Genomic DNA, 62,583 nt, shown 5'->3' on the forward strand with positions numbered 1-62,583 from the left:
TGGGAATGTACTTTCAGCAGATGCCACACTTTCTCGCCTCATGAATGTTTGTGTCTGTAAAAATGCTTCTTAGAAAGATGCAGCTGCAGGAAAGGAAAGATGAAAGTGGGTAAAGTTCATGTTCACTGGCAAAAAATACGTGAATGATCGACTTTGAGCTCCGTGATGGTCTGCGCTGAGTCGCAGAAACGAAACTTAAGCTCCTCATGGTGCCTTTACTGTCCCCTCGGAAGTAATGTAAAACAGAAAGCTCAGCCTGGATATACGCCTCCTTTCTCATCCTTTCTCCTCCTCTCGTTGTAAGGTTTGTGTGCCTCCTCGTCTCATGATAGCTTTTGTATTTCTGGCCAGTAAATTACAGCACAAAAAAAAAAGCCGTAAGATTTAGAGGAGAGGAGAGGAGAGGAGAGGAGAGGAGAGGAGAGGAGAGGAGAGGATGATGGACACTAGGAAATGAGGCGTGTCTCCAGAGTTTTTTCTTTCACATGACTTCAGCGGGGGCCATGACATCTCAGAGCGGCACGGAGTCCAAAGGTCTATCAGTCAAAGCTAGCTGCATACAGGCTTCATCTTCATCATCTGTTTGTTCTCGCTGAGGAGGAGGAGGTCTCTATTTACCGAAACATGAGGTCAGTCTGTCAAACTTCCGCTCAATCTAATAATCGATCATTTATCATAAAAACCAACCTGAGTGGACCTTTAAATCAGGTGTCGTGCCAAAGTAGTTATCCCTGACATAAATTGTATCCCCGCCCTGGAGAGCGCGCAGAGGAGGAGGACGAGGAGGCGGAGCCACTTGCCATGCTTTACGCTTCCTTCCAAAATGTGGGGAATTTTGACGATTATTCTTTTTGCCTACCAAAAACTACAGGGGATACACATTTTTTATGAGGTAGGACAATAAGTGTGCATTATAGCAGGGGGCACAGATTTTGCAGACGGAGAAACAGCCTGATAAAATGTGTATCCCCTGTAGTTTTCGGTAGGCAAAAAGAATAATCGTCAAAATTCCCCACATTTTGGAAGGAAGCGTAAAGCATGGCAAGTGGCTCCGCCTCCTCGTCCTCCTCCTCTGCGCGCTCTCCAGGGCGGGGATACAATTTATGTCGGGGATAACTATTTTGGCACAACACCGGCAGCAGTGTACGCGGAAGAATACAGAGCAGTATAGTTCTGTGAAACTTTAATAGTGGAGAAGTGACTCATTTTGACTCGTTTTGCCCTCCGTGAACGATCAGTCTGAACAGCAGCAGTGAGTTTATACGCTGACCACAGTCCACCAATTATTTGGGACTTTCTCTGTATACGAAATGACATCAGAGGAAGAGGCGGAGGAGAGAGAGAAAGAGCAGGAGGTGCAAATTACAGCAGTGAGAAACGCTAAAGACTAGTTTTACCTGTTTTACCTCTCTGTCTCTCTGTCTCTCTCTCTCTCTCTGTGTGTGTGTGTGTGTGTGTGTGTGTGTGTGTGTGTGTGTGTGTGTGTGTGTGTGTGTGTGTGTGTGTGTGTGTGTGTGTGTGTGTGTGTCCAGAAGATGGATAACAAGATCATCTGACATACTTCATTCTAGTGATGGGAGTTTTTTTTTTTTACAGAGCACTTTTGACTCCCGAGTGACTCCTCAGAGTTTTTGGTACCTGAAATCAAATTTTTACCAAATTATGTTTAAAGTGAATATTAATGTAAAAATGTAAACTATATTAAATGATTATTATGTATTATTTTTTTATACTTATTTTTATGCTCTATTTATAGACTGAACATGGAATAGAGTGCTACAAAAACAAATTACAAAATACAAAACCAAAGACTCATCTAAATTAGACAAAAAGGTCCAAACTCTGTGTATATAATTTTTAAATTTGAAACTGTCTACAGTGAATTAACACAACATCAACAACACGTCACTCAACAAAATATAAATTAAAATGTGCAAAACAAAATGAACAACCAGCTTCCAGGTGACAGTTTTTTTTGCAAGTCTTTAGACTCAGGGCCTGAGCTCTGAGGGGCTGATGGTGTTTCTCCTTTCAGTTATGATCCGCCCTGTTTTAGAGAGATTCTCTCTGTGGGGACAGATGTTGCTAATACACCATCTATACATCACATGTGCCCTCGAACTGTCTATCATATTAGGATGGGGTGGCTGTGACTCAGGAGGTAGAGCTGGTCATCTACCAACTGGAAGGCTGGTGGTTCAATTCATGGCTGCTCCAGTCTGCATGCTGAAGTATCCTTGGGCACTCGAACCCCAAGTTGCTCTCTGATGCAACTACCAGAGTGTGAATGTGTGTGAATGTTGGATAGAAAGCGCTTTGAAATAGAAAACAGTGCTTCTATGAGTGTGTGTTAATGGGTTTCACCCGATTAAACAGAATTTGTCTGAAGATTTGAAACTCTGGGAGGTCTGGGTGAGCTGGTATGAAAGGAGGTGTGAATGCTTGATCACATGCTGGTTGCAGAACCAGGATCATCAGGTGTGTCAGAGGACTGAGCGGCCTTGAGTTCTGCAGCTCAGGTTGAGTCAGTCCAGGTTTGGATGCTATCACTCTGATGGTCCTCACAGCTTTTTTCTTTGTGGCTCTCTTAAGTGAAGGTAGCAGTGCTCTGCTCAGCAGGCTGCAGCAGCTGCAGTGTCACTTCACCTGGGACCTGAAGAAGGAGTCTGTAGACCTGGAAGACCTGAGCACCCGACTGCAGAATGACATACAGCTTCAGCTGGGGAAGCCGGGCGCAGTCGCTCATTCATACAATTTCTTGGCTTATGTCAGGTACAGTTTCTCTAGCTGTCTGATGAAGGACAGGTTCATGTGGCTCTATTCTACTTATTCAAACTGCCATACTTTTATTTTTAGGACTCTTCTAGAGAAGAGTAGAGCTAACGTTAGTCAGAAGAAAGACAGTTTTATTTGCTGAAGCCCATCTGACCAAAGAGGACTTTGACCATCAGAGGAAACTGAGGTCAGCATCAGCAAGGCAGTCAATTGATGGAAGGATTGTTTGGTTTTCAGGATCAGAGCCAACCCTGAGCAGTCTTTCTTCTGGCTAATGCTACCTAACAGCAGCTTTCCTGCTACCACAGATGAATTTCAAGTTATCTCATGCAACAAAATCCTATCTGGAGTAGATAGGGCTGGCTAATATAGCTATCTGGCCATTCTCAACTTACTTTATAAGCTAACGTTCCAAACTCACCATCACCTGATTCATGCAGCCTGGCCAAGCTACAGTAAGCTGAAGAACTTTAGCTTTCTTGCTTTATGTTTACTCATTTCAATTTTAATAGAAACATGTAATATGTAGACAAATATTGGAGTACTGGATTGGGATTCCTAGTAGTACATCCTCAAGTGGGCACTATCTGTATATAAATCTTTAGGAAGAGTAATTACCTGCAGACCCCAGAGTTCTAAAACCTCAGCTAAAACCCTCAATCACATTATCAAAAAGTGTTAGCTGAGCTCTCAAGTAGGTTTCTTATCTGGCATTGTAAGGGATTAAACACCTGCTGTGGGACTTTTATTGTGGACCAGGACCAGCTGTACTCTTTCTAAGTGGAGTTGGCAGAAGTATTACTCCATCAAAATGTCTTAAGAGCTTGTAAAAAAAAAAAAAAAGGCACCTAGAGTTCTTTAAAATTTTGAATAGATTTCACCTCTCATCTGAGAGAGCTAAAACCAAAAGGTGGAGAGTCCCAGAGATGTAAACCCTAGTGGGGGCTATCCCCTTTGGAGGTAGTCACTGACCCGCTATTGATCATAAGTGTCATTACATGAGCCAAGGTGTGAAAAAAAGGTATGGGTCATTACCACCAGGTGGGTTAGGTGAAACCACTATGAGACCTTGAAAGAGTGTCCTTTATCCTTCTGGTATAGATGTACAGCTGAGTCCTGTCCTACAAGACAAAAGTCTAAGAAAAGACTTTCAATGCCTTGGTCTTAGAACTGAAGAAGCCTCTTGGGTGAGAGATAAAATGTCTTCAAAAAATGTTTAAAAACCTAAAGCAGTTAGTCACCTTTTTAATGCTCTTGAGACTACCATGACCTGGATGGCTGAGAACCTACACAGACGCTCCAGCAAATGCAATTTAAATATAGAAAATGAAGTGTCAATGGTTATTTAAGCATCTGTTATGATGACTTTTTGGTCTTCAGGTACCTTCAGGATCAACAAGAGGAAGCATTGTCACATTTAAACCAATCAGAGGAGACCATCACTGAGAGGTATGCTGATGAGAGTGAGAGACGCCTCATCGTAACATATGGAGATATGGCCTGGCTGAAATACCACACTGGAGACTACACACAGTCACAAAGCTACTGCCAGAGAGTCGAGGACCAACTGGTATGTTTACCAGTTAGTCCAAATATTATGACCACATGCTGCTGAATCTCTTAAGCTTCCTTCTCTTTCTACAGTTGAAGTATACCACTGGTTCTTCAACAAGTCTCCTTCCAGAGGTGTATGGAGAAAAAGCCTGGACGTACCTCAAGTTTTCAAGGTCTTCTCTCTCAAAAGCCATCGACTGTTTCCGTAAAGCACTTGAGGTCCAGACTCGTGACAGCGAGTGGAACGCTGGCTATGCTATCGCCCTCTTTCGCACAGAACTGGTCAGTTTTATGATGCTTATGAAGACTGAATGAACTTATATTCCTCCAGACAGCAACAAATGATCACATTCAATTTCACATTACCTCAGTGTCAGTGTGGTTCTCAGAATTTTCAGTGACTAATTTTTTTTCATTGAAGCTGAAAAAAACACTTGAAAACCATAGACTAACCAGTTTCTCATCTGCAGAGGCATTTAGAAAACTTAGAAAAGGGTGAGGAATCTCCAGCCATCAAACAACTTCGCTTCGCCCTGGAGGTCAACCCTGATGATGCCGTTCTGCAGGCCATGCTGGCTGTGAAGCTGGTTGTCTATAAGAAATTCCACGAGGCGAAGGATCTGGTGAAGAAAGCACTAGAAACTGATCCTGACAACCCTCATGTCATCCGCTACATAGGAAAATACTTTCGTATGCTGGTAGGTCAGAAAGTCGGGTCTTATAAAAGTTGATTTCTGCTTACTGGGTCTTGAGCTGAGGAGCAGCAGACTAAACAAAAAAAAGTCAAGAAGTCTGTATGCATAGACTCATCTGCAGTTCTTTCACAGTTTTTTATTTTCGTTATAGAATCTGTTCTAACAGTACTTATAGTATATAAGGCACCTAAAGTGTTACAGTTAGAAACCCAACAATCCAGCAGCATTCAATGAGGACAACTTGACGATGGTGAGGAGAAGAAACCCCAAACTCAAGGGGAATGGCTGTCTCACTGGCCTGCGGGAAAAGGTACCAGATGATTGGGCTCACAGATTCCAGTCTGGAAATCTCTCTGGACCCTTCCCCCATGAGATTCTGTCCTACAAAACCACAAACACAGTAACCGAAGGCACATCCCAAAACCCACTACAAGGCAGCCCTAACAATAAAAGCACTAGTAGGACATTCATGAGCCTGCAGAGCAAAGTACTGACTCTTCCAGAGTCTGTTCATTTTTCATCAACCACGTCAATAAAGATTCTTTATGTCAAAGATTATACAGCCTTTTCCCTGACCTTCATATAATCCCCAAAGGTTGGTGTTACTTCATTTTGGCCTGTTGAGTGTTTTTTAGTCTGGTTCTGTGATTGTTGCTGGCTTCAGGATTTGGCCTCATCTGCTTTCCTATTTTAAAATCTTGAACTATTTTTTTATACCCAAAACACCTCGAGTATTTTTCTCTCCATTCTACTCATTCAAGAGTGTGAAAAATTGAGCATGAAAACCTGACGGATATGATCCTCTGTGGACCCCTGCAGCAAACAAATATCTATATTAATGTTTTACAGAAAGGTTCAGAATCAATATTCCATGATAATTTAAAATGCATGAATATAACAGGCGGTAGATAAATTAGGTAATATTATGGCTGTTCCCTCAAGACACACAAGACATTACAACCATTTTTCTACATACTGCTTAGAGTCTTATACACGTGGCTGCATTGACTATGTCATTATGACAAGCCGGCCAGTTTAAGTGGCTGTATTTGGGTAGAAAATATTGTGAAGCTCATAATATTGATCCAGAAGTTAAAGAAGATGTCACAGTGAGCACTGCAATGGTTAATTAGTCTATACTACTGACCAACTCTTTATTTCTCAAACTGGAGGAAGTTTGAGGTTGCAGCAATTTAGTTTCTGAAGATAAAAAGGACTCTCAAAGTGTGAGCCAAAAGAAAAAAGAGCTACAGATTTCTGATGCAAATCAATCAACACATAAACTCCGGAGAAGGAATATCAAAAATAAGTCATAGTGTGGGTCATAGTGTATCCCCAGATGATCTTCTGGAAGCAGAAACTGGAACTATTTATTAAGTTCAGCAGTGTCGTTTCAAGGAGGAAACTGACATGCTTTCATTCAGAAAAGCTATCAGGAAGGGAAGTTTTAGTTACAAACTGGATTAGAGACAGAGGACGACTGAGTATGGCATTTCTGTCAGACTAAACCAAGCATCCCATGATCTTATCCAAGGACAGCATGTTGCAGCCCTCATCCTCAGGGAGATTCACCAACAGCTGGACCATAGCAGAAGAAAATATAAGAGGAAATTCTGGATTACAAAGGCTAATCCAGCAATAAATGCATCTGACTGCTGTATTTGCAGTGTGAAAGCTGGAGAGCAAAAGCTGCCAACTGAAAGGATCTTTCTTCATCTCCTTCCATTAACAAATGTCTGATTTGACTATTTTGGACCAGTCGAGGTGAAAAGAAGAAGCAGTCCGTGCAAACAATATGAAGTGAGCTTTATCTGCTTGACAAGTAGAGTTGTTCACCTTGAAGTGCCAAACTTCTTAGACACCAACACATGCATTAATGCCTTGCAAAGCCTTATAAGCTGAAGAGAGGTTAACTTTGCCACATTCAATCAAACAGTGGTTCCAGTTTTGTTGGTGCAGAGAGGGAACTAAGGGAAGCAGCAAAACACAGGAGGCATTACTTCAACAGGGAATCACGTGGAGTCACACTTCGGTGGTGTGTGGGAACATATCATCTAGATGATTAGAAAGGTGCTGCTGATCTGTACAGGGTATACCCTGCCTCTCATGCTATGCCAGCTGTGATAGGCTCCACCCCCCCACCCCCATGATAGGCTCTAACCCCCAACTGATCTGAATATCTCTGTCTGTTTCAGGATCAACTGGATGAGTCTATTGATATGTTGGAGCGAGCGTTGAAAAGGGCCGATCAGTCACCTTTCATCCACCACCAGCTGGCTCTGTGCTACAAAAGGAAGAAAATTGCCGAGCAGAGCCACAAACCTTTCAGCAACCAAAGTACACACAAACATGCTGCATATCTGAAGGTACTGTTACACTTTAATAAACACAACTCAAAGCTAAACCCTGCTTTGCTGCTCTACAGGAGAGGTGCGGTACTGGAGGCGTATTTGTATTCGTCACCTTGAAGAGGCTGTAAAGATAAGGCCGTCCTTTGTCCTTGCATCGACTGATCTGGCACTGCTGTATGCAGAGGAAAGAGATATAAGGAGGTACTCCTCTGTACAAAGCTACAGTGATTCTTCCTCTTTTTTCTCCCAGCATAGAAACTGAAGACTTAACATTATTTCCTGAAAATCCCCTCATGTCTGATCACATGCAGCTTAAAGCAGACAAAACCTGTAAGCTGGAGAGGAAATGGCTTCTCACTAATTTAGAAGATCTTCATTTAACCCTCTGTAAAGCTAGGACATCTTACTATTCATCACTGACTGAAGAAAGTAAGAACAACCCCGGGTTTCTTTTCAGCACTGTAGCCAGGCTGACAAAGAGTCGGAGCTCTGTAGAGCTGAGTATTCCTTGTCACTTGGTGTTGGCTCTCACTGCGGTATTGTATCACTTCCTGTTCCTGTTTCGGAGTACAGTCGTGTTTTGCTGTCTGTTAGCTGTTAAATCTGTATAGCTCGATCTATCTCGATAACAACATACTTTAGTGTAATCTTCACCTACTTTATCTAGCACACTCTTTGCCGAATCACCTGTAGTCACATTATTCACTTTATTTGTTTTTAGAAATTCGCTAGCTTAGCTCAGCTAGTAGCTTAGCTCTTAGCTGACTCACTACCAGCATGGCTTCTTCTCCTGTCTCTCCTGCACTTTCCTGCTCTGGGTGTCACATGTTTAGTTACTACTCGGCCTCCTTTAGCAGTAATGGTACTTGTAATAAATGTAGTCTGTTTGTAGCTCTGGAGGCCAGGCTCTCTGAATTGGAGACTCGGCTCCGCACCCTGGAAAATCCTATATCTAGCCAGGCCCCTGTAGTGGGTGCGGACCATGGTAGCTTAGCCGCCGTTAGCTCCCCCCCAGCAGATCCCGAGCAGCAGGGAAAACAGGCCGGCTGGGTGACGGTGAGGAGGAAGCGTAGTCCTAAGCAGAAGCCCCGGGTACACCGCCAACCTGTTCATGTCTCTAACCATTTTTCTCCACTCGGCGACACACCCGCCGAGGAACAAACCCTGATTATTGGCTACTCTATTTTGAGAAACGTGAAGCTAGAGACACCAGCGACCATAATCAAATGTCTTCCAGGGGCCAGAGCAGGCAACATTCATGGAAATTTGAAACTGCTGGCTAAGGCTAATCGTAGATTTGGTAAGATCGTTATTCACGTCGGCAGTAATGACACCCAGTTACGCCAATCGGAGGTCACTAAAATAAATATTGACTCGGTGTGTAACTTTGCAAAAACAATGTTGGACTCTGTAGTTTTCTCTGGGCCCCTCCCCAATCAGACCAGGAGAGACATGTTTAGCCGCATGTTCTCCTTGAATCGCTGGCTGTCTGAGTGGTGTCCAAAAAACGACGTGGGCTTCATAGATAATTGGCAAAGTTTCTGGTTAAAACCTGGTCTTGTTAGGAGAGACAGCATCCATCCCACTTTAGATGGAGCAGCTCTAATTTCTAGAAATATGGCCAAATTTATTAACCCTAAAACCTGACTACCCAGGGTTGAGACCAGGAAGCAGAGTTGCAGTCTTAGGCCCCATTTACACGAAGCCATTTTCACTGGAAACGGTGTCGTTTTGATGCGTTTCAGCCTTTCGTTTACACGATAGCTTTTCATAAATGATCCGCGTTTACACGATGACATGTGAAATGATGAAAACAATGTAGTTCCCATGCCAGGCCACAAGTTGGCATTGGTTTTCTCTTTGCAAAGTTTGTTTATGCAAGACGCGCTGGAGTGACACAGTAGGTAGTGTGGCAAATTGTTCTTTACTTACAAAACGGACTGACGATGAGGTTGGATCGCTGGTGCACACAACGCTGAATTACAAAACGGTAAAAACACAAGAAAAGCATAAGAAGCACTCGTGAATCCGCGAGTACTGTTTATCAGTTTGCGCGTGCGCGAAAAACTGTGCCCGTCGCAACCATAGTGCGCATGTGCGAGTCGAGCGTTTTCAAATCACCCCGGTTTCAAGTGTTTACACGAGAACGCAAGCCGGTGCGTTTCTGAAACGCTCCGCTCTGGACCCCATTTCCGAAACACATCGTTTTCACTCCGTTGTCGTGTAAACAGAAGGGTGAAACGCATCAAAACGATGGCGTTGTCGTGTAAAGGCAAGGCCGAAGCGCATCAAAACGACGCCGTTTCAAAATGAAAACGGTCTCGTGTAAACGGCACCTTACACGCCTCTCTGCAGCTTCTCTCCTCCTGCCATCCCCCCAAAACCCCATCCCCATAGAGTTGGTGCCTGCTCCCAGACAACCAAAAAACAAAGCTAAAATCAGCAAACAGCTATTTAAGCATAAAAATTCAAAACCAATAAATAATACAGCTTCATCAACTGCACCAAAAAATAAAACAATTAAATGTGAATTATTAAACATTAGGTCTCTCTCTTCCAAGTCCCTATTAGTAAATGACTTAATAATTGATCAACATATTGATTTATTCTGCCTTACAGAAACTTGGTTACAGCAGGATGAATATGTTAGTTTAAATGAATCAACAGCCCCGAGTCACAGTAACTGTCAGAAAGCTCGAAGCACAGGTCGAGGAGGAGGAGTAGCAGCAATCTTCAATTCCAGCTTATTAATTAATCAAAGACCCAAACAAAGCTTTAATTCTTTTGAAAGCCTGACTCTTAGTCTTGTCCATCCTAATTGGGAAAATCAAAAACCTGTTTTATTTGTTATTATCTATCGTCCACCTGGTCCTTACTCAGAGTTTCTGTCTGATTTCTCAGAATTTTTATCTGATTTAGTGCTCAGTTCAGATAAAATAATTATAGTGGGTGATTTTAACATCCATGTAGATGCTGAAAATGACAGCCTCAACACTGCATTTAATCTATTGTTAGATTCAGTTGGCTTCTCTCAAAATGTAAAGGAGCCCACCCACCACTTTAATCATACTGTGGATCTTGTCCTGACATATGGCATAGAAACTGAAGACTTAACAGTATTCCCTGAAAGCCCCCTCCTGTCTGATCATTTCTTAGTAACATTTACATTTACTTTAATGGATTACACAGCAGTGGAGAATACGTTTTATTACAGTAGAAGTCTTTCTGAAAGTGCTGTAACTAAGTTTAAGGATCTAATTCCTTCATTATTATGCTCTTCAGTGCCAACACAGTGCAGAGCAGCTACCTAAACTCTGCTCCCAGTGAGGTCGATTATCTCGTCAATAGTTTTACATCCTCACTGCGTATGACTTTGGATACTGTGGCTCCTCTGAAAAGGAAAGCTTCAAATCACAAGTGCCTGACTCTGTGGTATAATTCACAAACGCACAGCTTAAAGCAGATAACCAGTAAGCTGGAGAGGGAATGGCGTCTCACTAAATTAGAAGATGCTCATTTAGCCTGGAAAAAAAGTTTGTTGCTCTATAAAAAAGCCCTCCGTAAAGCTAGGACATCTTACTACTCATCATTAATTGAAGAAAATAAGAACAACCCCAGGTTTCTTTGTCAGCACTGTAGCCAGGCTGACAAAGAATCAGAGCTCTGTAGAGCCGAATATTCCTTTCACTTTAACTAGTAGTGACTTCATGGATTTCTTTACAAATAAAATTTTAGACATTAGAGAAAAAATTAGTCATAACCATCTCAAAGATTTATCTTCATGTTCGGCTGCTTTCAGCACTGCTGGTATTTGTTTAGACTCTTTTGCTCCAGTTGGGTGCCGTTTACACGAAGCCGTTTTCACTGGAAACGGTGTTGTTTTGGTGCGTTTCAGCCTTTCGTTTACACGATGGCGTTTCAGAAACGATCCGCGTTTACACGAGGACATGTGAAACGATGAAAACGATGCAGTTCCCATGCCAGGCCACAAGTTGGCGTTGGTTTTCTCTTTGCAAAGTTTGTTTACGCAAGACGCGCATGGGTGGAGTGACACAGTAGGTAGTGCGGCAAATTGTTCATTACTTACAAAACGGCCAATGTGAGAGGTTTTGTGTGGACCGATGATGAGGTTGGATCGCTGCTGCACACAACGCTGAATTACAAAACGGTAAAAACACAGGAAAAGCATAAGAAGCACTCGTGAATCCGCGAGTACTGTTTATCAGTTTGCGCGTGCGCGAAAAACTGGCCGTCGCAACCATAGTGCGCATGTGCGAGTCGAGCGTTTTCAAATCACCCCGGTTTCAAGTGTTTACACGAAAACGCAAGCCGGTGCGTTTCTGAAACGCTCCACTCTGGACCCCGTTTCTGAAACACATCGTTTTCACTCTGTTGTCGTGTAAACAGAAGGGCGAAACGCATCAAAACGACACCGTTGTCGTGTAAACGCAAGGCCGAAACGCATCAAAATGACACCGTTTCAAAATGAAAACGGTCTCGTGTAAACGGCACCTTGGTCTTTCGGAGTTAACTTCAATAGCTACTTCCTCCAAACCATCAGCATGTTTATTAGATCCCATTCCTACTAGACTGTTCAAAGAAGTCTTTCCAATTGTTGATGCTTCTATCTTAAAAATGAGGTATTAAAGGTACTGCACTGCAGTGGTTTGAATCATATTTATCTAATAGACTCCAATTTGTTCATGTAAATTGAGAGTCTTCTTCATACACTAAGGTTAATTATGGAGTTCCGCAGGGTTACGTGCTAGGACCAATTTTATTTACATTATACATGCTTCCCTTAGGCAGTATTATTAGAAAGCATTGCATCAATTTTCATTGTTATGCAGATGATACTCAGCTTTACCTATCAATGAAGCCAGATGACGCACATCAATTAATTAAACTGCAGGAATGTCTTAAGACATTAAGGCCTGGATGACCTCTAATTTCCTGCTTCTAAATTCAGATAAAACTGAAATTCTTGTACTCGGCCCCACAAATCTTAGAAACATGGTGTCAAACCAGATACTTACTCTGGATGGCATTACTTTGGCCTCCAGTAACACTGTGAGAAATCTTGGAGTCATTTTTGACCAGGATTTGTCCTTCAATGCACATATTAAACAAATACCGTATTTTTCGGACTATACGTCGCTCCGGAGTATAGGTCGCACCAGCCAAAAAATGCATAATAAAGAAGAAAAAAACATATATAGGTCGCACTGGACTATAAGTCGCACTTTTTTGGGGGGGGGGGGGGGGGGGGGGGGTTGAGGGTTGATAGAATCCGAGACCCAGAGCAGAAATTCCATCTTGAACGGCAATTTAAAATAATAATGGATTAAAGAACAGGACGAACACGGTTACACCTACGTTATGCTAACGTAGCACATTCAGCTACATGACGCACAACGAACACGCGTTCGGTATTGTAACGTTGTAAACACACTTCCAAAGTCGGCGATATTCACAACAAAGGTCGTCTTTATTAACAGAAAAACGGCTGCTGTAGGCCACAGCCACGCCAACCACAACTACAACAGCGGAACAGCAACGCACACACACAGGCAAGCTCTCGGTCTTTTTCTCTCTCTCCATGCTGCCTTCACGAACCTCCCGAACAGTCCGAAATCCCACAACATCAACACGCTCTCTAACTAAGAGAATCGCTACAGTATGTTAACGTAACATTAAGTTATTCCGATAACCATAGCATAAAGAACATACTAACAAGTTAACCAAACCATCAATCCATTGAATTCTTCATCCTCGGTGTCACTTCTAAACAATTCCGTACACTCCGTAGACGAAGAGCCGCTTCCTCTTCTGTGTCGCGTTAGTCAGACTCGTCGTCAGCTGCAGTTCCAATTATTCCAGCCTTTCTGAATCCCAACAGGATGGTTTGTCACTGAAGCCCATGTTTTCTTGATCCATCCAATGACTTCCAGGAAAGTTGGCTGGCGCATTCTCCCAGTTGCCGTTAAGCTGTGCTCTCCATCCATCATCCACTGCGCCCACAGGTTACGCAAGACTGCCTTAAAGCTGCAGTTCACGGAGATGTCAAGTGGCTGGAGTATTTTGGTTCATGTGTTATAAATGTCACATATACGTCGCTCCGGAGTATAGGTCGCACCCCCAGCCAAACTATGAAAAAAAGTGCGACTTATACTCCGGAAAATACGGTATGTAGGACCGCTTTTTTTGCATTTTGCATTTCTCTCAAAGATTCTTGAAAGAGTAGTTGTAAAACAGCTAACTGATCATCTGCAGAGGAACGGTTTATTTGAAGAGTTTCAGTCAGGTTACAGAATTCATCACAGTACAGAAATAGCATTAGTGAAAGTTACAAATGATCTTCTTACAGCCTCTGACAGTGGACACTATATAAATAAAATTGAATTGAATTGAACTGAATCGCTGTGGATTCATCATTATCTCTTTGTTTCCCAGGGCTGAGAATATTTTCCTGCAGTGCTTGCAGAAGTTTCCAGAGTTTGAGGAAAGTCTTTGTCAGACTTTCCATCAGCGCTACGCTGACTTTCATCTCTATCACAAAAAAAATGAAGTTGAAGCCATCGCCCACTACACCAAGGTGAGTTTCAGGGCCCAAAATTCTGTTTGGTCCTCACCCACCATCCCTAGAGAAAATGACGGTGATAGACAGGTGACACATCAGAGGGCAAATCAAAAATACCACACTGAAAAAAAAAAATTAACTTACATTTAATTTAAATTAACTTACATTTTTAACTTTATTTTTGCAGAATTTTCTGGTAAATTTTACAGATTTGTCCTGTTATTTGTAAATATGTGAAATATCAATAAAATTACAAAAATAGAATCTGTTAAATAAACTCAGTATCATTTAATATAATTTTACATATGACTTTTTTAATAGTTTATGATGTTAAAAATATCAAAATATTTTTGTAATTACTTTATATTTGACAATATAAAAATGTTATTAAGGAATGAAAGAGTTAAATCTGGAACATTCTGCAACCAATCAGATTTCACATTTTAATTTTTATGGATTTATATTTATCTCAAAATAGTATGCCATCTGCATTAAAGGTACTGCACTGCAGTGATTTGAATCATATTCCAGTTCATGTCAATGGGGGGAGGGGGGTTCTACGCTAGGACCAATTCTATTTAAACTACACATGTTTCCCTTGTGCAATATTATTAGAAAGCATTGCATACATTTTCATTGTTATGCAGGTGATATCCAGCTTAATCTGTTATTGAAGCCAGATGACACAGCAGTTAATTAAACTGCAGGAATGTCTTAAAGATATAAAGGCCTGGATACCTTAATGTCCTGATAAAACTGAAGCTATTGTACTTGGCCCTACAAACCTTAAAAACATGGTGTTTAACCAGATACTTACTCTGGATGGCATTACCTTGGCCTCCAGTAACATTGTGAGAAGTTTGTCACCCAGGCCTTGCTCATAGGGGGTCGTCTGATTGTTGGGTTTTCTTTGCGTTTCTTATTGTAGGGTCTTTACCTTACAATATAAGGCACCTTGAAGCAACTGGAGCTGTGATTTGGTGATATATAAATACATTTGAAGTGAATTATCAAGTATGTTTCATGACAAAGATGCAGATATTCACACTCTCTGAGACACACGCACACACATAACACAACAAGATTGTTGGTTTGTGTATCCCTTTTGCTTTTGGTTTTGTTTTGTTCAGGTGCTGTAAAAAAAAAGAACATTCATTTGGACTGATCTGGATTTATCTTCATGATATTGTCTCCTGCTTTTTTTCCCTTTGTAGGGGCTGCTGGTAGCACTAAAAACAGAAGCGAGGAGACTGTGCAGTAAGGTGAGCACTACAGATTAAGCAAAGGTTACGTGTTACATAAATTCACTTAGTGTTGACACCAAGACCCATAAGGCATGATCAATTTCCTGCATCTAAATTCAGATAAAACTGAAGCTATTGTACTCAGCCCCATGGTGTCTAACCAGATACTTACTCCAGATGGCCTCTATCTTGGCCTCCAGTAACACTGTGAGAAATCTTGTAGTCATTTTTGACCAGGATATGTCCTTCAATGCACATATTAAACAAATATGTAGGACCGCTTTTTTGTATTTGCGCATTATTTCTAAAATTAGAAACATTCTTTCTCAGAGTGATGCTGAAAAGCTAATTCATGCATTTATTACTTCTAGGCTGAACTATTGTAATTTGTTATTATCTGACAGTGACTAGAAAGCATATTTCTCCCATATTGGCTTCTCTTCATTGGCTCCCTGTTAAATCTGTTAAAGCTTATATTTAGGGCTTGATCAGGTGACTCTGAACCATTCCTTAGTTATGCTGCTATAGGCCGAGGCTGCTGGGGCGGGGGGGTCCAATGATACACTAAGTGTTTCTTTTTTATTTACCTCTTTTACTCTTTTGATACTCCACTCTACATTTAATAATGTAGTATGGTAGCGTATAAAACACTACAAGGTGACCATTGTGATTTGGCACTATATACACTGAATTTAACTGACTTGAATGAATCACAGTCCTGGTCAAAGGGAATCAGAGCAGTCTGGCCTAAAAATATGTCTTTCATTTTGAACACAGAAATTAATCTTCATTTGTTCCTCCATATTGTCTCTGCAGAGACTGAAGCAAATCGCTGAGAGACGTCTGTCAAAGAACCGGGATGATGGCGAGGCTCACGCTTTGCTGGGTCAGGTGGCCAAAGCTGAGGGCAACAAGAAGAAAGCTGCAGAGTTTTATGAGAAAGCTCTGGACTGTGACGTGGACAATGCAGAGTACCTGTCTGCGCTGTGTGAGCTGCGCATGGAGCTGCAGTGACGAGAACATCAACCTTTGAGACTTTTATGACTTTTAAGACTTATATTCATCACTGTAGCACTTGTGATTTTATCAGAAAAATTATTATTTAGTTAGAACAGAAATTCTGCAGGGTCAGGGTTAAGAAAACTTTAGTGAACACTAGTGATGTGTGCTTCTGTGTCGAGGCTTCGAAGCATGTATCGAGGAATTGAGGGAGACCTTTGTGAAGCGCGTATCGAGGCTTCTGTTGGTGACGTTCGAAGCCTCGCAAGCCGGCCGTACCACATGACTGATTCAGGAAATGATTTGCGGGTTCGGCGTGCGATTCGAAATCTGAGGGGCAGCGAAACGCGATGGATCCCCCCTCACAGTGTGTGGTATTGGGGACTATTGCATGTTGGTTTGCAGTCTGTTTGAGCTGTTTCTTTTTTGGTGATGGAACCAGCCAGAAAGAGGAGATTTTCCCTGTCTGGGAACATTTTGAGCTGATCTCTCCTGATAAGGTGTGCGCATAGTAATAAATTATGACCCCAGCTTCCCCTGTGAAAGGGTATTTTCTAAAGCGGGCAAAGTCATTTCCAACAAAAGAAACCAGCTGAAGCCCAGCACTGTGGCAAAGCTGTTATTTCTAAATAAAAGCAAATAAATAACACAGTGGTGAGCACAGTTACAAACCAAGTAACACAATCACATTCACATCACAACTCTCCCCAATTTATTTCCACTTTCCCTCTTGACCCCAGCATTGTATCATAAAGACAGACACCATATTAGTTAGTTCAGTATTTATTTATTAGCATCACAAAAATCATTTATTCTGTTCAGAGCTTCACGCACCAAAGCCTTGGTGTAATTATAATCAGTCTGCCTGTTTTACATTGACTGCCCTCTTGATGGCGCAGTAGAGTGTTTTATTTAGAGTTTTATTCTACTTAGCAACACGGTGCAGTGACATGTAGCCACCCTCCTTAGACAGAGATGTACACGTTTTGGCAAAACCTTCAAGGATAAGATAAATGTATTTTTCTCGGAGACCGGGAAGGCCATAAATAAAATAAACATATCTCCCAAAGACCGTGAAGTCAACCTGGAGTCCATTGGTCCACTATTCGTCTGCTCTCTATCTAATTTAATTATTTATTTAATTGCCTATTATTTGCTTCAGCCACTACTTATTGATTTCTTTATATAACGCTTTATACAACACGTTTGCATTTACCCATTCTGCCTGATTGTTGGGTTCTCTCTGGATTATTGTCCGGTCTTTACCTTTACCTTACAATATAAAGCACCTCGAGGCGACTGTTGCTGTGATTTGGTGCCATATTAATAAAATTGAATTGAACTGTTCAGGTGTATCCAGGCCTCCTGATGCACGTATATCTCAGAAAACATCATGACTCTGATTTACAGCTGATTGTTAAACAGTTTGTTTGCTCCAAATGGCGGAACAGTGTTCGTGATACAGGATATTAAGTTAGGAACTGTGATGGTAGCGTCATTCACATGGACATGATTAAATAAAGTTAAAAGACGTTGAAGGAGAAGTGACTCGTCTGCAGCTCAGTGAGACTCAGACAGGACGTCCCTCACTTTTTACTCAGTTTTTAACAGCAGAGTCACAAAAACATTCATTTTAAGGTTCCGACTGTCGAATCTCTCAGCGTTACTGTGAGCTTCACAGTTTCGTCATCATCACAGACTTCTGTCACTTTGATGATGACGGTGGTTTTTCTGGCTGCATTCAAATGAAACACCAACCTATCTCACCTGAGGACAGTCTGCAGGTTTCCTCTGCACCTGCTGACACATCATCTCAGTCTGAGGACACCTCCAAGGCACCACCCACCACAGGTACAAGGTAACAAGTAGCTGAACTTCTACTGCCATGACCTGCTATTAAGTATGATTTGGTGGTACTGACAAAATGCAGGCAGCCAAGCTGGAGGTGACAGAGCTGAAGATGTTCAGATTATCACTGGAAGTGACCAGTATGGGCAAGATCAGAAATGAGGACATCAGAGGGACAGCTCAGAGTCAGAGCGGCTGAGATGGTTTTGGCATGTGCAGAGGAAGGAGGGTGGATATAATGGAGCTGCAGACAGGAGAAAAAGAGGAAGACCTCAGAGGAGATTCATGGATGTAGTGAAGGAGAACATGCAGAGGGGTGGGGTGACAGAGGAGGATGCAGGGATAGGGTGAAATGGAGGCAGATGATCTGCTGTAGAGCCCCCCTAAAGGGAGCAGCCAAAAGAAGGACAGATTGAAGTTGGTCCATAAATCTGAACAAAGTGACCTTTAATGTTTCTCTGCAAGAACAGACAGAAACAGAGAGGGTGCTGATTCTTCGAAGAAGATGAAACTCTGAGTTTCTCTGACAGACAAATCAGTGTTTCTGAGCATGTTTTACTGTTTTTGGAGCTCCGAGGCTTCAGGAAACCTTTAAAAATATTTTAGAAACAAGCGTCTTTGGACCTTCATCCTGGGACATGCCTCCCTCCTGCGCTCGCCCTTCTTCCCCGTCCTCTTTTCACTTTCTGTCTACCTGTTTTTCTGCCTGCCTTTCCTGCTTCTGGATGCATTGTCCACCAGGTGGAAGGCGGTGCGCAGGTACAAGCTGCAGCCTCAGAGCTCCGTCAGCTGGTCCCCGGTGTGGCTCTGACGCTCTACAACCACCTGGTCTTCATCTTCCCGCTCACCGTGCTCCACTGGTACCTGAGGCCGGTCCACCTGCCTTTGGAGGCCCCACCTCTTTTGCGCCAGCTGGCTCAGGTGCTCATGTGCCTGCTGCTCTTTGACTTCCAGAGCTTCCCTTTCTGTACCTGCTGCACCAAGTGCTTTGGCTCTACCGCACCTTGAGTCCCAGTGATGACGATGATGACGATAAAGTGCTTAGGTGACTGTCATTGTGATTTGGTGTTAAATGAATTAAAGTAAATTGAATTAAACTAAATATTTTATTTTCACTCCAATAAATGTATGTTCAGATAGAAAGCTGTGAGAGAAGGATGAGCTGTTAACACTGTGTGGGCATTAACTTGATGTTGCTTCATAACGAACATTGCAGCTGTGTTGCATTCATATTTAACAGATGTGCAGGATAGGAAGCAGCTGGCTTTAAGGACAGGATTCACTGAAGCTGGATGGATGAAAGTGAAGTGAGGGATGGAGAAAGTGCTCCATCAGAAAAGCTAAAAGAATATCAGCAAAAACTATTTGCGGCTTTAAAACCAAAATTTACAGTCAGATAGAAAGACAGACAGATGAGGAACCAAATTTCAGGGTCACTTCATGAAAAGCTTTAAAAGTCACAGAAAAATATCTACCAATGAATTTGCTGGATAAAAATAAACAGGCTCTGGACTGTGTGGGGTGTGATTCAGAGTGATCGTCACCGATTCCAGGGAATCAGACCCGCATAAAAATGCTGCTGTTACACTGGGGCCGTGCCGGCTCCCAGTGGGTCCCCCCTGGCGCTGGGGGGGCCTCTGCTGTCCCGGCCGCGCCACCGGGTGGGGTCCCCTCAATTTTAACTGCACCCTATACACCTCATTCACTCACAAACATTAACACATACACTTACAAGTTGGGGAGGAGGAGGGGTGGATGGGTCATCTCACACCCCGATTTCTTCCTCATTGGTAAGTACGTTCCATGACACAGACACAAACATGACACAGACACAAACACCCACTCAACCACAACTCAACAAAATTGTTGGTGTACGTAACATGCTTTGTTAGTTTTGTTTTTCACACACAAATTTATTTTTGCAAGTATTGATAGTATTTTTTAATGTTAAAGTGATGAACTATTTGATTAATTTACTTGTGCTCTTTCCTCTTTTTTTTTCTTTCTATTCTCCTTTTTTTGCTCCCTTTCTCTCTCCCTTTTTCTTTTCTTTATTTTCCTTTTCTTCAGCCTGTCAGCTCTGGCTGTTACATTGTATGTTAAAATAACTCAGATAAATAAAATAAAGGGTTAAAACATCAACAAGAAGAGCCTATTGAGAACCTATAGAGCTCATCTTGAAATAGCAAATATGTTTGGCACAACAACACATTCAGATCACAGCTCTGCTTGCAAGATCTACCAGCTGCTGTTATTATTACTGGACTTCTCTGATTAGATACGTGTGTGTGTGTGTGTGTGTGTGTGTGAGTGAGCTGTGAGTGTTTCCCAGCACAATGAGGAATCACAGCAGCTCAGTCACTGATGATGATGATGACAGGCTGTGTTTTTTGGGAAGCAGGTCACATTCTTGGAAAAGGTGCAGCTCTTGCAGAGGAACCCCATCAGTCTGGTGTGTAATATGAAGGAAGCTGAGAATCATCTGAAACCTGAATCCAAACATGCGAGCTCCTTCAAACAGAACATTTCACTAAGCTCATGATCAATGCTGGCTGAACCTCAGACTTAGGGCCATATAATAAGAATATCTGAGCTGATATAGCTGAGAGCTGACCATAGTGCGCATGTGCGAGTCGAGCGTTTTCAAATCACCCCGGTTTCAAGTGTTTACACGAAAACGCAAGCCGGTGCGTTTCTGAAACGCTCCACTCTGGACCCCGTTTCTGAAACACATCGTTTTCACTCTGTTGTCGTGTAAACAGAAGGGCGAAACGCATCAAAACGACACCGTTGTCGTGTAAACGCAAGGCCGAAACGCATCAAAATGACACCGTTTCAAAATGAAAACGGTCTTGTGTAAACGGCACCTTGGTCTTTCGGAGTTAACTTCAATAGCTACTTCCTCCAAACCATCAGCATGTTTATTAGATCCCATTCCTACTAGACTGTTCAAAGAAGTCTTTCCAATTGTTGATGCTTCTATCTTAAAAATGAGGTATTAAAGGTACTGCACTGCAGTGGTTTGAATCATATTTATCTAATAGACTCCAATTTGTTCATGTAAATTGAGAGTCTTCTTCATACACTAAGGTTAATTATGGAGTTCCGCAGGGTTACGTGCTAGGACCAATTTTATTTACATTATACATGCTTCCCTTAGGCAGTATTATTAGAAAGCATTGCATCAATTTTCATTGTTATGCAGATGATACTCAGCTTTACCTATCAATGAAGCCAGATGACGCACATCAATTAATTAAACTGCAGGAATGTCTTAAGACATTAAGGCCTGGATGACCTCTAATTTCCTGCTTCTAAATTCAGATAAAACTGAAATTCTTGTACTCGGCCCCACAAATCTTAGAAACGTGGTGTCAAACCAGATACTTACTCTGGATGGCATTACTTTGGCCTCCAGTAACACTGTGAGAAATCTTGGAGTCATTTTTGACCAGGATTTGTCCTTCAATGCACATATTAAACAAATACCGTATTTTTCGGACTATACGTCGCTCCGGAGTATAGGTCGCACCAGCCAAAAAATGCATAATAAAGAAGAAAAAAACATATATAGGTCGCACTGGACTATAAGTCGCACTTTTTTTTGGGGGGGGGGGTTGAGGGTTGATAGAATCCGAGACCCAGAGCAGAAATTCCATCTTGAACGGCAATTTAAAATAATAATGGATTAAAGAACAGGACGAACACGGTTACACCTACGTTATGCTAACGTAGCACATTCAGCTACATGACGCACAACGAACACGTGTTCGGTATTGTAACGTTGTAAACACACTTCCAAAGTCGGCGATATTCACAACAAAGGTCGTCTTTATTAACAGAAAAACGGCTGCTGTAGGCCACAGCCACGCCAACCACAACTACAACAGCGGAACAGCAACACACACACAGGCAAGCTCTCGGTCTTTTTCTCTCTCTCCATGCTGCCTTCACGAACCTCCCGAACAGTCCGAAATCCCACAACATCAACACGCTCTCTAACTAAGAGAATCGCTACAGTATGTTAACGTAACATTAAGTTATTCCGATAACCATAGCATAAAGAACATACTAACAAGTTAACCAAACCATCAATCCATTGAATTCTTCATCCTCGGTGTCACTTCTAAACAATTCCGTACACTCCGTAGACGAAGCGCCGCTTCCTCTTCTGTGTCGCGTTAGTCAGACTCGTCGTCAGCTGCAGTTCCAATTATTCCAGCCTTTCTGAATCCCAACAGGATGGTTTGTCACTGAAGCCCATGTTTTCTTGATCCATCCAATGACTTCCAGGAAAGTTGGGTGGCGCATTCTCCCAGTTGCCGTTAAGCTGTGCTCTCCATCCATCATCCACTGCGCCCACAGGTTACGCAAGACTGCCTTGAAGCTGCAGTTCACGGAGATGTCAAGTGGCTGGAGTATTTTGGTTCATGTGTTATAAATGTCACTTATACGTCGCTCCGGAGTATAGGTCGCACCCCCAGCCAAACTATGAAAAAAAGTGCGACTTATACTCCGGAAAATACGGTATGTAGGACCGCTTTTTTTGCATTTTGCATTTCTCTCAAAGATTCTTGAAAGAGTAGTTGTAAAACCGCTAACTGATCATCTGCAGAGGAACGGTTTATTTGAAGAGTTTCAGTCAGGTTACAGAATTCATCACAGTACAGAAATAGCATTAGTGAAAGTTACAAATGATCTTCTTACAGCCTCTGACAGTGGACACTATATAAATAAAATTGAATTGAATTGAACTGAATCGCTGTGGATTCATCATTATCTCTTTGTTTCCCAGGGCTGAGAATATTTTCCTGCAGTGCTTGCAGAAGTTTCCAGAGTTTGAGGAAAGTCTTTGTCAGACTTTCCATCAGCGCTACGCTGACTTTCATCTCTATCACAAAAAAAATGAAGTTGAAGCCATCGCCCACTACACCAAGGTGAGTTTCAGGGCCCAAAATTCTGTTTGGTCCTCACCCACCATCCCTAGAGAAAATGATGGTGATAGACAGGTGACACATCAGAGGGCAAATCAAAAATACCACACTGAAAAAAAAAAAATTAACTTACATTTAATTTAAATTAACTTACATTTTTAACTTTATTTTTGCAGAATTTTCTGGTAAATTTTACAGATTTGTCCTGTTATTTGTAAATATGTGAAATATCAATAAAATTACAAAAATAGAATCTGTTAAATAAACTCAGTATCATTTAATATAATTTTACATATGACTTTTTTAATAGTTTATGATGTTAAAAATATCAAAATATTTTTGTAATTACTTTATATTTGACAATATAAAAATGTTATTAAGGAATGAAAGAGTTAAATCTGGAACATTCTGCAACCAATCAGATTTCACATTTTAATTTTTATGGATTTATATTTATCTCAAAATAGTATGCCATCTGCATTAAAGGTACTGCACTGCAGCGATTTGAATCATATTCCAGTTCATGTAAATGGGGGGAGGGGGGTTCTACGCTAGGACCAATTCTATTTAAACTACACATGTTTCCCTTGTGCAATATTATTAGAAAGCATTGCATACATTTTCATTGTTATGCAGGTGATATCCAGCTTAATCTGTTATTGAAGCCAGATGACACAGCAGTTAATTAAACTGCAGGAATGTCTTAAAGATATAAAGGCCTGGATACCTTAATGTCCTGATAAAACTGAAGCTATTGTACTTGGCCCTACAAACCTTAAAAACATGGTGTTTAACCAGATACTTACTCTGGATGGCATTACCTTGGCCTCCAGTAACATTGTGAGAAGTTTGTCACCCAGGCCTTGCTCATAGGGGGTCGTCTGATTGTTGGGTTTTCTTTGCGTTTCTTATTGTAGGGTCTTTACCTTACAATATAAGGCACCTTGAAGCAACTGGAGCTGTGATTTGGTGATATATAAATACATTTGAAGTGAATTATCAAGTATGTTTCATGACAAAGATGCAGATATTCACACTCTCTTAGATACACGCACACACATAACACAACAAGATTGTTGGTTTGTGTATCCCTTTTGCTTTTGGTTTTGTTTTGTTCAGGTGCTGTAAAAAAAAAGAACATTCATTTGGACTGATCTGGATTTATCTTCATGATATTGTCTCCTGCTTTTTTTCCCTTTGTAGGGGCTGCTGGTAGCACTAAAAACAGAAGCGAGGAGACTGTGCAGTAAGGTGAGCACTACAGATTAAGCAAAGGTTACGTGTTACATAAATTCACTTAGTGTTGACACCAAGACCCATAAGGCATGATCAATTTCCTGCATCTAAATTCAGATAAAACTGAAGCTATTGTACTCAGCCCCATGGTGTCTAACCAGATACTTACTCCAGATGGCCTCTATCTTGGCCTCCAGTAACACTGTGAGAAATCTTGTAGTCATTTTTGACCAGGATATGTCCTTCAATGCACATATTAAACAAATATGTAGGACCGCTTTTTTGTATTTGCGCATTATTTCTAAAATTAGAAACATTCTTTCTCAGAGTGATGCTGAAAAGCTAATTCATGCATTTATTACTTCTAGGCTGAACTATTGTAATTTGTTATTATCTGACAGTGACTAGAAAGCATATTTCTCCCATATTGGCTTCTCTTCATTGGCTCCCTGTTAAATCTGTTAAAGCTTATATTTAGGGCTTGATCAGGTGACTCTGAACCATTCCTTAGTTATGCTGCTATAGGCCGAGGCTGCTGGGGCGGGGGGTCCAATGATACACTAAGTGTTTCTTTTTTATTTACCTCTTTTACTCTTTTGATACTCCACTCTACATTTAATAATGTAGTATGGTAGCGTATAAAACACTACAAGGTGACCATTGTGATTTGGCACTATATACACTGAATTTAATTGACTTGAATGAATCACAGTCCTGGTCAAAGGGAATCAGAGCAGTCTGGCCTAAAAATATGTCTTTCATTTTGAACACAGAAATTAATCTTCATTTGTTCCTCCATATTGTCTCTGCAGAGACTGAAGCAAATCGCTGAGAGACGTCTGTCAAAGAACCGGGATGATGGCGAGGCTCACGCTTTGCTGGGTCAGGTGGCCAAAGCTGAGGGCAACAAGAAGAAAGCTGCAGAGTTTTATGAGAAAGCTCTGGACTGTGACGTGGACAATGCAGAGTACCTGTCTGCGCTGTGTGAGCTGCGCATGGAGCTGCAGTGACGAGAACATCAACCTTTGAGACTTTTATGACTTTTAAGACTTATATTCATCACTGTAGCACTTGTGATTTTATCAGAAAAATTATTATTTAGTTAGAACAGAAATTCTGCAGGGTCAGGGTTAAGAAAACTTTAGTGAACACTAGTGATGTGTGCTTCTGTGTCGAGGCTTCGAAGCATGTATCGAGGAATTGAGGGAGACTTTTGTGAAGCGCGTATCGAGGCTTCTGTTGGTGACGTTCGAAGCCTCGCAAGCCGGCCGTACCACATGACTGATTCAGGAAATGATTTGCGGGTTCGGCGTGCGATTCGAAATCTGAGGGGCAGCGAAACGCGATGGATCCCCCCTCACAGTGTGTGGTATTGGGGACTATTGCATGTTGGTTTGCAGTCTGTTTGAGCTGTTTCTTTTTTGGTGATGGAACCAGCCAGAAAGAGGAGATTTTCCCTGTCTGGGAACATTTTGAGCTGATCTCTCCTGATAAGGTGTGCGCATAGTAATAAATTATGACCCCAGCTTCCCCTGTGAAAGGGTATTTTCTAAAGCGGGCAAAGTCATTTCCAACAAAAGAAACCAGCTGAAGCCCAGCACTGTGGCAAAGCTGTTATTTCTAAATAAAAGCAAATAAATAACACAGTGGTGAGCACAGTTACAAACCAAGTAACACAATCCCATTCACATCACAACTCTCCCCAATTTATTTCCACTTTCCCTCTTGACCCCAGCATTGTATCATAAAGACAGACACCATATTAGTTAGTTCAGTATTTATTTATTAGCATCACAAAAATCATTTATTCTGTTCAGAGCTTCACGCACCAAAGCCTTGGTGTAATTATAATCAGTCTGCCTGTTTTACATTGACTGCCCTCTTGATGGCGCAGTAGAGTGTTTTATTTAGAGTTTTATTCTACTTAGCAACACGGTGCAGTGACATGTAGCCACCCTCCTTAGACAGAGATGTACACGTTTTGGCAAAACCTTCAAGGATAAGATAAATGTATTTTTCTCGGAGACCGGGAAGGCCATAAATAAAATAAACATATCTCCCAAAGACCGTGAAGTCAACCTGGAGTCCATTGGTCCACTATCCGTCTGCTCTCTATCTAATTTAATTATTTATTTAATTGCCTATTATTTGCTTCAGCCACTACTTATTGATTTCTTTATATAACGCTTTATACAACACGTTTGCATTTACCCATTCTGCCTGATTGTTGGGTTCTCTCTGGATTATTGTCCGGTCTTTACCTTTACCTTACAATATAAAGCACCTCGAGGCGACTGTTGCTGTGATTTGGTGCCATATTAATAAAATTGAATTGAACTGTTCAGGTGTATCCAGGCCTCCTGATGCACGTATATCTCAGAATACATCATGACTCTGATTTACAGCTGATTGTTAAACAGTTTGTTTGCTCCAAATGGCGGAACAGTGTTCGGGATACAGGATATTAAGTTAGGAACTGTGATGGTAGCGTCATTCACATGGACATGATTAAATAAAGTTAAAAGACGTTGAAGGAGAAGTGACTCGTCTGCAGCTCAGTGAGACTCAGACAGGACGTCCCTCACTTTTTACTCAGTTTTTAACAGCAGAGTCACAAAAACATTCATTTTAAGGTTCCGACTGTAGAATCTCTCAGTGTTACTGTGAGCTTCACAGTTTCGTCATCATCACAGACTTCTGTCACTTTGATGATGACGGTGGTTTTTCTGGCTGCATTGAAATGAAACACCAACCTATCTCACCTGAGGACAGTCTGCAGGTTTCCTCTGCACCTGCTGACACATCATCTCAGTCTGAGGACACCTCCAAGGCACCACCCACCACAGGTACAAGGTAACAAGTAGCTGAACTTCTACTGCCATGACCTGCTATTAAGTATGATTTGGTGGTACTGACAAAATGCAGGCAGCCAAGCTGGAGGTGACAGAGCTGAAGATGTTCAGATTATCACTGGAAGTGACCAGGATGGGCAAGATCAGAAATGAGGACATCAGAGGGACAGCTCAGAGTCAGAGCGGCTGAGATGGTTTTGGCATGTGCAGAGGAAGGAGGGTGGATATAATGGAGCTGCAGACAGGAGAAAAAGAGGAAGACCTCAGAGGAGATTCATGGATGTAGTGAAGGAGAACATGCAGAGGGTTGGTGTGACAGAGGAGGATGCAGGGATAGGGTGAAATGGAGGCAGATGATCTGCTGTAGAGCCCCCCTAAAGGGAGCAGCCAAAAGAAGAAGGACAGATTGAAGTTGGTCCATAAATCTGAACAAAGTGACCTTTAATGTTTCTCTGCAAGAACAGACAGAAACAGAGAGGGTGCTGATTCTTCGAAGAAGATGAAACTCTGAGTTTCTCTGACAGACAAATCAGTGTTTCTGAGCATGTTTTACTGTTTTTGGAGCTCCGAGGCTTCAGGAAACCTTTAAAAATATTTTAGAAACAAGCGTCTTTGGACCTTCATCCTGGGACATGCCTCCCTCCTGCGCTCGCCCTTCTTCCCCGTCCTCTTTTCACTTTCTGTCTACCTGTTTTTCTGCCTGCCTTTCCTGCTTCTGGATGCATTGTCCACCAGGTGGAAGGCGGTGCGCAGGTACAAGCTGCAGCCTCAGAGCTCCGTCAGCTGGTCCCCGGTGTGGCTCTGACGCTCTACAACCACCTGGTCTTCATCTTCCCGCTCACCGTGCTCCACTGGTACCTGAGGCCGGTCCACCTGCCTTTGGAGGCCCCACCTCTTTTGCGCCAGCTGGCTCAGGTGCTCATGTGCCTGCTGCTCTTTGACTTCCAGAGCTTCCCTTTCTGTACCTGCTGCACCAAGTGCTTTGGCTCTACCACACCTTGAGTCCCAGTGATGACGATGATGATGAACAAGTGCTTAGGTGACTGTCATTGTGATTTGGTGCTAAATGAATTAAAGTAAATTGAATTAAACTAAATATTTTATTTTCACTCCAATAAATGTATGTTCAGATAGAAAGCTGTGAGAGAAGGATGAGCTGTTAACACTGTGTGGGCATTAACTTGATGTTGCTTCATAACGAACATTGCAGCTGTGTTGCATTCATATTTAACAGATGTGCAGGATAGGAAGCAGCTGGCTTTAAGGACAGGATTCACTGAAGCTGGATGGATGAAAGTGAAGTGAGGGATGGAGAAAGTGCTCCATCAGAAAAGCTAAAAGAATATCAGCAAAAACTATTTGCGGCTTTAAAACCAAAATTTACAGTCAGATAGAAAGACAGACAGATGAGGAACCAAATTTCAGGGTCACTTCATGAAAAGCTTTAAAAGTCACAGAAAAATATCTACCAATGAATTTGCTGGATAAAAATAAACAGGCTCTGGACTGTGTGGGGTGTGATTCAGAGTGATCGTCACCGATTCCAGGGAATCAGACCCGCATAAAAATGCTGCTGTTACACTGGGGCCGTGCCGGCTCCCAGTGGGTCCCCCCTGGCGCTGGGGGGGCCTCTGCTGTCCCGGCCGCGCCACCGGGTGGGGTCCCCTCAATTTTAACTGCACCCTATACACCTCATTCACTCACAAACATTAACACATACACTTACAAGTTGGGGAGGAGGAGGGGTGGATGGGTCATCTCACACCCCGATTTCTTCCTCATTGGTAAGTACGTTCCATGACACAGACACAAACATGACACAGACACAAACACCCACTCAACCACAACTCAACAAAATTGTTGGTGTATGTAACATGCTTTGTTAGTTTTGTTTTTCACACACAAATTTATTTTTGCAAGTATTGATAGTATTTTTTAATGTTAAAGTGATGAACTATTTGATTAATTTACTTGTGCTCTTTCCTCTTTTTTTTTCTTTCTATTCTCCTTTTTTTGCTCTCTTTCTCTCTCCCTTTTTCTTTTCTTTATTTTCCTTTTCTTCAGCCTGTCAGCTCTGGCTGTTACATTGTATGTTAAAAATAACTCAGATAAATAAAATAAAGGGTTAAAACATCAACAAGAAGAGCCTATTGAGAACCTATAGAGCTCATCTTGAAATAGCAAATATGTTTGGCACAACAACACATTCAGATCACAGCTCTGCTTGCAAGATCTACCAGCTGCTGTTATTATTACTGGACTTCTCTGATTAGATACGTATGTGTGTGTGTGTGTGTGTGTGTGTGAGTGAGCTGTGAGTGTTTCCCAGCACAATGAGGAATCACAGCAGCTCAGTCACTGATGATGATGATGACAGGCTGTGTTTTTTGGGAAGCAGGTCACATTCTTGGAAAAGGTGCAGCTCTTGCAGAGGAACCCCATCAGTCTGGTGTGTAATATGAAGGAAGCTGAGAATCATCTGAAACCTGAATCCAAACATGCGAGCTCCTTCAAACAGAACATTTCACTAAGCTCACGATCACTGCTGGCTGAACCTCAGACTTAGGGCCATATAATAAGAATATCTGAGCTGAGAGGTGAAAGTGAAAAACAAAGTATGGACAACAATGAGGAGCACGTGCAGCACAATCTGTGGACGGCATTTGTGGATGGATGAGGCAGGACTGAACTGTATATTAAAAATGGATAAGTGTATATGATGGCATATTATAAAAAGCAATACTTTTGGATATATGTAGTTAAATAATTATAAATCTATAATGTATAAAGATGTATATATTATTATAACAAGGTATTGTGTGTTAAGCAACTCGGAGGTGTGAGTCTGATGAGCACTCGGTGAGTCAGAGGCAGCACTGTGGGAAACAGCCTGCCCTCCTTGGATTTCTGTCATCAGCCACAAACACACACACACAAACACACAACAGCGACAGCAGCAGCCCTCACGTTCTCATGAAGTTCACTTTAGAATAGAATAGAATAGAACAGAATAGAATACCTTTATCCTCATACAGAGTGAGATTGGATTGATTTATCAGTGAAACATCTCCAAACAGACTGAGCGAAGAAGTTCAGATTATCATCTGCACCAACACGTCTCAGAGAGTCTAATGATCTGCAGATACGACAGGATTCATGATCACTGCATATAATTTATGATGGCCACAGATCATATCTAGAGGCTGAGAGAAGTTTCATTTTTACACTCAGATTAAAGGTGCACAAAGATAATTCAGCTCTAAGACAGATTATTGGAAATCACAGGAAATATTTCAGGATTTAAAAAACACAATAACAAATGTTAAAAATAAAGTTTCAGTATGTCAGGTGATAATTTTAGGATGATAATCCTGTTTTCAGTTTGTGTCAGTTTTTAGCTTTAGGTTTTCTTCTTGTGATGTGCCGGCAGTCATGTTAAAGTCGCCCTCCCGAGGCGTTTTATCAGATGTGAAGTGGGTTTTTGGAGAGAAGCAGCTTCTATCAGGTGATCAGATCTCTGAGATCAGACTGTCAAACTGCCATCTGAGGCTTCATCTGTTTCCCCAGAGAGAGGAAACACGAGCTCATACAAGGAGAAAATCTCAGCCCCAGTTTCCACAGTTTGTGGTTCTTCTGTTTTTCTGCTTCTTTCTGTTTACTTTGAGCTACTTTGATAAATCTGCAAAAGAAGGAAAAACCGAAGAGATTCTGTGGAAACAAGAGATTCAGATTTTATAATCTGAAAGGAAATGGCGTCTCTGAGTTTCCACTCTCTGACACTCTCCCCTATGGGTAATTTTTCTCCATGAAGCCCCACCAGCTTCATGTGGGCGAGCAGTCTCTGATGGGGGTTTCTGCTCACTGAACATCAGCTTGTTCTGACTGTAACTGATTTCATAACACATAACTCATTTTCATCAAATGGCTTCAAGTAAGGCGTGAAGCAAATAAATGAACCATCAGCAGGCATTTTAGAGGTCTGACCTCACAGCTCAGTTGTTCTCCATTTAAAGTGTGGATGGAGGAGTCATATTCTCGGAGTATAGGACTTCTCTCAGATCAACAGGGACAGTGAAATGAATAAGCCTAATAATATATTTTAGTCACTATTACAACTACAGTAGTTATTTATTAGCTTCTTAAAGCAGCGGTTACAGTACTGTGTAATAGTCTTAAGCCACCTCCCATTTCTTTATATTTTGCTAGGTAAGTGAAAGATAATTGCAGTGAATTACTGAAATGTGCAAACATAGATGGAGGTACAGTATACAAAAGAGAGTTTGTTCAGTTCTAATGAGCTTGAAAGTATTTGGTATGACCTCCTTTATCCTTCAGCACAGCCTGAACTCTCCGAGGCAGCTTTCTGTCATTTCTTTCAGGAATAGTTCTCCAGGCTTTTGAAGGACATTCAAAGCTCTTCTTTGGATGTTTCTGGCTTTTGTTCAGTTCTCTTCTAAACTGATCCCATACTGCTGCAGCAGTGTTGAGGTCCGAGCTCTGGGGAGGCCAATCCATGACTGATCAGGGTTCACAGTTCAGTGGTATCGAAGGATCGGACCACTGCTAATTCTGGTGATAGCGAACCGGTAAAATCCTCAGCACAGCACTGGTTGATCAGCTGCTGGCTCGAACCCTGTTGATCCTGCTCCACTGTGTGATTTTTCTATCCAGGGATGCTTTGACTGCTTTGGCAGTGTGTTTGGGATCACTGTCAACCTGAAAAATGAAGCTGTTGCCAATCAGATATTTCCCAAATGTATTCCATGGTGGATCAAAACATTATGGTACTTCTCTGCATACGTCAGGCCATCCATTTTGATAAGCCTCTCCCCACAAAAGTCACACAACCTCTGCTGTGTTTTATACATCATTTTAATTTCAAATTCAGATTCCTAACTCCATCAGACCTGTTTCACTGAGAACAGAAATTGAGCAGACCTCAGCCTAATTTCCTTCTTAGGGCACCAGTTCAGCTCAGTGGGTGAGCAGGTGCCCATTAGCCTGAAAGGCAGCAGCCCAGGTTCAAATCCACCTTCCTTTCTAATCTTCACTGCTTCACTTCTCCTGCTGATACTTTTACACATGTCACTTCTTTTATCCTCCACTTGTCCAGTTTCCTCAAATCTTTGTTTTCTCGGATCTTTTAAGGTCATTCTGCACACCGTGTCGAGATGCCAACTCTTTGGCTAAAAGCTCTTTGAGAACGTCCATGTTAGTTTGTTTCATACCCATGAAACTGTGTTATCTTTGGCATTTTTCATATTTTTGACTAAAAGAAATTTGTGAACAGATGATGTGAGAAGCTGCTAGTAACAAAGAACCTGAGGATTTATTTTTTTTATTTTTGCTAAGATGCCTGTTATGAGTAGAGCCTTGAGTGAGTAAAAAAGTAGCCAATGTCCAAAGAAAGACTTCAGCAAGCTGGAGAGCTGTTGGTCAATATCACTTTAAAACAGCAAAACAAAATCTGGCACCTTGGAAGCAAAATATAAAGAAATGAGGTGTGACTTTTGCACAGTACTGTAGTTACTCATTTTGCTGAGAATGTCTTCACACAATAATTATATTAGCAAGGCACGCTAATAAAACAGTGACCTCTGGGTGCAAACATGTGGGTTAGCATAACTAACTGTTGCACAGGTACAGGTAAACTCAGGAAACCTTTCTCTCATCTCTCTGGCTCAGTGCAAAAAAAAAAGCCTTAGAGATTTAACTAAGATTCATTATTTTAAACAAAAAACTAAATTAAAACTCTCAGGCTTCTCTTCCTGTGTCCTCTTTCCCCTCCCCTCACCCCCAAACCAGTCGCAGCTCCCTGAGCTTGGTTCTGCTGGAGGTTTCCTCCTGTGCCGGGAACCGACCACTGGACGAAGCAATCTGAGAAGGCCAAGTCTAAACCACGGCTCTCTCCACCTGTTTTTTGAATTGATAGTGCTTGTAGATAGTGCGTGCGGTATAAAATTGTTATGTGTAGCTGGAGACTTCACTCTTCTGGGGAGGGGAGCACAGGCAGCTGAGTGGGAAGTCCTGTAGTCTCCTTGAAACAAGAGCCCACATGTACATGTGATATCTTCTGATTCTTTAATATATTAAATGTTTTAATTTTTACTTAAAGTGTTTTAGGTGCCTTCCTTCACAAATAAAAAACATGCACTGACAGCAACTGTTGTTGTGATTTGTATTTTAGTTAGCTTTGTGAGCAGGTAAGTTGAGTTACTTTCTTTTTCAGAAGTGTAGTTTATATTAAGTTTTTGTTTTCACGTGCAGTATCAACTATGATCACCTCCCCATAAAACATTAGTTAAATGGCTTAAATGGACCCTCATACAAGTGTGATTGTAACCAGCTTTCAATCTCCCGTTCCTCTCTCATCCAATCAGATCCCACGATACTCAAACTTCCACACTCTGAAACTTTTTTCCACCACTTTGATACAGTTTGTTAGCTTGTGAGGAGCTGATTGTATTTTTACTGGATTGAATATTAAAAATGTTGGCATTGCTCAAGAAACTTTCAAATGTGTGACTTGAGCATGAAACTGGGGCATTTCTTACATTGTTTTCCTCAGTATTTTGACATGTATTTATGTCAGTTTGAGTTTTTTAATAAGTTGGCATTTATTTAACTAATTATTTATTGTAACTGATTAAAGTTTTGTTTTCTAAAATCCTATGAAATCTTTGTCTTTTTTTTTTTTGTCAGTTTTGTGGCTGAATGGATTTCCACATCAATTATAGTGCAAATATTTCACCGTATGTTTGATCTGAACGTTTTATTTTTTAGACATAAAGAGAGAGAAGAGTTGTGTTTGTTTCTCTTCATAAACTTTATTTTAGCTTCATTTCACCTTCATTCCACAAAGTTTCACTTCACAGCAGAAAAACACACTTTTCACTTTTCAGTCCCATTTTCTGTTTCCCTCCAACACCACACGTCTCTTTCAGCTCTCCACAGCGCTTCCTCACCAGCTTCACTCAGCACTTTCTCCATCTCTCACTTCACTTCCATCATCCAGCTTCAGTGAGTCCTGTCCTTAAAGCCAGCTGCTCCATATCCAGCACATCTGTTCAATACGAAATGTGTGACTCTGAACCCAAATGCAACACAGTTAATGTCTTCACAGTATTAACAGCTTATCCATCTTTCACAGCTCAATTTGGTCTGTTTTTACATCACAGAGAAAGGAAAGTTCAGGAGTTTGTTTTACCTGTTATAAATCGAAAAGCCTTCATAAATAAAACATGAATAAATAAATTAAATAGACTGTGAGTAGAAAATGTCTTCAGATCAGTAACTTTGTTTTCATCAGTCCATGAGATGACCCCCTCAGAGTCCTGCTTTCAGCTCATTGGCTCAAAGTCCTGCTTTCAGCTCATTGGCTCAAAGTCCTTTATGAACCATGCTGGCGGCTCAGTCCTGCATCTGAAGCGTCCCGGCCAGGCGGTCCCAATGGGTGAAGTACGGCGCATAGTTGCACTTGGACTTGAGGTGGTGCAGGTCATGGTGGCGGGCCCCACCGTACAGCCCAAGTGGCACCAGGCGGTGCGTGGCCCACGGCAGGTCGTAGCCGCAGTGATCCTCCACCGACAGCCAGATGTTGACCACGAAGAAGGTGAGCTCAGTGAGTGGGTGGCAGCCCAGCAGGAGGGGATTGGAGGCGGCGAACAGGCCCAGGCTGAGGGTCTCCCAGGCGCCCGAGTATTCGGCGGTGAGGGCGGAGGTGGAGGTGTAAGTGTGGTGAACCTGCAGGAGGAACAAAAGAAGCAACATGAGGTGGAGGAAGAGCAAATATTTCAAATATTCACCTGAACATAAATTTATTGGAGTGAAACAAAAATCTTAAGTTTAACTCAATTTAGTTTTATTTATATAGCACAAAATCACAAAAACAGTCACCTCAAGCACTTTATACTGTAAGGTACAGACCATCATCACCATCATCACACCATCAGTGGGACTCACCTTGTGGAAGGTGCGGTAGAGCCAGGGCACTTTGTGGTGCAGCAGGTGCCAGGTGAAGCTCTGGAAGTCAAAGAGCAGCAAGCACACAAGCACCTGAGCCAGCAGGCGCGGAAGAGGCGGGGCGTCCTCAGGCAGGTGGACCGGCCTCAGGTACCAGTGCAGCACGGTGAGCGGGAAGATGAAGACCACATGGTTGTAGAGTGTCAGAGCCAGGCAGCTTCGCACCGAAGACCAGCTGACGGAGCTCTGTGGCTGTAGCTTGTACCTGCATACTGCCTTCCACCTGGTGGAAAGCATGTCCAAAAGCAGGAAAGGCAGGCAGAAAAACAGGTAAACGGACAGTGAGAAGAGGACGGGGAAGAAGGGCGAGTGCAGGAGGGAGACGTGTCCCAGGATGAAGGTCCAAACAGGCTGCAGCAGCATCGGGTCTTCAGTCATTGAACTGTTGTGGGAGAAGTTTGGTCTCAGTCTCAGAGACAGAGCTGTACTGCTCTTTCACAATCACAGCCTCCGTTTATGAAGTAAGTCCTGGCCATGCCCCCCTCAGCACCTCTGAAGCCAACCCTACAGTCCTTATAAGGACGCTTCCTGCTGCCTGAGGAAATCGAAAGTGCATACCCACTCTCAGCCTTTCATCAGCTACTCTGACGTGTTGTTATTCTGAACGCGCACACACACAGAGTATGCCCACACTCACACACACAGCAGAGTCCTGTAGAAAAAAACTTTATTTTTATTTTTAATCTTTCATTTTTTTTAAAGTTTCAAAATGTTTGAAGAGTTTTTAAAAAGTTTAAATGCTTCTAAGATGTTTTTAAAGGTTTCCTGAAGGTCGGAGCTCCTCAAACAGTAAAAAAATGCTCAGCGATTTTTTTGAGCTGTAAAGAGAAAATTAGTTTCCACTTTGAGAGAATCAGCGCTCTGATCAGTTTGACGTGACGCCTCCAGGCTCAGATTCCTCTGTCACAGTCCTGCGTCTTTGGGTCTTCCTCCCACTGTTTTGTGTTTTTTGGTAGTTCAAGTTCTGTAATTGTTAAATATCTTCAGTTTCTCAGCTTGCTTGTGGTTTAGATTTTCACCTTTCTGGAAGGGTGGTGTGGTGCAGTGAGGCGCTGCTGCCTCACTACAAGAAGATCCTAGGTTCTTAGGATGGAGTTTGCATGTTCTCCCCATGTCTGTGTGGGCTCTCTCTGGGTTCTCCGGCTTCTTCCCTCAGTCCAAAGATGGATGGATGGATGGATGGATGGATGGGTTCAGTGCCCTCAGTCCGGTTTGTTATGAAGAACACCTGCCTCCTCATACCTTTACCTGATGATTCCTGTCACTCTGCTCCTATGAACTTCATCACAGACAAACTGCAGCACTCAGTCAGAGGTCAGATCCCTTCACACTGAACAAAGAGTCTATAAACACTAACATTAACACAGGAAACAGCTCATTGCTTAAGTGAACTTACCTGACACTTCCTATAGCTGCTTGAATGAACCACATTGGCCAGCACTGCTGGACCCACCTGAAGGAGAGGCTGTGAGCAGGGGTGGGTGTGCCCCCCCCCCCCTCCCCCCTTCCGGCTCAGTGTCTGTGTGTTAGGGTTTTCCCTAGTGGATGAGAGGGTCGCTCCCTGCACCTTCATCCTGACTGGCACCTCAGAGCAGCCGGCTGGGGGATGTCAAAGCTGACGTGGGTAATGTCAGAGAAGCGTGAAGAAGCACGATTGAGATGAACGGCCGGCTCAAGCTGAACAAACATCTGGTTTGGAAATGCGGACAAGTTCAAAGGTTTGCTGCAGAAACATTCAAATATTCAGATCAGCCACAAACGGAGTTCAACTTTATGGAATATCTACCAACAAATTACAATCAAAATGTTAAAAACTGAAATATTTTTCACATAACTTTCCCTGATCATCATCGTCACACCAACAGACCTGTAAAACTATGAAACACACCTCTTCATACAGACTTTAACCATCAGGAAGCAGAAAACAAACATGGATTTCAATGCTTTAACAGCTCCCTGCAGCTTTATTCATGTATCTGCGTGGAGGTGTTCAGGCCTTCAGCCTCCTGTGAGAGTTTTTCACACCAGGATAAGAGGAGAGCAGATTATCGATGGTGATGATCTGTAAGACCGAATTTTCCTCCGAAACCTTCAAAATAAAAACATGTCTGCACCAACACGTCTGTGAAAATTCAGGTTTCTGATCAGATAGAAAAACACAGACCGGTTTATTTGGAAAGTTTCATTGAAAATTCTTTCTGTTTCAGAGATGATTTCCAGCGATGAGCTTCTCTCCTGTTTCCATTAATCATCCCATCATCTAACAAACAAACAAATCAATAAACATCTCTCCTTCTGCCTGCTGTGTTTTTAGATTTTGACTTCACACTCTGAATCTTTTGCATCGTTTGTGACAAACACACCTGAGCGTCACAAACGGAGGCTGCGATTTTCTCTCAGCAGTATTTTGGCATTCTGACCACACAGTCTGCTTCAAACACAGCTGATTGATAGAAGCTGCTCCTCTGCACAAATAAACCACATTTGATAAGAGGCCTCAGGAGACGACTTCAACGTGAGTCAGAGCACATTTCTGGAAAATTTCGAGATCTGTATCAGGACAGACATATAAGACGAATAAGAAAAAGCAGAACAGGTCCACTTAAAATTTTGTTCCCCATCTTTGAGTCTGGATTGATTTTTTTTTTTTTAAATGATCTCATGTTTATATGAAGAAAATCACTGAGATAAAACTGCTGCTTTCGCTGCACACAGACCTTTTACTTTTTGTCTTTTGAACCTGAATCTGATTTCTGGTTTGTTTGCGCAGCTTTAATTGGATGTTGCAACACTTTGGTCGACTTCCTCATTTCATATGTGGTTAAAAATACTGCCGACTGAACTGAATCCCATCATCATTTCCAAACCCACAAACTTTCAGTGGTGACGTTGTGAAAGTAGACTAAAGCAGCTCTGCTAAAAGGAAGTCCAACGTCTGAGACATCTGTTCACTGCTCCCACTTCCTCTCAGTTGGGTCTTTGTGGTCTGTTTAGTTTAAAATAAATGAAAATGTCCTCACTGACGGAGCAGGTAAACATGTTACTTAATGAGCATTTCCTCCTTTGCCAGGGTAACTCATCCACATGACAGCTGCAACAAGATGCTGATTAAGCAGCAGGGTTGCAGCACAGGTGAGCCTCGGGCTTGTTGTTGAGCTGTGAACCTACCTGAGGGCTGCTGATAAGCAGCCAGCACCTGGTGTGACCAACTTCATGTGGTCCAACACATCACCATCACATAGATTTGATCAGGTTATTGATTGTAGTCATGGGAGTGTTGTGCTGCTCCTCTTCAAGTCCCTGGATTTAAAGATCACTTTAAGAAAAAAGAACGCAACTGTGAAGCTGATGCAGACTTACGGTGCTGCATCGGTCAACAGGGTGGATGCTCTCCACTCTGGGTGCAGAGCACCGTGTGCTCTGAGGCCGGTTGGCTGAGCAGCCATACAGCGGTGAAATGAACAGTCCATGAGCAGAGACACCATGAGTGAAAGCTGGAAACATCTGCAGTTGTGTGCTGTGTGATAAAACTTTAAGGCCACTTTTTACTGTGGTCATCCAGAGGTTCACCTGTGCACCAAAATCTGAAGAAGGCATTCACGTGTGCGCATAATTCACTGCAGGAAGCAGGAGTGAAAGCACGAGTGCTGTTTTTTCATAGCTGCAGTTTCTAAGCACTGTGCTTTGTAAATGCTCAGAGACTGAGTCATCTGAGGCATTCAGTTCTCTGGAGCTGCCATTTGAAGTTCAGATGACTCACGGTTAGTTAAATTTCCTTCACTTTGCTTTCATTTTCCTGAAAAACAAGAGGAAATGGGGAAGGGAGGGCTTCAGGATAGGGAAAGGAGCCCTGAGTATCAAAGGGAAGGAAATGAGATTTCAGGCGCAGACAAGAAATTTTCCATTACATGCTGAGGTGGGAATTCCCTCCACGCAGCCGGAACGCAAGGATTAGAGATCAAGTCAGAAATACCGCTGCGTATCATTCAAACTAAAGGGGGGGGGGGGGGGGTCATCTCACATCCCGATTTCTTACACCTCGCCCGGGGTGGGGGTCGGGTGGTTCCTTGGGGACCAGGCTGGCGGTGTCTTGGGGTCACTGTTGGCCCTGGGGTGGTTTCCACTCGCCCCATCTCCAGAGGGTGGGTAGCTATGGATGAATGTGTGTCTTTGTATTTGTCACAGTCTTCGTGAGTATGGGTGGGTGAGTGGATGTGTACATAAATGGTAAATGGACTAGCTCTTATATAGCGCTTTTCTACTCAGTATGAGCACTCAAAGCGCTATTACAACCTGTTTGCATTCACCCATGCACTCCCATTCATACAAGCACTTCCATATTTACTAAGCTAAGTGCTTTTTAATTAACTATCATTCACACACATTCATACTCCGACAGGACGGTCGGAGAGCAACTTGGGGTTAAGTATCTTGCCCAAGGATACATTGGCATGTAGCCTGGAGTAGCCAGGAATCGAACCGCTGACCTTCTGATCAGTAGGTGACCTGCTCTACCTACTGAGCTACAGCCACCCCATATGGTGATAGATACACCCCATATGGTGTATCTATGTTTATATGTGTGTGGGTGAGAGTGTATGTGCATGTATGTGTATTTTTGCATAAATGTGTACATGGGTGTGCGTGTGGATGTATGTTTGGCTGGACCTGGGTCTGGGCCTGTGCCTTGCCTCCTGGCCACTCCTTGCTGGTTGCCTCCTCCCCCCTGCCCCCCTGGGGTGTGGGTACCTCCGGGTTCCTGTGGGGGCTCAGGCGGCCCTTGGGTGCCGGGGCCCTGGGGCCCTGCTGTCGGCCCGTGCAGGGGGCTGGCCGCTGGGGGGGGGCTGGCTTCTCGTTGCCTCGGATTCTCTGGTGCCTTTGCTCCTTGAATGGAGGGACTCCGTCTGAGACCTTCCTCCCCCGTCTGCTGGGGTGGGTGTACGGTTGTCTTTGGAATGAGTGGCCGCGGGTCTTCGTAGGTCTTGATGGGCTGCTGGTGACCTGGGCTTCCTGGGGCTCTCTTTTCCTGCCTCTAGCTTCTGATGGGCAGAGCTGCGGCATTCTGCCCTCATTAGTAAGTACATTTCATGACACAGACACAAACACTCACGTAATCATAATACAAAATGGCTGGTTTGTGTAACCAAGCAATTTTTGTTTTCCCCACACAATTTTTAATTTTGCAAGTATTGTTATTATCTTTTATGTTTAACAAGTGACTAATTATTTGGTTTATTTACTTGTGCTCTTTCCTATTTTTTTTTCTCTCTCTATTCTCTTTTTCCCCTCTCTCTTTCTCTCTCTCTTTCTCTCTCCCTTTTTCTTTTTCCTAAGCCTGTCAGCTCTGGCAAAATTTGCCACACAGTATGCTAAAAATAACTCAAATAAAATAAAGGGTCACACACTAACAAGAGAAGCCTATAGAGAACCTATAGAGCTCACCTTGAAATAGCAAATATGTTTGGCACAACAACACATTCAGATCACAGTTCTGTTTGCAAGATCTGCCAGACATGACAGGCTAAAAAAAAAAAAAAAAGACATAAAGACGGAGAATGAAGGAAAACATTTGCTGAGCAGAAAATAAAAATCGGAGATTTTGAGTGAAAAACGTATTTCTATCATCACCTGAGTTTTCATGGAAAACTTGACACTCAGAAGGTTTTGCCTGAAGTCAGGTTTATCAGACTTTTCTATATTTTGACTTCAGTCAAATTCAGAGCTGACGTTTTTTGCTTCAGGCTAAATTTCCTGCATTGCTTCAGCTGAACTAAGCATGAGCCTGCAGAGATGAAGCTAGAGGCTTCACCTCAGCTAACTGGACCTCTGGACTTGTGCTGTTGGATCATTTTTAATGCAATCATATGGCTGCTGTGTGCTGCGTTGGACTAACAGCCGACCAAGAAGACTGAGCTCCAGTTTGCTGAGTGAAATTCTGGGATTTTATTTGGATGTTACTGATTAGCAGGTATCTGTGTGTGTGTGATACACCTGTACAGTGTGTACTTGCAGCAGTTAGAATTAGAAGCAGGTTTGGTGGTTGAATATATTGACTTTTAACAACATAGACTTTAAAAAGGTAGAGGTTGAGCAGCAGATTGAATGTGAATTCATCCCTTCAAACAGATTCACTCCATCCTGCTGTGTTCAGCCAGTTTCGATGAAGGACTAATAAATTAAGTGAAGCTGAAGTTTCTGAGCTGATTCCTGCCAGCAGCTCATTGTGAGCACGTCAGATCAGAAAGAGAGGCAAAGAAACTCTTTCGCTTCCTCCAAACCACAGAGTGGAGAAAGTTGCCAAAAAGGGAAGAATTTCTCTCATGCACCAACAAGTTTACACTGAAGATTAAAAAAAAAAAAAAGTTCCAAATAAGCTGGGACGCCTCAAGGAATCTAAGAGATAAACACTGAATGCAGTGAACCCATATTTAATTCACAAGAGGAAACATGTCAAATGGTGCATTTCCCCAGTATAATCATTTTACATTGTGTCCCAGCTTCTTCAGACCTGAGGATGCACCACTTTACTGTCTCCCTCTGAGGTGTTGTTTCCCTGCCTGTGAACGGCCTTTAGGTCCTGAGCCTGAGCTGTGTCAGAGCGTGGTTTTTATTTGTGAAGGAAGACACCTAAAACACTTTCATTAAAAAATGTAAACATTTAATATATTAAAGGATCATAGCAATTACATGTACATGGGCAATCAGTTCAGGGAGTCAGAGGCCTTCCCAGCCAGCCGCCTGTGCTCCCCTCCCTAGAACAGCGAAGCCTCTAGATCGACATAACAATTTTATAATACACACACTATCAATTCAAAAAACAGATGGGGAGAGCCGTAGTTTAGACTTGGCCTTCTCAGATTCTGTGCAAATGTGGGTAATATGTATTTATTTAAAACATGGAACCATGGGGTGTACATTTTTAATAGTTTACTGTCTCGTAAGATAGGCCCAGATCCCTTATAAAATTAATAAATGGTCTTAAAATAAAATGAAACAGTTGTTGGTTAAATTCATGAATTTAACCAGTTTTTCCAATCTGACAATATCTGCTTTGAATCACTGGATGATGCTGGATCTGCTGATGTTTTTCCAGGTCAAGGCTATAATTTTTAGGAGAATACTGAGTAAGTGCGATGTCTATTATAATGTCAAGAAAAAATGAAGCCACACATACATACATACAGCATATGACCAATAAATTTGTTTAGCTATACAGCATTGCCATACTCCAAGGTGAAACCACAGAGTGCACATTGATGCATTTCTGTAAAACTGCTACAAGCGCTATTAATTCAAAAAACAGATGGAGAGAGCCGTGGTTTAGACTTGGCCTTCCCAGATTGGTTCATCCGGTGGTCGGTTCCAGCATCATGGCACAAGCTTCTCCAATCAGCAATAAGAGCACGCTTTCCTCCCTCACATGTTCCTAATCATGACACAGCAGGTTTATTCTCTTTAGCGCCAGAACGCAGTGACCTATACACTCTACCCTTCTTAGACACAGATGTTCATGTTTTGGCAAAACCTTTAAGGCTAAGTTAAACATATTTTTTTCCATGACTGGGAAGGACATAAATAAGATAAATTATCTCCAAGAAAGGCCGTGAAGTTAGTCTGGTGACCACTGGTCTCCCATCTGTCTGCTCTCCATCTAATGTATTTACTTAATTGTCTTTTATTTGCTTCAGCCACTGCTTATTAATTAATTTCCTGGAGTATTCTTTTATATATTTGTCATTTTATTTGTTGAGTAAAAAATAAACCCCAACCGCTGCTTCCTCTTCCATCAGTCCATCGTCTCTCCATGAACATGTTTATAAAGTTCGTACAGCTTCAGCCTCACCTGCTGCTGTACATCAGTGTTTCAGGTCGGCTGATCCAGATTGTGATCCATGATGGCTAAATGAACCATGATGGAGGCTGATAGTGATCCTGAGGAGCAAGCTGTGAATTCACACCTGCTGATGAAGTGATTATCAGTGAGTGAATCAAAGTCATGTACAAACAGAGAAAGGGTGCATAAACAGAGAATGCTGAAAAATTTCAGTCTTGAAACTCTTACTGCAGAAACAGCTTTTTTTAGGCTGAATTATTGGGAGCATTCAGACCTTTCACTCCAGCAGTGATGCCTTCTTGGTAGTGATCCTAGAGGCCTTCAAAGTTTCTCAGGTTCTCAGAACCATTCCAGCTCAGTAAGAGCACCAGTGCTTCTTAGGCATCTCCAGAGGTGTTCTGGTTGGTTCCAGATTTAGACTGTGGTGGGTTCTGGTCCAGACTTTGCTGCTTGCTCATGTTTTGGCAGTGAGAACTACAGCATTTGGGTTAGAAAGAGATTGTTGGGGTTCAAACAGCTTTAAAGCACTCAGTTTTCTCTGTGCTCTTAGTGGATGCTGTGCATTTACTAAACATTTGTCCAAGCAATTCCTTTTTTATGGCTCTCACCATAAAAGAAGACAGAGACTCCAGCTGTAGACTCTTCTCAGAGACTGAGGATAGAAACTGTGGACACTAATCTGAGTAGAGGATAGGATATCGGTCCAATCGGAGTGATCCCAACACACTAGTTGCTTGTGGAAGAATTTAGCAGGGAAGTAGTAATACCAATTCGACATCATAAAACAATAAAACCATAAATCATGATTTATGACTAACAGGATGGTATGTAGAAAGCAACACGTGTGCATGAGCGTCCTCGTGCGCGTGCGTGTGTGACCGTGTGCGATCTAACAATCGACCTCCCACTCAAAACCCTTATACGCGACAGTTTAGCGGCGGATTGCTAACGTGAGTTTTAATTTAAATAGGTTTTTAAATGTACAGTGTACAATGAGCAGTGGTACAATGTTTTTTTCAATGTTAAAACATGGAGCGTAGGTCGTGTGATCAGCTGACACGGTGATTTTTGTTATTGTTCAGATGAATGTGCAAAGGATCATGGGAACTCTCATTTCGGTGTTTATGTGTTTAGTTACAGTGTTATCAGCTATGTTTTGCTGCTCTCATCGATATTATTAGTTTGAGATGTGAATTACACACGTTGTCTGGTATGGAGGCTCGCTAGTACCAGCTAATGGCCTAGGGTCACCGTGACTGCTTCAGAGCACGCCCGTGCTTTGTGTGAATAAAGCAGAAGTTCCTGCATATGACCAGTAGGACGGGGTCAGGAGTTCATGAGTCGGTTATAAGCTTGATTCTGCAGCGTTTGCATAGTGTGAGGATTTTACAGTGACACAGAAGCACGATCTGGTGGAACTGCGCAACTTCCCTGTAGAGATGTGTCAGCTACACGCGGTCATGCTGGACTTTGTGAAACTTACCGTCAAGTCTGTTCTAAACATGCTTATTCAAAAACACAGAAGAGAGATTTGTGCAGGTTGTGAAACCTCACACCCCTCACAAAGAAGGCACACATGCATGTCTCCTTTAGAGAGGCACTACTTTTTCAAGTATTATGATCACCTATCGAAAAGATTTTGGAATGGACATTTCACCCCTATATTGATGCAAATTCTCTGTTTGGAAGGGTTCACCCCGGACACACACAGGCTTATGGGTGCAGTGGAGGCTTATCTTCACGAGTTAAGAGAGGTCAATGATATTGAACGCGCTTTTTGAAATGGAGAACAGTGTTATTGGTGTCAAACAAACATCTGTTCACCAGGTGTTAAACCAGAAGTATCATCTGTGGAATTAACTTCATTGTATGCATTTAAATTGAAATTTTGAAATTGTATTTCTGTTTTACATACTTATATTCTACTGATGCTTATCTTAGTCTGAACACCCATGAAAAATAAGAGATTTTAAGCTCAATGGATCCATTCATTGCTAAAATATCACCTTAGTTTGATTTCACTATAGCGGACTTAAGTACTTTTCATAGTATCATATCACTGTTTGTTGATGCACAAATTCTGCAACTAGATGTTTTTTAAAATAAAAGTTTGTAAGGCAGTACTGGTGAGCAGCTGCGGTTTTATACACAAATCTGCACACTATCACCTGTCAAAGTATTGATCAGACACTCGATGGTTCGTATAGTTATGATCCATGCTACAAAGACCAAAACATAATGTATTTATATATTTTTGTGTTTCAAGTGTGTGTTACAGATGGGTCATTGAGCTTAAAAGGAAAAAAAAAAGTCGACACAACGCTGCTCATAAATCCTAAAGGTGTTAAAGCATCTTTGTACTTCATCACAGCTGTTATCAACATTATTCTTAAAGATAATTACCCGTCTATTCATCTGCTGTTTGTTCCATAAAGACTTTATATGTTCATATATCACAGCAAACATTTCACAAACTCCTTGTTGGACACGCAGGACTAGTGGGTGTGTAGACACACAAAGTATTTTGTTTATCTCCACAGTTTTGTATATCACTCCTATTGTGGTTTTAGTTTAAAGCAGCTGTATAAGAGAGAGAAAAGCATCAACTATATTCTAACAGCACACTTGAAAGAAAGAAAGCTCAAAGTTTTACTCAAACTAGCGTTGCACCTCTCACATCTACTATGAAATGGGTGAATAACAGATAGGATTAGCTACCAGGCATTGTTTTTATGAGTGAAATCATTGTACTGAATTATATTACTTAAAACTTTGAGGTGAAATTAACACCACAAGGTTGTGATGTTTATATATCCAAAAATCAAAACATTCAGCACTCTAAATACATTATTACTGCAGGTTCCTTTACGCACACTTTACAAGCTTGTCCCAATAAAGTTCACAGATTAAGCAAAAATGGACTCTAAGCAATGCAAAATCCCACAGACTGGAGGAGGAGATAACTCAGAAAACCTCATCCACACAGATCAAAAGCTACCCCTACATCCACAAATCCTACCAACACCGACAGTTGTCCACCTGTTCTAACATCCCCCACTATTATGTAATCACAGACACCAGACCAACACCACTTCTCCCCCATCAGGCCAGTACTACCCCCACAACAACCCCATACCAGCAGTACTGCACCTGATTTAAACCTACAGCCTGATGTTTAATTTTGCTGCAGCTAAACTAATGTTTATACAGTATAACCACACGGTTTTATTTTGCTCATGAATGGATCGATAGCAACTTTTCATCAGTACAGACTATACCCAAAGAAATCTGTTTCTCTCCACTAAAACCCAAAAGCTTTATAGGAATGAAAGGCCTATGAATTTACCGCTGTTTTATTTCCTTTCACGCCAACATTCATGAGCTATGATTGAGTAAATTTGCAACATATTTTCAGATCCTACATCAGTTGTAAGTGGATTCTGAAACTAAGTTAAATAAAAATAATGCAGTTGCACGACGATCGCAGGCTTCACACTTACTTCATACCTGGTAGAGGAATACCAGGCTCATGTAGTTGAAGAAAGAATTTTAAAACATTTATTTAACAAGATACATTCACACGTATTTTGTTGTAATCAAATGGGTCTCGTGCACTTAGTTTGTAACCACAAATTTATTCTGTAGTGAACATCATGAATTTTTTACCTGTGTAACAGTTTTTAATGATCACATACACATGAATAGATGTGTTAATGTTTCTCTGACAAGAAAAGGTGAAAAGAATCGTTAGTTTGGACATTTTTAGGTGGGAAAAAAGATCAGTAAGCACAGAAAAGTCCTTTTCTTTTTGGAACACAAAACTATACACAAACGTATCACTCCATCTTTATGAACGTTTATTCCATCACATATCACAAAAAACAATGTGAGACATCAAATGTATATAAAGGAACCTGCAGTAATAATGTTTTCAGAGCCCTGAATGCTTTGATTTTTGGATATATAAACATCACAACCTTGTGTGATGGTGTTAATTTCAGAATCAGAATCAGAATCAGAATACTTTATTGATCCCAGAGGGAAATTTCTGTTGTTACAGCTGCAACCGTTTCATTTAAATGAATAAAACCAAAACAAAATAACATACACTAAAGGCATAAAAATATAAAAACTAAAGAGATAATTTGGCTATATACACATCTAAATCTATATACATATAAAACTTGTGAGTGCAGTGTCTGTGACAGTAGACATAATCTGGAGTATACTTAAGTATTTATATCTGTTTTGCATATGTACATAATAAAATAGGTGTCATTATATATATGTACAGTCTTTTTTTTTATGTATAAGTGTATGTACAATGTATATGGACAATTTTATGTACAATTGCAGGCACACATACCAAATGAATACTGATTAATGAATGACACTGGTGAACCACAGTGTCACCTATTAAGGGAGGCGTTATAGAGTCTGATGGCCACAGGTAGAAATGACCTCCTGTGGCGCTCTGTGGTGCATTTTGGTGGGATGAGTCTTGCACTGAATGTGCTCCTGTGTCCCATCACTGTGTTGTAGAGTGGGTGGGAGCCATTGTCCATAATGGCCTGCAGCTTAGACAGCATCCTCCTCTCCGACACTGCCATAAGCGAATCCAGCTCCACTCCCACCACATCACTGGCTTTGTGGATCAGTTTATTGAGTCTGTTGGCGTCTGCCGCCCTCAGCCCGCTGCCCCAGCATGCAACAGCATAGAGGATGGCACTCGCCACCACAGACTCATAGAAGATCCTGAGCATAGTCCGGCAGATGTTGAAGGACCTCAGGCGTCTCAGAAAATAGAGACGACTTTGGCCCTTCCTGTATAGGGCATCAGTGTTCTTAGCCCAGTCCAGTTTGTTGTCAGTGTGTACTCCCAGATATTTGTAGTCCTCTACGGTGTCCACACTGACCCCCCCGATGGACATAGGGGCCTCAAGTCCACCACAAGTTCCTTTGTCTTTGTCATGTTGAGCTCTAGATGGTTCCGCTTGCACCATGTGACAAAGTCCTTCACCGTCATCCTGTACTCGTCCTCATCACCCCTGCTGTGCTCACAGTGACCCTCACAGTGCTGGCCGGCTTATCCAAGTGAGCATAGACTCGGTTTAGCAGGTAGATAATGGTGTCCTCAACTCCCAGGCGGGGCTGGTAGGCGAACTGGAGGGCGTCCAGAAATGATTGGACCATGGGCCGGAGCTGATCCAGGATGAGCCTCTCCATGGTCTTCATTACGTGGGAAGTCAGTGCCACTCGCCTGTAATCCTTGACGTCACTGGGTCGCAGCATCTTCGGGACAGGAACAATGCAAGATGTCTTCCACATCACAGGGACCCTCTGAAGCAGTGGCGGTCCTAGCCTGTTTGGCGCCCTGGGCGAGCATTCCCACCGGCGCCCCCCACCCCCAACCCCCCATAGCGATCGCGCAGCAGCGCCTACCGCACTACTCCACTTGGGGGGTAATGAGCACCTGCTGTGTGGTGCATGTAGCTTTCTGCCATGGTCTGACAGACAGGTTTTAACAGAAGGTCTCCCCACCATCACAGGCACACTAAGAATTTCTTTTAAATTTTATTTAAAAAACATGGAAGGAACTGAAATATTACACAGCTTCTGCTTACCTTCATCTTTGCTTGTTTCTCCTGTTCTTCTTTTCTCTTTTTCCTAAACTGCGCACCTGATGGCTTTGACCTTTTCCTTTCCATCTGCCGTAATTCACACTGAAGCGGAATAGGTTATCACCACCGCCCATCCCCAGGGTTGTCAGATCTGACTGACATTTGCCAGCCCAACACAACAAAACCTCCATTGAAACTCATGTTAATAGCACCAGGTGTGATGTATATTTAACTAGAAGCACTCAGAGAGTGCAAACCTCCGCCAAGTCCATAGGGTCACTGACGCTGTAATACATGTATCTAAATACTATGAAATAATCTTTCATCTTTCCCAGACAACAATAACCCCCTAGCCCACAAGAGTGTGTTACCTCGACCAGATCGCGGCTCCTAACCGTAGCAGGGAGACCTCAGGTTTCTACTTCGCTTGGCTCGTGGCTGGTAACTAACTTGCTCATCCATGTGGGTCAGCTTCAGCAAGGCGGAGAAATGCAGCAAGTCGAAGGATTTTAGCAACAGAACTTTTATTCCTTTTTCCACCGCCACTGAACACACTTTTTCCCTCGCGCTCATCTCCCGCGCTAGCCCGCATACACACACACAGGGCAGAAAAAAGTGGGTGGTGTCTCTCAGCCTAATAAGGCTACATTCTTAAAGGGGAAGGCTCTGCCTGTATCCCGCAATACTGAAGAATCCTTAAAAAAATTCCTGGATCGAGATCGTGATTCGGATTACCGCTAAAATTTAATAATTTCTTCCTCTTGTCATTTCCAACCACTCCACAAAATTTCAGTGAAATTCGTTCATAGCTTTTGGAGTAATCCTGCTGACAAACAGACAGACAAACAGACAAACAAACAAACCAACGCGACCGAAAACATAACCTCCTTGGCGGAGGTAAATATACAGAGCTTTATTTATAATTCAGCGGTTACTGTTGGCTGTAACCAGGCCAAAATTGTACAGGCATGAATGAATGAACCCGGCTGACTGTCTCACTCTCACGCCATCACTGCTTCACTCGACTCGCACCCCAGGCTGAGAGGAGAAGGGGGCAGGGCAGCGCTGTGTGTGTGTGACGATCGAGTGAAGCAGTGACAGCGAGACAGAGAGAGAATCCCCCGCCTGCCCCTTTCCTTCTGTTACAACCTGTCTGACCATTGCAGAAAGCTACATGCAATACACAGTAGGCAGAGGGCGCCCATTACGCCACAAGTGGAGTAGTGCGGTAGGCGCTGCTGCGGCGATCGCAATGGGTTGGGGGGAGGGGGCGGTCATGCTGCCCTAGATGAAATGCCGCCCTGGGCGGCTGCCCATGTCGCCCATATCAGAAACCGCCACTGCTCTGAAGATTCAGGCTCATGCTGAAGACATGGTGCAGTACTCCACAAAGCTGAGGGGCACAGGCTTTAAGCACCCTGGGGGGGGACCCCGTCAGGGCCTGCAGCCTTGTTTGTGTGGAGTCTCTTTAGTTGTCTTCTCACCTGGTCAGCAGTGAGACTAACTGTAGAGGTGGCGGGTGGGGGAGGGGTGGAGACGTCACAGGAAGGAGGCAGGCTATTGTGAGGTGGGGGGGGGGGGGGGGGGGGTGGAGTTGACTTCTGGAGACCAGCAACAGAGCTGTCTGGACGAGGGAGGACAGAGCCTGCAGTGTCAAACCTGTTAAAGAACAGATTTAGCTCATTGGCCCTGTCCACACTGCCCTCCATTCCCCTTTTGTTGCTGGTCCTGAAGCCAGTGATGGTTCTTATTCCACTCCATACCTCCCTCATGTTGTTCTGCTGGAGTTTCAGCTCCAGCTTCCTCCTATAATTGTTCTTAGCCTCCCTCTGGATCGTTCTCACCTCCTCCCTGTTGCCAGCTCTGAAGGCCTTCTTCTTAGTGTTGAGAAGTACTTTAATGTCCTTTGTTACCCACGGCTTGTTGTTTGGGTAACATTTTACAATCCTGGTAGGAACAATGGTGTCCTCACAGAAGGTAATGTAGTCTGTGATGCATTCTGTGAGCCTGTCGATGTCCTCTCCATGAGGCTCACAGAGTGCCGGCCAGTCCATCACCTCAAAGCAGTCCTGCAGTGCTTTGTAAGTGTCTTCAGACCATCTCTTAATTGTCCGTGTGGTCACAGGCTAACTTTTCACCAGTGGCACATAGTGGGAGTTTCACCAAGTTGTGGTCTGACCTCCCTAAAGGGGGGAGGGGGGAGCAGCTGTATGCGTCCTTAACATTAGCATACAGCAGGTCCAGTGTTCTCTCCTCTCTGGTGGGACAGTTCACATACTGGGTGAAGTTTGAGAGTGTCTTTTCCATGGTGACATGATTGAAGTCACCTGAAATTGCAATAAGGGCAGTTGGGTGCTGAGTTTGTAAACACGCTAATGTTGAGTGAATGACGTCACACGCCGACGTCGGGTTGGCAGAGGGGGGGACGTAAACAGCCACAATAATAGCATGGGAGAACTCCCTTGGTAAATAATATGGCCTTAGTCCAACAGCCAACAGCTCAATATCCGGGCAGCCCACACGTTCCTTGATGACAATATGGCCAGGGTTACACCAGCGGTTATTAACTAGAACAGCTAGCCCTCCTCCTCTGCGCTTACCGCTCTCAGTGTAGCTCCGGTCAGCTCGAATACTTTGAAAACCATTAATGGAAACGTTGTCATCTGGAATATCCTGGTGTAGCCATGTCTCTGAAAAACTTTCACCTCAAAGTTTTAAGTAACATAATAAAATACAATGATTTTACTTTAAAAACAATGCCTGGTAGCTAATCCTATCTGTTATTCACCCATTTCATAGTAGATGTGAGAGGTGCAACGCTAGTTTGAGTAAAACTTTGAGCTTTCTTTCAAGTATGCTGTTAGAATATAGTTGATGCTTTTCTCTCTCTTATACAGCTGCTTTAAACTAAATCCACAATAGGAGTGATATACAAAACTGTGGAGATAAACAAAATACTTTGTGTGTCTACACACCCACTAGTCCTGCGTGACCAACATGGAGTTTGTGAAATGTTTGCTGTGATATATGAACATATAAAGTCTTTATGGATCAACCAGCAGATGAATAGACGGGTGATTATCTTAAAAAGAATAATGTTGATAACAGCTGTGATGAAGTACAAAGATGCTTTAACACCTTTAGGATTTATGAGCAGCATTGTGTGGACTTTTTTTTTTTCCTTTTAAGCTGTAACACACGCTTGAAACACAAAAATATATAAATACGTAAATATGTTTTGGGCTTTGTGGCATGGTTCATAACTATACGAACCATCGAGTGTCTGATCATTACTTTGACAGGTGATAGTGTGCAGATTTGTGTATAAAACCGCAGCTGGCTCACCAGTACTGCCTTACAAACTTTTATTTTAAAAAACATTGAGTTGCAGACTTTGTGCATCAACAAACAGTGATATGATATTATGAAAAATACTTAAGTCTACTATAGTGAATTCAAACTAAGGTGATATTTTAGCAAGGAAAGGATCCATTGAGATTAAAAAATCTCTTATTTTTCATGGGTGTTCAGACTGTCATCAACTTTGTCGACTTCAAGAAAGCATTCGACAGCATCCAACGCGACTCTCTTTGGCAGATCCTGTGCTTGTATGGTGTCCCGGTCAACTTCATCAAGATCTTTAAGGACCTGTACTTGCGACCGAGCTGTTGCGTTAAGACTGGAAGCAGCCACACCAACTTCTTCGAGATCACCACGGGCGTTAGGCAGGGCTGTGTCCTGTCGCCACTGCTCTTCCTCGTTGTCCTTGACTACGTCATGAGGCGAGCCGGTGCCCGCATTGAAGCCGGCATCCGTTGGTCCGATCACGATCGCCTCGGTGACCTGAATTTTGCCGATGATATCGCCCTGATCGAGGAAAACGAGATGAAGTTACAGCACGCAAGTACCGATCTGGGAAGAGAAGCTGGCAAAGTTGGCCTGAGGATCAACGCTGAGAAGTCGAAGGCCATGTTCGTCAGCTCCACGGATCCACGACGGGGGATTTATGTTGGGATGCAGAGGCTGGAAGAAGTGGAGAAGTTCGCCTACCTCGGTAGTGTGATTTCCCATGATGGTGACGCGGAGGTGGACGTCAAGTGCCGCATCAGGAAGGCAGCCGTGGTATTTTGGAGGATGAACAAGATCTGGTCCTCCCCGACCATCTCCCTCAAGATCAAGCTCCGCTTGCTGAATTCAATAGTCATCCCAACTGCCATCTACGCCAGCGAGACCTGGAAGTGTTCGGCCAGCATCAACACCAAGCTGGACGTCTTCCAACAACGGTGCCTTCGCCGGATTCTGAAGATCCACTACACCGAACACATCAGCAACGAAGAGGTCCTGCAAAGGAGCGGCTCGGTCAAACTCCACAACATCGTCGCACGTCGAAGACTCCGACTGGCCGGCCATGTCCTTCGCATGGATGACTCAAGGATCCCGAAGATAGCGGTGCGCTGGCAGCCCCCCGGTGCCAAAAGACCCCGAGGACGCCCCCGCAATACCTGGCGAAGGTCATTTTACCAAGACCTTAGAAAATCGAATATTCCATTGGAAGAAGCCGAAACACGGGCACAAGACCGAGCCCTGTGGCGATCTTTTGCCGCCCAATATGCCACATAGGCATGAGAGGTCCTCAGTCAGTCAGTCAGTTCAGACTAAGATAAGCAGCAGTAGAATATAAGTATGTAAAACAGAAATACAAACATCACATTGTTAAAATACATGTTCATAGACATAAAATAATTAAAAAACTTATGACATAAGTTAAGTAAAACAAGTACAAATGATGGAATCAGCCAAAAAGTATGCAGTTTCAATTTAAATGCACACAATGAAGTTAATTCCACAGATGATACTTCTGGTTTAACACTGAAGGAATTTATAATAATACCAAGAGTGTGTGTGCTGTTGCTATTTAAGCCTTTAGGTTTCTGCGTGTTCGTTTCATCGAACAGGAATGACAAAACAACGGAATAAGGAGTCCAAATATTAAATTTAATAAAGCCATTTTCAAACAGTTTACAGATTAATCCGGGTCAGAACTGCATACCATACTCGTGTGAGATGGCATGAAGTACTGGCGCTTTCTAATTCAAGTTACAGTTGTCATATAGTCAGAGCATATCAGTCTTGATTACATCATTTACAAAACAGAATGTGGAAAACAGATAATTTCAACAACAGGGTGACCTCGAAGTCTCCATTTCTATCATTGTGTAGTCTTCATCAGTGTGGTTCGTTGTACAGTCAGAACACAAAGTTCATGATGACACAGAACATTATAAGCTTCTGTATTTTTAATCAGTTAAGTTATTTTCCAGACAAATTTCTCAGGGAAGTAAACGTACGTAAGATATATATGTGGCATATACTATGAATATTCCAACAATCCCCCTTTTGACCTTAGACATTTCTAAGGTCAACTTCACCAGCCTGACCTCGGGTGGTCAGCCAGGACTGTATTGATGTTAAAAGCCAGAAGAGAATTCCTGGAAAACTAATCTTATAGTATTGTGATTGTGAATTTAGCAAAAAATTAGACAGAGTTTAATAATGTCATGGTTATAATGGATGTACCTGCTTTCTATACTTTCTTATTGCCTGAAAAACAAAAAGACAACAAGCATTAGTCTTTCATATGTCAATGTTGTTCAGTGAAGAGGATTAGCATTTAGATTTAATCAGTCCAAAGTAAATTCTGCATATCAATTGGCCCACATGACAAACAGTAACATGAAACAGTCACTATCTAATAATTTTCCTCAAATTCATTAAAAATGTGGATTGCATCCCTTCAGGATCAAATCCAGTTCCAATCGATGAAAATCTTACAGCAAACATAAAGAAATGATCACTGGATGAGTGCACAGGTCATAGTTATATATGCAGCCTTCTTTCAGCCTTCAGCACAGCCTGCTCATATTAACCAAAGCCATGGATGTTCAAACCACAGTAATCAGCACTTGTCACCTGGAGATGCATTCCTGCACCTCTTTAGACATCAGCTATTCACTCATGGCCGTCATCGTTTCCTGTGAAAGGCGCATAATGTCTCAGGTATGATCTCAGGTACCTGTGGAAAAAGTCCAGTGAAGAAAAAGTTCCAATTTTTCCCTGTCAATTAAATGAAATATGAACTGCAGGTCTGTGGGTCAGTAATTAAATTTGCACAAACTAAGACAGGACATCAAAATGCCCATCAATATTCTAAGGATGTATTTATTCAATGGCTTTTAGTTATAAATCTTTTCTTTTGTTAATCAGCCTGAGAAAAATGATCTTGCAATTTTCATATACCACTAATTTGCTAATTTACTAAGTAAGTGGATTCAATCCACCAAAAGTGAACCTGATTTAATGCACCTAGAGTTAAATATCAGATCAAGCAAAAAGCTAATTTGAGCTTCTGTCTGTTTATGAGTGTGTGAGTGTGTTTGAGTGAGTGAGTGTGAGTGTGAGTGTAAGCTGCTTCTTCATTGCAAGTGTTTGTGGGTTTTTTTTACAAGCTCAGTGTCAGCTGTCTCCTTTTTCATCTAATTGTAAAGTTAACCTTTGCATTTTGGTCTCAAAGTCATCAGAAAATTCAAAATGCAAATGAATGTCCTTAAGTTAAAATTTGATACACCTTCTATGTAAGCTGGAACAAAAAGAACACAACAAAACAAAAAACAAAACATGGGATGGTTCTAAAAATATCTAAAAATAATCATTTTAAAGTTCTCTCATCTTAAATAGCTCCTGGATAACTCTGTCTCTAAAATTACTGTTCAATTCTGACTCCTTTGGCATGAAAATCTGGGGAAATAAAATATCTTAGAGAGATCAACAATCAAAATAATTTCAAAGTATTCCACTGGACTCAAAATTATATTTATTCTGTAAGGGTCTGTACCCCAAAAAAGCATAATTATGGCAGACAAAATATGGCTTCATAAACCTCAGGTTACTGAACTGTGAAGGGGAAAAAATGCATAACTGTGACCTAAAACAGCATCAGCAGTTGTTACTAGTTCAGCAATAAAATAAGAATGGCTTTAACTATTTTTTTTCTTCATTTTGTGTAATTCTATGCTTTTAAATCTAAACCCCTGCATTTTCACCAGAAAACAAACAAAATAAAAATAAAAATGTTATGGACAAAGTCTTTAGTCAAAACGTAGATACTTTTAGGGTCAGAGGTCATACTCACAACACCATTGTTGACCTTACATGCAGCTCACTGCAGGTTTCTCATCTTTGGTCATCTAAACTGAAATCAGGCGTGTCCCCCTGAGGCCTCATGGGAATTTATAAGAGAACAATAGTTAGTGTTGGAGGAAGAATTAAACAAATTATACTCTTGAAACCACAAATTTCTGGCCCCTGGCATATACTATGAATATTCCAACAGTACCTTCCCCTTTTTGTGAGACCACAATATGTATCTTATCTTCGCAGTATGAGCGCAACTTCCCGGCCCTCCCCGCTCTGACAGGTTCCTCACTAAGACCCTGTCACCTGGTGAGAGCACTGCACTCTGTCTCTTTTGATCATAGTATGCCTTCTTCCTTGCTGTGGACTTTTGGATGTTTTTGGATGCAATATCATATGCTTCTCTCATCTGCTGTTGCCATTTTCTAGCATATTCCTGGTGAGAGTTACATCCTTCCTCCTTAGTGAGCCCAAAGATCAGATCGATGGGCAGACGGGGATTCCTCCCAAAAAGCAAGTAAAATGGAGAATACCCAGTTGCTTCACTGGTAGTACAGTTACAGGCATGTACAACCTTATTGACATAGTCACTCCAATTTCCCTTTTTCTCCTCATCCAGGGTCCGCAGCATTGCTAACAAAGTACGATTAAATCTCTCTGCTGGGTTCCCCTGTGGATGATAGGGAGTTGTTTTTGAGTTCCAAGTTCCTGAAAATTTCTGCAACTGTCTGAATAACTGATTCTCAAATTCTTTGTCTTCATCATGGTGTATTTTAGCAGGAAACCCAAACTTTAAGGAAAAATCAGATTTTCTCTGCTGCAGTTTTGCCTGATTTGTTACAGGTTGGGTAGGCTTGGGCAAACTTTGTCTAGCTATCAATAACCACCAAGATATACTCATACCCACCCCTGCTTTTTTCAAGGTGAAGATAGTCTATGGAAATCATTTCAAATGATGCTCATGGGGCTCTGCTCTGCACTGTGGGTTGTTTTTGAATATTGCATTTACAGACTTGAGTTATAAAAAACTCAATGTCTTTTTGCATTCCCGGCCAGTAACATCTGCTCCTAGCAAGATGTAAAATGCACTCTACCCCAAGGTGACCCATCTCACAGTTAAGGTATTTGTACTGTTTTGGCAGAACAATTTGAGTGCTTGTTGCTGTTTTGCGCTTTAGCAGACCATCATGGGAAGTCTGACAGGAAGTCTGCATCTATATTGCGTCTTCCTGGTCGGTATTTCAGAGTTATGTTCAAATCAGCCAGGTCAGACACCCAGCGATGTCCCATTGCATTCAATTTGGCTGTGCTCAAGACGTAAGTGACTGGGTTATTATCGCTGTACACTGTCACGGAGGGGGCGTAAAACAAATAGTCCCTAAACCTGTCTGTCACTGCCCACTTGAGCGCTAGAAACTCCAGTTTCCCTGAATGCAACCTGTAGTTTTTCTCTGCCGGTGTCAATGTTCGTGAGCCATACCCAATAACTCTGAGTTTGCCTTCCTGTCTCTGATATAGGACTGCTCCCAGTCCCTCTTCTGAAGCGTCTATGTGCAAGATGAATGGGTCTTCAAACTTAGGATAAGCCATTACAGGTGGGTTAGTCAGAACGTCAATCAGGTAGGTCAGGGCTTTCTGTTGAGTGTCAGTCCAAGTTATTTTCTGGTTTGGGGGCGGGAAGGGGGGTGGGTTGCCCTCCCCTGGCTGCCTGGCACTTTGACATAGTATCAGGGCCTGTTTTCCCATTTACTGACAGCAAGTCATACAGGCATTTTGCATCTTGGACATAACTTCGATAATACCCCAGGAACCCAAGGAGCTTACGCAGCTCTTTAATGTTGGTTGGGGGGTTTGTTTTGAGTGCCTGTACCGCAGCTATTTCCTTCTCATCCATTCTGTAACCTTCAGCAGAGATCACCTTCCCAACATAGTGCACCTCATTTCTGAACAGGTCACATTTATCTGGTCTTAGTTTAATTCCCCAGCTTTGCTGACGCTGAAGAACTGACCTCCCATCCTCTACGTGCTGTGAGAATGTCTTGCTATAGACCAGGACATCATTCAAGTATGAAATGCATATTTTGTCTCTGATGCCTTCCAGGTTCTCTTCCATACTACGCTGAAAAGCTGAAGGTGCATTTGTGAAGCTAAAAGGGATTCTGTTCCACTCATACAGCCCCCACGGTGTTATGAAGGCTGTGAACTTTTTAGAGTCCTCACTGATGCTACCCTGATGATAAGCTTTGCCTTGGTCCAAAACACTGAACCATGCATTTCCACCAAGCCTGTCAAGTATCTCCTGAATACGTGGTATGGGGTGCCTATCTGGGATTGTTTTTTTATTCAGCCCACTGTAGTCAATGCACAGTCTTAGGCTCCCATCTTTTTTCCTAACACAAACCACTGCTGATGCATATAGGGAGGTGGATTTGCGGATGAAGCCCTTGTTTAACAAGTCTTGGATGTGGTTCTTTACTTCGTCATACAGTGGTCGAGGTATGGCATTGTACGGTTTGCCTACTGGAATGTCATCAGCTAGCTTAATGTCCATTTTTAGGTTTCTAATGTAGCCTACTTCACCTTTGTGCCTAGCAAATGCACCTGACTCCTCCCTGAGCATTTGCCTAAGGGCTGCTTGTTGTTCACTGGTCAAGTGACTGACACTGACCGGTGGATCCCACAGTTCACCTTCAGAGTCACTCTGAGGCTCTTCTGTGGCTGAATTAGATGGGGTCTGGATGGTTTCAACCATTACTGAATTCACCTGATGTTCTTCTGTGTACACTGGTGCTACTTTCCCACTGCCAAGGAACCAGTTCCTGTGCCAGTGCCCGTGCTGTTCCCAATGAACTGGCGAAACGCTTAAGAACGGGCCCGCGTTCCCACCGCGTTTCTGTGAACTGCTCCTTTACGTATGAGTGTGGGCGGGTCCTCGTCTGGACACGGAAGCCAAAGCGCACAAACGTGGGAGAGCACACTCCCTTTTTTTGTGCTGCAAATATGTTTTACGGTCCAAACCAAACTACTGCAGCATCTGTGTGCCGCACAGAGGTAAACACAGACAGCGATTAGAGCAAGACGACAAGTACGCACTTTGTGTCCTTTTATCTGTGATATGAACTGATACAAAGCAGCAAGTTCAGCCTTAGAACCCAACCTAATTCACAGCCGTGAAAATCATTTCGCTTTTCTCATGTAATACACATGTAATATGGTAGAAAACCTGATGTTGAGACGGCAGAGTCACGCCCTTCTGCCGCTTTCGTCACGTGTTTGTGGTTCGAGACCAGCTAGCTTGCGGGGCCGGAATTGAACCTGTTTTTCGGCCAAGCACTGAGTGTTTCGGCGGTGGAAAACCCGCCTAACGGTTCAAATTACGGCACAGGCTCCGGAACCCTGTTGGTGGGAAAGAGGCCTGGGTGACAGGCTGCTATTCTCTGTATGCTCCCTATCAGGGTCCTACCTGGCACTGTGATGTCATGGTGTGTGGTATTTCTTACATAGATGTTTGCTCTGCCAGTTGAGCAGGAAACATTGATCAGCTGACAGTCTATTTTTAATCCCTCCTCCCACAAAAGACTCTGTTCGGGTTTGAAAAGCATTTCAGCTTTCACCTTTAAATCTGTTCTAAGGGAACAGCTAATGTGCTGTGTTTTTCCTCCTGGAACTACAACTGGTGCACGCCCAGTCCTCATAGGGTATGTAAGATTCTCGGTTGTTGCCCCCTGGATGAGGTTCAGCAGCACTTCTGCCTTTCCTGACCCTAGCCTTAGAGAATTTCTGAGTAACGCTATTCTTTCACTAGGTTTACTCTGCTTCTCTCGTGCTCTCATTACTTCCTCAATGGCATTAAACCCTATTATTGGTTTCTGGACCAGTTCCTTGCTCACTAGTACTGGGATGAGAATCTCCTCAGACCCTGTTGTCTTAGCCTTGGGATCATACAGACTAAGGTTAACCTCAACCCAGCCTTCAAAGGGAATTACTGACCCATTCGCTGCTCTTAAGTCTAGCAGCTCATCCCCGCTCAACAACTCAGTAATGGAACAAACTTTTACATCAGGTAAGTTCTGGGACTTCCATACTTCACTCATAATCGATACCTGTGCTCCAGTATCCCACAAAGCCTGAGTCATAGTGTTATTCATCTTACACCAAACAAGACGCTTCTTACCTATTAACTGTGCAACCTTCTTACGTTTAGCATAAGGGTTGTATAACTGGGGTGGTTGTTCCTCATCTTTACCACCAGACCCACAGGGCACTGAAGGATTTTGACTAGTTTTTTTTTCTTTGACACCTGCTTACTATGTGGGCTTACCCGGCTGCCAAGTGAAGTAAGCTTTGGATTTTGCTTATTCTGGGACTTTGGTTTCGAGGTCATGGCACATCCCCCAGTCACAACCCCCTTTAGTTTCCCGACTGCTTCTGTGTCCCCCCTACTCTGCACCCCTTTGCCCAGTGTGTTTCACTACCACATTTAAAGCAATGGTTGCAGTCACTTTGGGTCTGCTGACATGCTACACAGTGTCTCTTTAGTCTCTTCAAAACAGCTGCATACGCCCGAGCTTGACCACCCCCATCAGCTTTTCTGTCAGGTTGGACAGTTTGCAAGAATGATGCCACTTGACCTGTAAGTTCTATGATTGCTATGTTACTCTCCTCTATTTTTGTAAATAAAGAGTTTTCCTTAGTGGATTTACCAGGTTTGGCTAAGACAGGAGTTGTTGGACGGTCGTCTTCTCCTTCGCTCTGTTCCACAAAATTTAGGCCTGCTCTATAGTTTGTGGCTTTAATCTTTTGAGCTCTTTCACTTTCATTGCACTGTGCAATTTGCATTTTTTGTAGCAGCGACTCATCACTTCTGCTCACATCCTGCAGATAGATCCTCATCTCTGCCCTTACATTATCATTTGACAGACCTGTCATGACAGATTGAAGGCATTGGCTTTGGACTAACTCTTTATTGTATTTCAGGCCAGACTGAGCTCGTTTGGATGCAAACAGGACTTTTTGATGCAAATCAAGCACACGGATGAGGAACTTGAGTGCTGTTTCATTTGGTCCCTGCACTGCTTTAGTCAGCTGCTGGTATAACACAGTTGCATCCGTTTCTGCATAATGGGATCTTAATATTTGTCTGAGGGTGGCTAGGGTGAGGTCATTTTTTCCTTCTAAGTAGCTTCTTAGTTTCAATCCAGGACTGACAGCACGGATCACTGCCTCCACAATTTCCACTTCAGAACAGCCCTTCCTTAAGCCACTTTCGATCTGGTGTTCAAGGCTGCTGAAACTCATAGTGTTTTTTGAGGTTGACTCACTAAGATGTCCATTTATGCTGAAGTCCTTCTTGAATAAACTGGCAGACGAAGCACAACAGCTGCTGCTGATAGATTCTCCTCCTCCGCGCTGGGCTCCACTGTTGCTCGCCATCTCTCTAGCTGGCTGCTGCTCCCGCGATGGTAGTGATGCGGTGCGCTCCACAAGCTGCACTTCCCCCGCGGTCTGCGCCGGTCGACCCACAGCCTCTCCTCCATCGCCGTCTGCCGGTGAAGAGAACAGTGCCGCTGCTCCCGCGTCGTCGACCTCTAGGCGGCTGCTTTGTAGCACGTCTAATGTCTCATCTAGTTCCAGAAGCACTGATATGCCTTCATCTTCCCTCTCCAACAGCTCGTCACGCTCACAGAACGTTACTATGAGCTTCACCAGTGCACGACGAGTTTTGTTTTTTATGTCTTCGCTGTCTTTTCCGGCAATCTTACAGGACTCACAAACTCGCTGCAGTTCTCTTACTGTGAGTCCAAGCAACTTTCCTTCTATCACCAAAAGAAACTCTTCTCGGTGCGCCGACATCCCGCCTTCACTTCTACACTAATAAAACAACAAAACGGATCCTTGTCTTGCTAGCTGAACTTCAACTGTCCGGTTAGCTGTAGCTACTCACTCACCTAGCTCTCACTTCCGCTGTTACGGTGCTCCATACCAGACAACATGCATATTTCACATCTCAAACTAATAATATCGATGAGAGCAACAAAACATAGCTGATAACTCTGTAACTAAACACATAAACACCGAAATGAGAGCTCCCATGATCCTTTGCACATTCATCTGAACAACAACAAAAATCACCATGTCAGCTGATCACACGACCTACGCTCCATGATTTAACATTGAAAAAACATTGTACCACTCCTCATTGTACACTGTACATTTAAAAACCTACTTTAATTAAAAATCACGCTAGTAATCCGCCGCTAAACTGTCGCGTATAAGGCTTTTGAGTGGGGGGTCAATTGTTAGATCGCGCACAGTCACACGCGCACAGTCACACACGCACGCACACGAGGACGCTCGTGCACACGCGTTGCTTTCTACATACCATCCTGTCAGTCATAAATCATGATTTATGGTTTTATTGTTTTATGATGCTGCAGTGGTATTACTACTCAGGGACAAAGCTAACAGCGAAGCGACAGCAAGCTTTTCACAGTGATGCAGCATCTGTCACATCTGAAGTTACGACGTCCCTAAATCAAAGGTCAGGAGGCTGAAGGTGCCAATCCCTGGATCCCCGACAGTCTCAACTCTGCTGTGAATGGATTTTGGACTCTTATTTTTAAACAATTTCCTACATCCTGTGTTTAAAAATGTTATTACTGTGGAATATTGTATGCTGATTAAAATGTGTCTCCCCACCTGCCAGCCACCCTGGCACACATTTGGGCGCCTCTGTCGGCTCTTATTTGGACGTTAGAACTGCACGTAAAGAACCACCCGAACCATCTGATCCATCTGATCCAGCTTCTGAGACCATGTGCTGAGGGTTACAAAGCTTTTCTCCACC

General features: G+C 42.7%; 2 protein-coding genes and 1 long non-coding RNA gene across 3 annotated transcripts; 2 read left to right on the top strand and 1 right to left on the bottom strand.

The window, feature by feature from the left end:
* Positions 1-406: 406 nt before the first annotated feature.
* Positions 407-17,590, top strand: LOC115798736 (interferon-induced protein with tetratricopeptide repeats 5-like). Its single transcript, XM_030755689.1, has 10 exons — positions 407-629; positions 2,593-2,772; positions 4,156-4,345; positions 4,420-4,611; positions 4,800-5,027; positions 7,220-7,361; positions 7,450-7,576; positions 13,829-13,970; positions 15,170-15,217; positions 16,016-17,590. The coding sequence occupies exons 1-10, from the start codon at positions 625-627 to the stop codon at positions 16,211-16,213; spliced, it is 1,452 nt and encodes a 483-aa protein (XP_030611549.1). The 5' UTR covers positions 407-624; the 3' UTR covers positions 16,214-17,590.
* A 5,105-nt stretch (positions 17,591-22,695) lies between these two features.
* On the top strand, positions 22,696-26,555 carry LOC115798737 (uncharacterized). The gene is made up of 3 exons (XR_004021498.1): positions 22,696-22,983; positions 24,184-24,231; positions 25,029-26,555. It is a non-coding gene; the product is annotated as an uncharacterized LOC115798737 (long non-coding RNA).
* Positions 26,556-33,884: 7,329 nt separating this feature from the next.
* On the bottom strand, positions 33,885-35,509 carry ch25h (cholesterol 25-hydroxylase). Its single transcript, XM_030755146.1, has 2 exons — positions 35,031-35,509; positions 33,885-34,811 (listed from the first exon to the last, which is right to left on the bottom strand). Exons 1-2 carry the CDS (start codon positions 35,466-35,468, stop codon positions 34,479-34,481), a joined length of 771 nt encoding a protein of 256 aa, XP_030611006.1. The 5' UTR covers positions 35,469-35,509; the 3' UTR covers positions 33,885-34,478.
* Positions 35,510-62,583: the final 27,074 nt, after the last annotated feature.

The sequence above is a fragment of the Archocentrus centrarchus genome, chromosome 19 (genome assembly GCF_007364275.1).
Source record: "Archocentrus centrarchus isolate MPI-CPG fArcCen1 chromosome 19, fArcCen1, whole genome shotgun sequence".
Lineage (NCBI taxonomy): Eukaryota > Metazoa > Chordata > Actinopteri > Cichliformes > Cichlidae > Archocentrus > Archocentrus centrarchus.

Bases quoted from the DNA above. Each gene is read 5' to 3' on its own strand.
- LOC115798736 (XM_030755689.1), top strand. The intron at 7,577-13,828 runs GTACTCCTCTGT...TTTGTTTCCCAG, and splicing joins GAGGAAAGAGATATAAGGAG to GGCTGAGAATATTTTCCTGC. The intron at 15,218-16,015 runs GTGAGCACTACA...TTGTCTCTGCAG, and splicing joins CGAGGAGACTGTGCAGTAAG to AGACTGAAGCAAATCGCTGA.
- ch25h (XM_030755146.1), bottom strand. From the start codon at position 35,468: ATGACTGAAGACCCGATGCTGCTGCAGCCTGTTTGGACCTTCATCCTG. The intron at 34,812-35,030 runs GTGAGTCCCACT...TTCCTCCTGCAG, and splicing joins TCTACCGCACCTTCCACAAG to GTTCACCACACTTACACCTC.